This window comes from Crotalus tigris, unplaced genomic scaffold (genome assembly GCF_016545835.1).
Source record: "Crotalus tigris isolate CLP2741 ecotype Arizona unplaced genomic scaffold, ASM1654583v1 scf7180000017624.2573661763:2888555, whole genome shotgun sequence".
NCBI classification, from domain to species: domain Eukaryota; kingdom Metazoa; phylum Chordata; class Lepidosauria; order Squamata; family Viperidae; genus Crotalus; species Crotalus tigris.
Genome location: NW_024096519.1, coordinates 2,411,385 through 2,483,473, shown reverse-complemented (window position 1 = coordinate 2,483,473; position 72,089 = coordinate 2,411,385). Strand labels below are relative to the sequence as shown.

Below are 72,089 nucleotides of genomic sequence, written 5' to 3'. Positions count from 1 at the left end.
TATTAATGTTAAACATATAAAACCAGACATGTTGCTTATTAAATACTAAAGATTGTTACTGTAAAAAATTAATAAAATATACATTAAAAAGAATTCTATGGAGTTTTAATTATGATCAAATCAGGAAATAGTTGGATATCTTCTTCATACTACAACAGGCCCATTCTGGCTGCTAGGCACAAATACCGGTTTCTAAATAGCAATGCCCAGTTGTGATTACCTAATTGTCACTTGTCTGAAGGGAAGTTGTAAAGTGTGGTATCCTGCTGCTTTATTCATATAACTCTGTTTTAGAAACATCTCACAACTGGAATTGGTGGTTGTCTCATCTAGAAAATGTGGGAAGGATTAATGTGGCATATAAAACAAATTACTCTTGAGCTCAGCTGAGAAAGTGGGTATTAAAAGCACTCTAGTCAAAGGAGTTGTGATATATAGGCAGCATATGTTGGGCTGCTAAAACTGCAGGGTGTTTGGAAAGGGTAATGGTCCATGGGTGTGAATTCTTTCAAGACCTCTTAAAGGCACATGTGTTTTTTGAGCTTGTTCCCTAAACAAGGACCTGTTATAGGTTAGATTCTCTGACATTTTTGTACTTTATCATTTGGTTGGTGATATTTCAAGGCTACTTATTTCCAATGCTGATGCTAATTGTAAGGACAATAAGCTTCTAGAAGATGAATTCTCAGATAATTGCCATTTCTACTTTATAAGATGCTGCTCAACTTATGACCACAGTTGAGCTCAAAATTTCCATTGCTAAGCAAGGCAGTTGTTAAGCAAGTTGCAACTCATTTTATGAGCTTCTCCCACAGTTGTTAAACAAATCACTATTGTTGTTAAGTGAATAAAACGGTTGTTAAGCAAATTTGTCCTCAGTTGGCTGGAAAGGTTATGCGTGGCAATCGCATGACCCCGGTCCACTGCATGTCTCATAAATACATATCAATTGCCAATTTTTCCCAATTTTGTTCACGTGACCACAGGGAAGCTACAACAGTCATTAAGTATAAAAATAGTCATAAGTAACTTTTTTCAGTACCACTTCAAATAGTCACTAAATGAATGGTTGTAAGTCAAGGATTGAATTCATAATATGCTGAAGTAATGTCCTGAAAAGGATAGATATTGATATCTTCAGAAAATAACACTGCATGCTCAGTTTTTTCATACAGATTTTAAAATCTGCTTGTCAATTTTTCATATTTATGTCATGATATCGGATGTAAGAATAGCAGTGTGGAATTTGCCTTGTGATGCCACAGAAGTTTTATCTTATCTTATGTTACTATGTTTTTTTAAAACTAAAATAAAATAATTTTAAAAAATAAATAGCTTTGAAAAGCACTAAATAAAGCATGACAAGCTTATGGGAAAGATACATTTTTACTGGGCCATATTGGTGGACTTTGAACTTAGATGTTGTCTATGTACAACATAACTGGTTATAATATTGATATTAGATAAGGTGCTTCATTACTCTTTCAACATATATGCATAATAGTACAGAGACTTGGAAACTAAAATCATCAATGAAGAATTAGATCTTCCCATTCTGTCTTAATAGTAAGATATACTGATTGTTTAGAATCATGAATGAAATAAGGACATTTGACTAACTTGAAAAATCTATTTTTTACTTATTTATTGTAAAATAATCTATTAAAATTTAGAGAAAAAGCTGTAGACATTGTAAAACCTCTGTATATCAAATGGGAAATGGGTTCAATTTAAAAAAACAATACTGCATCTAATTGTTATATTTTATTATTATACAGCTTAGCAACAATCTTTCCACTGTCCGAGCTCACTCACCAATAAGTCTGTTTTATTTTTCAAGGCATCATTATTGTAGCTATCTCTGTTTCGGAATTAGGAAATGTATTAAACTTTGATGATGTGCAGGAAACAAATATTTGCACTAATACTGTATGTGATTTTTAGCTTTCTGTTTTAGTTTCAACAAAACAATACATGTGTTTTTATAAAATATACAATGTACTGAGCATTTATAATGAAGGCAAATTAAGAATTTATATACCAGAACATAATTGCATTAAAAAAGTCTTAATAAATAATATATTTTGGATAACAAGTTAAAACTCGGCTAAACAAATATATTTGAATAACTCATTTGACTTTTGCATGGATTGCTCTTGTTTTTGTTACGCCCATAAATCACCAGAACCGTTAAGCAGAGAAGTCATGGTTTTGTGATCAAAAATGTACTTAGCTAAGTTAAAACAATCATTCAAAATCCTGGGTGAATGTTGAATATTTTGGTTTCCTTTTTAGTTTCTGGTTCAGTGCTACATACATTGCCTCCAACTGTAACCATGACTAAAAATATTATTTCACTTGTTTTAGCTATGACACCATTTGTTACTTTTACTCTGCCAAAGGACTGGTAAGAGTTAAAATCAATCTACCCTTTTTACACTTCCACCAGAGAGAGGCATTGTAGCCAATACAACATGCAAAAATACAAACAGTAAAATGAGGTCATTTCATAAACCGGTAAGCAAAAATGCCAGAATTAACCTTTTAAGTTATTCCATCCTTCCAAGATTTTGGAATAGAAATCCTAAAATTGGTAACTAATTCAAAAACATGTTTGTTAGTTTTATATAGAACAAATAACAGGACATAACAGGGAAGGTATTCATGTATTTCCTTTATCTGAAGATAAATTAGGATCAGGAAAACTATATGTGAGTCTTTTCCAACTTCATTCCTTCCACATGATTAAGGCCACTATATAACAGCTTTTCTCAACCCAAGATCTTACCAATTCTGGAAGTTGGAATACCAGCAGCGATCAGGATTTCCTGAAGTTGGGGAAGATATCATTTGTCACTTTGATTAGTAATCTCACTACATGCCAGGAAAAACATGGGAATTGCTAGGTCAACAGTCTATAGAGTTGCCAACAATGCCTTAGATGAGCTACTGGCCTCAAATCTGTTCCTAGTCGACTGCATACTGCATTTGTAACTCGATATTGCTGAGCTAGCCAGTGGCTTATCCTGACATTGTTGACCACTCAACAGGTGGTGCTTGCACAGTATTAATGTACTGTAGCATATATTATGTTTCATAAATGGAAGATGAAGCAAGCAGGGCAAGGAAACAAATAAGCTACTTTTTATTTGTGTGAATTGCTTATATAGTTGGCTTTTATTTGTATAGTTTTTGTTTCTTCATAATCTTCCTTCTGATTTTCTTCTATTTTTACAGGTGCTCTTTAGGAACAGGAGAAAATCTAAATAAGTGTTCACTAGGAGTTGAAAACAATTTGGTGGCATGTAATCAATCTCCAGGAGCAAGTTAAAAAAATATTTGTACTGAACAAAATAAATCAAGAAAAGTCATTAAAGATCCTACTCATAAGGATACCTGTCAGAATCCAATTATATTTCATCTTTAATTATCAAACATAGAAACTCCCAATTCTGCCTTCTCTGGATTCTGCCATAAGAGGGAGAAAAGGGGGAGAGCAAAGGGGCTTTATGGCCCTCACTTCCTTCAGCACACTTCAAAGGACTGAATGTGTGTTTATTGTGGCCTCTAAGCTTTAACATATCAAAGAAGAGTAATTGCCTTTCATGTAGTTATCTGAAGTCTCCATCCAGACGGAAGAAGAAAGGGGATGGAATTGTGATACTTGAAACTATCACTGGAAGGGGGGTTGATTGGGTGGGACTACTGGGGAACCCCTTAAAACCTTGAATGGGAGAGCTTGAACCCCAAGTCCTGTCTAGCATGCCTGCAACCATTTTCTCTTAATAAAGGATTCCTGTTGGAAGAGCTATTCCAAGAGTTCTGTCTTCTTAAGATGCAAAGTGGGGTGGGTCCTTACATTAGACAGGACTTGCAAAATTAATCCACCTGGAAGGTAGACCCTTGCCGGGGGATTTTGCAAAAATTTACCATGTCAGACAACGAAGCAAGAGAGGGAGAAAACTCCCTGGAAAGAGAGCCGCTGACACAGTTGGAACCTTGCCAGATGTTGGGATCCGAGAGGCCAGATTTCTCAGAAGAAGAAGTGGTGGAGACACAGGACCACAAGCCTCGCTGGTCGATGGGCGTTGGAAAGAAAAGCGAGTGGGGAAAGGAATCAAGAAAAGTGACCCTGAGACGGGGAACCAAGCAACCAGAATGGAAGCAGGAGATGGAGAAATCCCTGCACGCAAGTGAAGAGGGAGGAAGCTGTATGCCGTACTCAGACTGGATCCTAGAGAGAGCTATTGACCTGATGAAGAGAACTCTCAGCTCCCTAGGAGAGGAGATTCCTGAGCCCTACGCCCGCCCCAGTTCCTGGAGCCACAAAGGGAGAGACACCGAGGGGGACGTGGAACCTGCAACCCCAGGGACATCTACTGATCCAGGAGCCCCCACCCCCTACCGGACCACAGATGGAAATCTGGACGGAAGACACTACCACCCACAATGGAGGCACCGATCCATTCCAAGACGTCCACCGTTGGAGGTGAAATTCAAAGGGGAGCCAACACGCTTGGGGGTTTTCCTAACCCAAGTCCTCAGCTACATGGAGGAATATGGGCAGGACATCCCCAGCGACAAAGCCCGCATCCGGATCGTGCAATCTGCCCTGGATGGACCAGCTGCAGATTGGGTGGTGAACCTGCATGACTCCAATGCCCCAGAACTCAGTAACTTCAACCGTTTCATGTCCTCGTTGAGAAGACGGTTTGAAGACCCCCTGGCTGATCGCAAAGCCCGTGAAAGAATAACAACGATGAGGCAGGGCAAACGCCCAGTGGCTGAGTATACACAAGAATTCCGAGCCATTGCCAGCAAACTGAATTGGCCAGAAGACATCCTCCTTGGCCGTTTCAAAGACGGACTAAACTATGATCTATATGATGCTTGCCTGCCCCGAGGAGACCCACATCGACTTGAGGAATGGTACGTCTTGGCAGAGGAAGCAGAGATCGACATATTGAAGAGGCACCGCCGAGGAAAACAATGGAGCCGCCCCCCGCCTGAGCTGACACACCAACCGGTGAAATCATCGGACACAGCCAAGAAGCAGATGGGGTGTTTCAAGTGCGGAAGAGAAGGGCATCGAGCTGTAGAATGCCGCTCAAAGGCCCCCCAGCACAACCCAGACAGATCCCCAATCAACAAACCCAGAGGGTATTCAGCTAAGCCCAAAGAAACAGCCATGAAAATGATGGAAATTGCAGAAAACCCCACCTCTGCTCACCAAGGGGAAAGAACTCCAGCCTACACCACAGGGACGGTGGATGCCTCAGATGACAGCTCGGAAGGCGAACCCCTGGTAAGTGGACGCATCACACCCATCTTCAAAACAGTGACTATATTAATCCCCCCCATGCCCGAAGCTGTGAAGGTGAAAGCCTTAATAGACTCTGGCTGCACCCGCTGCCTCATTAGCCCAACACTAGTGGGGAATCTGGGCATCCCATCCAGGAGACTGGAACAACCAATCTCATTTGGCCAGCTAGATGGATCCATAGCAGGGGGGGTGCCAGCTACCCTAGCCACTCTGCCAATACACCTCTCCCTGGGCAACCATGAAGAGGACTTAACGTTTGTGGTGACCCCAGGTATGGAATGCCCAATGATTCTAGGGATGGAATGGTTGAAAAAATGGAACCCCTGGGTAAATTGGAGGACGACAGAAATCAAATTCCCGAAGGGGGACCCTATGGACTTAAAACCCCAAGAGGAGGCTACCAGAATCAAGAATAGAAAAAGCATCCATAGGAGAGGAAAAAAGATTAACAGAAATACCAGAGGAATATAGAGGACCTTGCTGAAGTCTTCAGTGAGGAGAGGGCGAATGAGCTTCCCCCCCACCGACCCACAGACTGTACCATTGAATTCAAGCCTGGGGCAAAACTCCCGAAGCCCAGATTATACTCCATGAGCCCAAAGGAGAAGGAGGAAATGGAAAGATTTATAAAAAAAAACCTGGAGAGAGGTTTCATTGAACCAGCTAAGCCTAAAGTGGCTGCCCCGGTCCTTTTTAGAGAGAAGAAGGATGGCTCTTTACGTTTATGCGTGGATTATAGGGCCCTGAATACAATCAGTGAAAGCAACCTATACCCGCTGCCCCTCATGAAAGACATGCTGTCACACCTATCGAAAGGGAAAATTTTTTCTAAACTAGACTTAAGGGAAGCTTACTATCGAGTGAGAATCAAGGAAGGGGACGAATGGAAGACTGCATTTAACTGCCCCATGGGGTGCTATCAATTCAAAGTCTTGCCATTTGGATTACAAGGGGGCCCTGCAGTCTTTATGCAATTAATCAATGACGTTCTAAGGGAGCACCTGTTTAAGGGGGTCCTTGTTTACTTGGACGACATTCTTATCTTTACCGAAACAAAAGAAGAACACGTCAAACTTGTCAGAGCGGTTTTAAAGAAGCTGCGAGCCGCTCACCTATATGCCAAACTCTCAAAATGCGAATTCCACCAGGAAAGGATAGACTACCTAGGCTATCGCATATCCCCACAGGGCATTGAAATGGACCCAGAGAAGGTCAGAGCAGTATTAGAATGGGCACCACCCGCACAAGAAAGCAACTACAAAGTTTCCTGGGCTTTGCAAATTTTTACCGCCAATTCATCCCCTCATTTGCACAGATAGCCTTGCCCCTCACCAACTTACTAAAAACGAAGGGAACATCCTCAGTAAAACCTAGCCAGCCACTAACAGGGACAATGGAGTGCCAAGCAGCATGGAGAGACCTAAAGAGACTTTTTTCTGCCGAACCAGTACTAAGGCACCCAGATCTGGACAAAGCCCTTCATAATACAGGCAGATGCAAGTGATGTGGCAGTGGGGGCTGTGCTATTACAAGAAAATGATGATGCAGGTATTGCAACCCTGTGCATATACATCTAAGAAACTCACGGAAACAGAACAGCGCTGGCCCGTATGGGAGAAGGAGGCTTATGGGATACGTTGGGCATTACTCACGTGGCGACAGTTCCTGGAAGGCAACAAAATCCCCTTCCAGGTATGGACTGATCACAAAAATTTAGAATCCCTGAAAACTTCCAGGAAACTCAATCCCAAACAAGCCCGCTGGTCCCAGCATTTTCACCAATTCCAATTTAAGCTCAAACATTTACCAGGAAGAAAGAACTTCCTGGCAGATGCACTATCTCGCATGCCCCAATATAACAGCGCACGAACCACAGACTCTAGACCAATAATGGCAGAATCACAACTGGCAGCGCCAGTAACCACAAGAACCCAAGCCAAAATAAAACCACAAATGGACAGCCAAACTGGGATTGAATTCAGAAAAAGTTTGGAAACAGATGATTGGTTCCAGAAAAACAAACATGTGTGCACAATGAGAGACGGATTGCCTTTGGTAGGGGAAAAGTTATATATACCAACAACTCAAAGACTAACTTTCATGCAACTTTGCCATGACACAAAATCATCAGGGCATTTTGGATTTGTAAAAACTTTACACTTAATTAAACGGCAATTTTGGTGGCCATCAATAAAAAAGGACATAGAAAGTTATGTTGCCAGCTGCCCAACCTGTGCATCAGCAAAGAGGTTGCAAGGGAAATCGCCAGGGCTGTTACCACCAGTGGCAAGTCCCTCAGCCCCCTGGAGGGAAATAGCCATGGATTTTATAGTGGAATTGCCTGAAAGCAATGGGAATACTGTTATCTGGACAGTCACGGACCTATTTTCCAAACAGGTGCACTTTATCCCTTGCCAAAAAATTTCCACTGCAAAGGCCTTAGCAAAACTTTTCATCCAGCACATTTACAGATTGCACGGGGCACCCCAACGCATCATCTCTGATAGGGGAGTGAAATTTACGTCTACATTTTGGAAGGAATTTTTATCCCTCTTAGGGACCACTCAGGGACTGACATCTAGCCATCACCCTCAGACAGATGGACAAGCGGAACGCTGCCAGTCGGTACTTGAGCAATAATTGAGATGTTTTTTAAATTTCCAACAGAGTGATTGGACGGACTTACTTCCTTTTGCAGAAGTTGCCTACAATAATGCAGTCCACTCCAGCACAGGCTACACTACTTTTCAAATAGCCAACGGCCAAAGTTTCAACCCTATGCCAGAGTTAACCCCAAAAGAACCAACGATCCCTTCACTGAAAGAATGGATGGAAAGCCTACAAAACACCTGGCCAATAGTCAGAAAATCACTAGATGAAGCTAGGCGGGCATACAAAGCACAAGCCGATAAAAAAGGGTTGAGCCTACACCATTCATTATAGGAGAAATGGTGTACTTATCTACAAAATACCTAAAGTCCCTACAACCCTGTAAAAAACTTGGACCAAAATATATAGGACCTTTTCCAATTAAAAGGATCATAAATCCAGTAACAGTAGAATTAGAATTACCCAAAAACCTCAGGCCAATACACCCAATTTTTCATTGCAGCTTGCTGAAAAGAGAGCATCAGTCACCTCTACGGCCAAAAATCCCCCCCCCACCACCTCCAATCATGGTGGAGGGGGAACAACACTTCGAAATATAAGAGATCCTTGACTCTAGGAGATATCGTGGAACAACTCAGTACCTAGTTGCCTGGAAACACCTCCCTGCCTCACAAAATGAGTGGGTCCATAAACGTCACGTCAGAGCCCCGAAGCTATTGAAGACGTTTCACACAGAGTATCCTAACAAGCCTAACTAAATTTTTTACTTGTGTTTTCTTTCAGGTGGATCTCTCTTATTGTTAAGAGGGGCCGGATGTCAGAATCCAATTATATTTCATCTTTAATTATCAAACATAGAAACTCCCAATTCTGCCTTCTCTGGATTCTGCCATAAGAGGGAGAAAAGGGGGAGAGCAAAGGGGCTTTATGGCCCTCACTTCCTTCAGCACACTTCAAAGACTGAATGTGTGTTTATTGTGGCCTCTAAGCGTTAACATATCAAAGAAGAGTAATTGCCTTTCATGTAGTTATCTGAAGTCTCCATCCAGACGGAAGAAGAAAGGGGATGGAATTGTGATACTTGAAACTATCACTGGAAGGGGGGTTGATTGGGTGGGACTACTGGGGAACCCCTTAAAACCTTGAATGGGAGAGCTTTAACCCCAAGTCCTGTCTAGCATGCCTGCAACCATTTTCTCTTAATAAAGGATTCCTGTTGGAAGAGCTATTCCAAGAGTTCTGTCTTCTTAAGATGCAAAGTGGGGTGGGTCCTTACAATACCACTCTCAGAGTACTACATTTTTAAACTGGAACACTTAATGCAGCAATGTACAAATTAAGTGAAGCCAGAAACAGAGCTAATAGAACTTAAATAACCTAAATAACCTAAACTAAAGTAACCAAAGTAGCCTAAACTAAAGTCTAATGTAACCATCAGAAGTCATAGAAAGGTAGTGAGAACATTTCAAAAAACTCCTCAACCCCTTAGGAAAATATCATTGTAAGACAACAATACAACAGCACTAGAAACAGAAATATTGACTGAAGAAGTAGCAAGAATTTTTAAAGGATCACCTAAATATAAAGCACAGGGAATAGATGATAATTATTATCATCATCATCATCATAATTCAATTCCTAATAGACAAAATGATCTTGGAAAACTGCAAAAGAAGGAAGACCAATCTGAATGTAGCATGGATTGATTACAAAAAGGCATTCAACTCTCTGTCACATGACTGGATAATCAAGTGCCTAGAAATAACAAGAGTCGGTAGAAACATCAGAAAGTTTATGCAAAGATCAATGGCACAATGGAAGACACAGTTGCAGATCAATGGTGAGAGACTAGAAGAGGTTAAAATCAAGAGAGGAATATTTTAAAGAGATTCACTATCATCACTTCTATTTGCCATTGCACTGTTTCCCCTGTCACCAATACTGAAGAACTCAGGTCAAGGCTATCAAACATCAAAAATTTCGGTCAGACTACTTCCTATACATGGACAAACTGAAGCTATAAGGAAAAAGTTCATCTGAAATAGAATCACTGCTCAATACTGTCCCTATATAGCCAAGATATTGCAATGGAGTTAGGCTTGGACACTCACTATCAAACAAGGAAAAATAGTGAAAAATGAAGGAATAATCATGCTCCACAAAAATAACTTTAAAAGTCTGGATGAGGAGGATTAGTACAAATACCTTGGTATTCTTGAAGCTGACAACATCAAACACACTGAAGTCAAGAAAAAGATTAGAGGTGAGTTCATCAAGAGAGTGAAAAATATCTTAAAGTCCAAACTCAATGGAGGAAACGCCATCAAGGCAATCAATACCTGGGCAATCCCAGTCATTAGGTACACAGCTGGAATAGTGGACTGGACTCAAGCAGAATTAAAAGCAATGGATAGGGAGAACAGAAAAATAATGACAATGAATCACACCCTTCATCCACATAGTGACATTGACAGACTCTACATACCAAGGCACATAGGTGGGCATGGAATGTTGCAAGTACATCAGATGGTTGAAGAAGAAAAAATAGATTTGGAAGAATATCTGAAGGACAACGATGAAGATGCACCAAAGTTAGTATATCAGGAAGGCTTAGTAATTATTGGAGAGATCAAACTGGCCTACAAGAAAAACCAAATTAAGAATAGAATGAAGGCATGGGAAGACAAGAGACTACATGGCCAGTACATTAAATAAATAACAAGGAAAGCAAATAATAACAAGACCTGGCAATGACTAAGAGCAGAAAAGTTGAAGAAAGAGACCAAGGAACTAATTCTGGCTGCACAAGACCAATCTTTAAGGACACATGCATAAAAAGTCAGAATTAAGAAAACCACAACAGACAGTAAGTGCTATCTATACAAAGAAGCTAAAGAAACAGGGACCACCTGGTAAGCTGCTGCAAGAAGATCGCACAGACTGACTACAAGCAGCAGAATGACAAAGTAGCAACTATGATGCATTGAAGATCTGCAAGAAATATCATTTGGCTGCAAGCAAGAACTGGTGGGAACATAAGATAGAGAAAGTCATAGAAAATGAAAAAGTTAAATTGCTCTGGGACTTTAGAATTCAAACAGACAGGCATCTATCACATAACACTCCATACTTAACTATTGTCGATAAGAAAGACAAAAAACTCAGGATAGTGGACATGGAAATAGCCGAATAAAAGAGAAAGAACTGGAAAAAATAGCAAAATATAAAGACCTACAAATAGAAATAGAACGACTGTGGCAAAGGCAAGCAAGGATAGTACCAATGATAATAGGCACCTTGGGTGCAATTCCAAAACAACTGGAACACCACTTAAACACCATTGGCATTGACAAATTCACCATCAGTCAATTGCAAAAGGCTGCCTTACTGAGAACAGCTTCCATCCTGCAATGATATCTGTAATACTATCAAACTTTCACATCTGCCTACCCCAGGTCTTTGGTAAGGACTTGATAGATAAACAAAAATGCCAAATCCAGTCTGAACATCTGACTGACTGTGCGATTATTATTATTATCATCATCATCATCATCAATAATAATAATAATAATAATAATAATAATAATAATACCACATGGAAAAAAAGCAAAAAAAGAATGCACACCATACCAAGGCATCTCACTTTTAGCCACATAGAAAAAATGTATGCCAACATTATAGAAATGAGGTTATAATCAATTTTAGAACAACAACTACAGAAGAATAAATGAACTTTAGAAGAAACAGAAGCTGCACAGATGCATTTTTTATAATTAAACGAGGGCATTTTGGAAATAAACCTCCACTTCGTTGCCAATGACAGACACTCACAGATACAGAATTTTTATCATACATATTAGAAAACTATAACTTTACATTACTTTTTGACATAATTGCCATTCAAATTGAGGCACTTGTCATAATGTCTTATAGGGTTTGAAATTCCTTAGTAGTAGTCACTCTATGTCAAATTTGGGCTTTAGGGGTGGTGATCAAAAACATTCCAATGGAACTGCGGCTTCTGGTTCTGGATCGCGATGCTGGTGGACATGCGGAGCGATTGCTCTCTCCACCATCTTGTTTTCTCTCACTGGGGGACCCTGAAAGGGGTCAAAAGTCGCCTTGGAGAGATGACGATCAGGGAAGAGAACCTTCTGATTGATCGCAGAAGGGCACCAGCCCTTCCATTTGATCCGGAGCAGCTCTTCGGACCAACAGAGAAAAGATTGGCCACTCACATGGCCCATCATTAATGCCATTTCCAACTAATGCCAAATTTACAGCTAAGCATTTGAAAGTACCATGGAGGAACTGGGTGAGATCTGCCTTCTTTCAATCCCAAGTATCTTTTTTCCTGTAAAAAGCCTTTTGAAACTGCTTCGCCCTGTGAAGAGAGCAGAAAGGGAACACTTCTTTTCCCATTCTCTAACATGGCGGCATTTGATTACATAAGAGAGATAAAGCCCTGAAAAATATAATTAAGTAATTGGATTTACATGTTTCTCAGATTTGGCAATGCAAAAAATTCCTACTTTCATGGAAAATTACTTGAAAAAAACCTGAAAAAAACCTAAATGGGATAAAAGTCTAGCCTCTCTGGAAAGGATTCCAAATGCCATCGGGGACATCTTGTGGTGAAGCCTGGTATAGCAAGTGAATATCCCTCATAAATAGACCTGTTTACAACCTAGACCTGTCCTTTTTATCTAAAGATAAAAAACTGCAGCTGGGAGCTGAAACTGGCTCTTAAGAACAGTGGAGGTGAACATTCACTGACTCTTGTTTAAAAAATTAGCCTCCACTAAAGGATTGTTTATAACTATTTCAGAAATGGAGGGGTACCAGCAACAAGCTTTGCTTGACTATAAACGTATACTTGAAAAAACCCTTGAAGCTACTGAGACAATTAAATCCAGACTGAAAGACAAAGGCACCACTTTGAACTTACAAACTGAAACCCAGATTCCAATCAAAGAACTTACAACCCAGAAAACAACAGAAGCCGAAGAAATCAACATTAAGACAGAAGACTTTAAGGAACAAAAACAATATATTGAAAATTCTGACAACCAAATCCTGATTGCAACCAAAGAACCTACAACCCAAAAAGTAAGAGAAGTGGAACAAAGTAATACCAAAACAGAGGATGCTAAAGATCAACAAGGACAGCATATTGAAAAACTAGACAACCAATTAATAACTATAAAATTGGACATGACCTTTTACCTAAACCAGAAGAAAGCAGAGGAAGAAGAAAACCAAACCGAATTGAAGATAAAGACACTAGAACAAATACCGAGACTTGAACTGCGAGGGCAACTTAATGATTATAAATGGTCTAGTTCTCTTGAAAAATTGATGACTAGATGGTCTCCTCTGATTCAAGTAACATGTACCAGAATGAAAGGACACCTATTTGTTAACTTAAAGACATTGGTTTGGAAACCTGGTTGGCAGAAAAAGAAAGCCAGAGTTAGGTTTTAAAAAATGGGGCTTCTGACTTACTAAAGAGGTCCTAAAGTCTCAACTAATGGGCTCAAGAGACACCTGGAGATGAAGGGAAATATGACTATTAGATTCAAATGTTGTTGGAAAATGATAAAAGATGAGAATTAGAGAATATTTATGAAATAAAATAAGAATATATTTAAGTAAGTAATATGTGTATTTTAGATATCATAACTTTTGTGTAGTGAAATAAAGGAAATTTGGTTTACCAGAAATTTGAATATTATGAATGTTAAAGGTTAAAAGTGGAATACTGTAATTAGAAATTAAGAATTAGGTAAAACTTAAAAACAGGATATGTATAGGCAAAAAATAGATTGACAAATCCTTTAATTGAGCCTGTTATGGTTAGAAATTTACTAGTTTAACTATGTTATATCAATGTTAATGGGAAATAGAGAAGGAATCTTTGACAATGGGATATGGACTAAAAATGCTGTTACTGAACTATTGATTACCCAGTCACCACGTTGCTTTCTAATTACTTGGATGTTAAATTGGAAAACTAATAAAATTTGTTATAAAAAAAGTTCTTGGATGCATCTAACAATGTGCGAGCGAGTATTATTGTGAACCAACACCACACTGGAAGTCAGCATGCCCCAATGCTTGTTATGGATAGTTGTCTGAGTTTTTGTAATGTTTCACAGTAGACTTCTGAAGTGATGGTCGAACCATGGTCCATGAACTTCACTAGCAGTACTCCTTTGGCATCTTCACATTTGGTGGGATTTTCTATGGCACCACTTCCAGTGTAGTGTTGGTTCATGATAATACTCACCCACACACTACTAGATGCACATAGAACTTTTGAAACAGTTCCGTTAGGGTGTTTTTGATGACCCCTCCATAGCCCAGATTTGGCACCAAGAGACTACTACTAAGGAATTTCAAACCATGTAAGACGTTATGACAAGTGCCTCAGTTTAAATGGCAATTATGTCAAAAAGTAATGTAATGTTGTAGTTTTCTAATGTGTACAATAAAAGTTCTGTATCTGCAAGTGTCTTTCATTGATAACCAAACGGAGGTTTATTTCTGAATTGCCCTTGTAGAAAAGACTATAGAATACAGTAAGAATCTCTTTGTTGCATTTGTAGACCAAGAGAAAGCATTTGATAGAGTTGATAGGAAACTGTGGCAAATAATGTATCAATGTGGAGTAAGTGATTATCTTATTAGATTATGCAAAAGCTTATACAGCAATTGCAGAAGTCAGAAGAAACCAATGTACATCAGAACCCTTCATAAAAACTTCCAGAGTAAAGCAGTGTCATATCCTATCACCACTGTTATTTATCAGCTACATTGACAGCTAAGCCCAGGAATGAAAATAATATCAACAAACTACTCTTTGCATCGATGAGGCATTGATAACAAGTACAACTAAAAAACTACAATAACATCTCATGTCCATGAATCAATGATGTAAGGCAAATAACATGAGAATTAGTAAAGAAAAACACAAGCAATGGAAATTGGAAAAAAAAAGTACACCCTAAACATTTAGAGAGAACAAGTATCACAGTTCAAATATTTAGGAATCACATTTACTGAAGATGGAAAAATGGATGAAGAGATTAATATACAATGCAGTAAGAGAAGCCAAGCATTGGGACAGCTAACCCTACTCATATAACATAAGGTAGTACCAATTAATATAAAGAAGCATCTCATACAAAGCATATTCATCCTCACCTTATGTTTCCAGTACCAAATGTGAAAACTTATAAAATATAAATGAAAATAAGTTACTATGAGATGTTTTAGGAAAGCTGCTGGAGTGACTAGAAGAAATAAAAACAGGAATGAGATTATAAAAGGAAGAATTGGAATAGAACCAATATTAAACTACATAAAAAGACAGCAAATAAAGTGGTTTGCCCATCTGGAGAGAATGTCTGGGGATTTCATACTATATAAGGCATACATAAAAAGAATGGAAGGTCAAAGAGCATGAGGCAGACCCAGAAGAAGATGGAAAGACAACATCAAAGACATGCTACAGCAGCATCAAATAACAATGGTTGAGGCTGCAAGAAGTGCAAGAACTAAAACTCTGTATCTCCCTCCCAAAGTGTAAAAGAGGAAGTAAAGAAGAAGAAGAAGAAACAGAGCTTTTTGAAAAAAATAAGCTTTTTGAAATAAATAAAGCTTTAACCTGCTTTATTTGGCACTATGCAAAACAGAGAAGCCTTGATGGCAGAAAGCAGAATATGAATGGCATACAAATATTGAAAATATTGATCCTAATGAAAAATATTAGTTCCTACTTGGATTGATATCTGTGGATTAAATATTTTAATCCAACCGGATCATTCCTGAAATTTTCCTTGCAGTGTGTGGAGGTTTAGAATAGACAATGAGCTCAGCTGATATCAATGCAGGCTTTTGAAAAGTCTAGAAGGAGAAAAGGTGAAACTTGGAGTGAAAGTAACAACATGAGAATTTTTTTTCCTCATTACCACCACTTCTGTTTGAAATAAACAGAAACAGCCATTATCATTTAGAGAAAACTAAAGGCAGCAGCCTGATGGCCTCTGGACATTGTAGAACTCATCAGTCTTAGGTATCATGGCCAACAACATATTTTTTAGATATTGCAATCCAAAATATAGAGCTGGATGGGCAGTACACTGATGAGGAAAAGGCTTATGGACAAATATCAGTATTTTCCAAATTTTGCAGAATTCCAGAACTCTCAATTGAGCTATTTGAGGAATAACAAACTTCCCCATCCTAGTGACTGAACTGGACCTTAATCTGGAAATGTTCTCAGGAGTAGGCTGCCAGACTGAGGAGAGTCCTGTATTAAAGGCAGAACATAATATAAAGTAGTTAGCTTGAACCCTGCACATATGGGTCTCATTGTTTCTGCCTGATAGATAAGGGCACAAATTTGGATAGAAGGATACTTTACCAGCCCTAGTTTTATAGTGATCACCTGCATGTTCATGTGATTAATGTAAGACATTAGAGTAGATTTGTTTGTTTGCTGTTCATGGACCACAACCAATTTTACGTGGGAGAAAACCCGAATATACACACACATACACACACACACACATACATACATACATACATAATTATTTCCTAGTAAATAGGCTTATTGTGATAATTCTAGTAAGAGGGATAAGGGGAGAAGGATGATGAGGATAATCCAACACAATATTTCATGGTTATATCTTATGTGTTTCATAATGTAATAAAATATTTGGAATGAACTCAAACTAAAAGGAACCCTGCAGATACTTTGATTTTTTTTATTGTTCAGCACTTTACAATTTAAGAGGAAACAACAGAGATACATATTTGATTAAACCTTTCTAACAATAGTTCATATTTTAGCACTTTGGAAGCATTGACTGTTTTTCAAATTATATGCCACTGCAATTTTTGTTTGGTTGGCATGGAATACTAAAAAGAAGGTTCAACCTGTTTTGGAAATTGAGACTGAAACAGCCTTTCAGCCTAAAGACAAATTGAAATCCCATAAAGCATTATTAAAGGCTCGTGTTTAGTGTTCCATACACATATATAATCTCTCCCCCAAAACACAAAAGTCAAATACCTTAGCAGTACAAGGGTTTGAATGACAACAGTTGTTTGAGTTTTTTCACTACACAATTGGATCATAAATGATGAAGGAAAGGTGAAGAAGGAGGTATGGAAGCAACCAAATTTCAAAAGGAAAATTGCTAATAGTTGTAAACTTTGCGTAGTCAAAGAGCCAACAAGTCATTGTGGATTACCTGTCCCATGAATTACTGATCAAACTGCATCATGATAGAGAATTTTCCACTCTTTTCATCTGTCATGCCACACTTTTCAATGGTTTCCAGGTTTAAATATATTTCTGCCAGAAGAATTCTTGCCAGAAGAAGTTCCAAATGCCAGGGATTTATTTGTAAGATAATATAATTACTTATTGATTTGATAATGGCCCTCACGGTCACAGAGGGCTTATTACCTTCATCTCCTTTTGGAAAGGTAACATTTTTCAGCCTGTAGGCCTATAATTCCTTCACTGGCCCCTTGCAGGGATCAAGGGGTAGATAACTGTGATATTTCCAATGTAAGTGGACAGCATCTTTTCTTATTTATTTTTGGGGAAGAATTTGGGGAAATTTTTAAGAGGCAAAGTTAATGTCTTAAGTCTTGTTTTAATCTTCCTCCAAGAAAAAACAGAGACAAAAAGTTCAATCTATCAGTGTTTTGTTAAGGGGTATTATGAAAATCTTATGCTTTTGGAATGCTTAAACCATCAGATTTGCACTTTCGATCCACTTTCCTCCCAATACAAAACATGATCATAAACTTTAATTTGTGGGAGGTTCTGAAAGCTCTGGAGGCCCAAATCTAATCCTAAATCTAGTTGTGGTCCATGAACAGCAAACAAACAAATCTACTCTAATGTCTTACATTAATCACATGAACATGCAGGTGATCACTATAAAACTAGGGCTGGTAAAGTATCCTTCTATCCAAATTTGTGCCCTTATCTATCAGGCAGAAACAATGAGACCCATATGTGCAGGGTTCAAGCTAACTACTTTATATTATGTTCTGCCTTTAATACAGGACTCTCCTCAGTCTGGCAGCCTACTCCTGAGAACAGTTATATATGGGTCCAAGGAAATTGGGTGAGTGTTTGGTCCTAGACCTTTTGTAGTTGTGCAGTGACTCCAGGCTAAATCTGCAGTTGATTCCTCTTCCTTGCTTCCCAACATTACCCCTACATATCCATGGGAGTGTAAGAAGGGGGAAGGCAAACAATGCCCTTTGCACCATGAAATAATAATTATAGTATGTGCATATATCTAAGGGCAGCAGAAAATCTTTTATTCCCTGCAAGAATAACTGTGTGAGATAAACTCAGCTGAAAGAAAGAAATTAGTCTATAGATAAGGATGTTTAAATATCTCTGTTCCCTGACCAAATATTAACTACTAAATCATACTGTTTCTCAGCATTATAATAGAATTTACACAACATATGCTATTGTATCAAACATCATAGAGAATACAACTTTTGGGAGAGTCCTGTTATCTATATATTATTTAAGAAATGAATGCCTGAGATTCTATACAGTAAGGAAAGCATATATAGTTTACAGTTCAGCCTTTAAATCTTGAATGACTAGATACATTTTTCCTAAATTTCCTACATTTTACTTGTAAAATGTAATCGGAACAACGGTCCCATCTTGGAACACCTATTTTTCTCATGGTGTTATGGAAGTTGTTTCCAAAAAAAGAAGTTACTTGTAAATTACTAAAAAAGAAGTTACTTGTAAATTACTAAAGTTTTACTAATTTTTGAAACAACTAAAGGAAATGGCCTTTCTGCACAAAAATCATAGGCCCATATTGCCTCTGGGAGCAGAATATTGCAGAAGATGTAAAAAGAGGAAAGTAGACAAGCTAATTTGTCCTTGTCAATAATGTTTGGTGGAACAAGTTGCAGTGGAAAGTGAAATGAGAGAATTAATAAAGTCTGGTGATGAGATCATTCTCCAACAACAATTCCCAAATGCAGAAACATTTTGCTAAGTATGAATCCTAGCACAAGACCTATAAAAAGCATTTCAAGTGTCTGACATAAAATGTACAATCTGTTTCCGCTAACAAAAGTGTAACCTCCACTAATAGCACAAAAGGGCAAGGAAGGAAAATGCAACTCTGTGTTAAAGTTGTTTGCCTCCCCTAAACGCTTTGTAAAAACCCCTAAATCCATTCATTAAAACCAACATAATAAAACAGTGTGTGCTAAAATAATCTCAAAGAATTTATGGTTTTATGAAAAGTCTAATTTGTTGTTACTTTTTTTAAATAGAAGAACTAGGTACTATCTCTAAAGCATCACCCGGAAGGACTCAGGAAAAATTGAAATAATACAAATAAGAAAAAGACAGAGAAAACTTGCAAACAGATTCCTAATGTCACAATTATTAAATAACTAACTAGAATAGCACTACATATGGAAAGCCAATGATGGAGGTTTGGATTAATTTGAGAGTTTGAAGAATTTGCATTATATAAACATCAGGATTGTCTAATAGTTATCTGCAAGACAGAGAAGTGTCATCTTCCAATGAGGTGATAAACCCAACCCAACATGTCTAGTAATTGTTGCGTCCTTGGCGGGAAAACAGACACGAGAAGCAGCTGGAGTTCTCAGGTTCTTTTATTCAGCGTTCAGCTTACAGGAAGATGGCTTCAGCTCAGCTCAAACGCCTCGCAGCCCCTTATATAGGCAACTCCCGGGTAAATGGGTTACTTTTCCCGCGCCAGCACCCGCGCATGCGCACGGCGCTGGCGACAGCCTGTCTGGTCCCGGGCAGCTTTGCACCTGCCCGGGACTGCCTGCAAACGCCCGAGCCGTTTGCAAAGGCTCGGGACATAACACCCCTTTCCCCCGGGCTAAAACTACTACCAACATACAACATTTATTTTATATAACATTTTGCTCCCCAGTGCTCCCACTGTTTACTGGCCTTTGCCTTGCCAGCAATGTTATGTAGTCTTCTAGGTACTTGGGAGATTTCTTTGCTCTCTGTGACCTTCTTAGCTGTGGGTTACTGGCATAAGTCCCCTGACTGGAGGGAGGCGTGAGCCTATTTCTCTCTATTGTGCCCTGGTGTCTTCCAAGGACTGTGCCCCGATGCCTGGCCTGCTTGCTTGCCCACCGGGCTCGTCAGGCCAGGGCTTCTGTTGCTTTGTGACCTGGTTGACCTGCCTAGCTGTAGACCCTCAGGCCCCTTGAAGTGATAGCCGCTGCTGGGCGTCTCTGTAGGACCTCCTAGGTCAGTCCAAGACCTGTCAGGAGGCTGTCCATTCCCTGAACCCCATTCTGTGTTTGGGCTCATGTGGGTTTCTGTACTCTCCCAAAACTCAGGTGTCCCCTGATTTGTGCTAGGGGTGTTGTAGTCGGGACTTGGTTCCTCGACTAGCTCTGTGTATGTTTGACCCTCTGTAGGATTTGGGGTAAGGTCAGGCCAACTTTGGGGATTGTGTGCCAGCTCTCTTGCGGGGAATGATTTGTTGGGATGCCCCCGGGTATCCTCCGTGACTGGAGTGCTGTGTGATGTGTGTGGAAAGTGAGTATGCCCCCGGGGTGACTCCCTGGCTGGAGTAGGCGTGGATGCCTGTTGTGTGGGTAAGCTCCATGACTTCCTTTTCGGAGCAATTGCAGAATCTTGGGACGGGCCGTCTGTGGCTCCCTCAGTGGAGATGGGCAGTAACTCTTGCCCTTCCCTTTGCTCCAAAGGGTCCCCCTCCCCCCCTGGAAAAGACCCAGGAGTTTCAGCAGAAAAGTCCCGCCTAGAGCGGAGTTGGTCGATGTGCCGACGCAGGACACGACCGTTGTCCAGGGCAACCTCGTAGGAGAGAGGACCTGTGATCCTGGACACAGAAGCGGGGACCCATGTATGACCAGGCCCGTAATTGCGAGCCCAAACCGGGGCACCCACAAGTAGTTGTCTAGGTGCCCTAGGATGTGAGGTAGATGAAGGCAGTCTGTCCGGATGCAACCGGTCAAGTCTCGTAGTAAGTTGGCGCCCCCAACGAAGTTCAGCTGGACTTCTCCCTGTAGAAGTGGACGGTGTGGTGCGATAAGAAAGGAGAAAGTCAGCCAACCTGTGATGCCAGTCCCCGTAGGTGAGTCTCTTCAAGGCGTCCTTTGCGATGCGCACCATGCGTTCAGCCATACCGTTGGTGGAAGGGTGAAAAGGGCGCAGATGTGGCATGACGAATCAGGTTTGCCTGTAAGAAAGCTTGGAATTCGGAGGAGGTGAATTGAGGGCCGTTGTCAGACACAATGACATCTGGCAGCCCGTGTGCAGCAAAAATCCCCCTCAGTACCTGAATAGTCTTTGCAGTGGTGGTGGTCGAGACAGGCACAACCTCAAGCCATTTTGAATGGCTGTCAACAAGGACCAAGAAGAACTGGCCCTGAAAGGGCCCAGCGTAGTCAATGTGCACCCTAGACCATGGGGACTGTGTTTCCTCCCATTTATGCACAGGAGCTTGGGGCATCTCTGGGCGAGATCGTTGGCACATGTGGCATGCGTGTACCTTAGCCTCAATATCTTTATCTAAAGCAGGCCACCACAAGTGGCTGCGTGCAAGAGCCTTCATACGAACAATGCCAGGATGACCCTCGTGGAGGGATTCTAAGACCCCTAGTCCTCATTGAGGTGGGAATGACAACTCTGTTTCCCCAAAGCAAACAACCCTGAGAAAGGGACAATTCGTTCCTTTTGGACCAGAAACTCTGAAACTCAGGACTAGGGCAGTGCTCAGGCCACCCGGACAGGACCCAGGAGCGGACACGTGAAAGTGTGTGATCTGTACCTGTTTCAGCGGTAACATCCCTGGCACTAAGAGGAAGCTCGGGCAAGGCTTGGATTGATAGAATGTTGACAGCTGGCGCGGGGTCAGCTTCTACTACTGGCAGAGGCAACTACTGAGGCCATCAGCATGGCCCATTTCTTTCCCAGGCTTGTGGAGTAATGAAAAATCATATGCAGACAAAAAAATAGACCACCTAAGCATTCTAGGGGAAATGATGTGGGGAGTCTGCTTACGTGTGGTAAACAGTCCCAGCAGAGGCTTATGGTCAGTGAAGACCGTGAAATGCCTGCCATATAGAAAATCGTGGAATTTTTTAATTCCAGCAACAACAGCCAGAGCCTCCCTGTCTATCTGAGCGTAGTTGCGCTCGGCAGAAGACAGTGTTCTGGAGTAGTATGCAATAGGAACCTGAGTTCCATCAGACCTGAGGTGACTCAGGACAGCTCCAACCCCGTAGGGGGATGCATCACAAGCGATGCACACAGGAAGAGACTCGTTGAAATGTGCAAGAACACTGTTAGAAGTGAGCAAGGCCTTGACTTCTTTAAAGCAAGCCTCATGTGCTTGTGACCACAGCCACACAGCTTGTTTGTCTAGTAGCCTGTGAAGAGGCTCAGCTACACTAGCTTTATGTGGAAGAAAAGAATTGTAGAAATTCAGGAGGCCTAGGAAGGCCTGAAGTTCGGCCTTAGACTTTGGCCTGGGTGCTTCTAAAATAGCAGTTAGTTTGGATTCAGCAGGATGAATCCCAGCAGCATCAATTTTGAATCCCAGAAATTCAGTAGAAGGCACCCCAATCTTGCATTTGTCTTTTCTGAGCTTAAGGCCTGATTTCCTGAATCTTAACAGGACAGCCCTAAGCCTTTCAGCTAGAATGTGTGTGGAGTCTCCTGCAATCAAGACATCGTCAAAGTAGGGGCAGACCCCTGGTATACCTCGTAGTGTGTTTTCCATTACGCTTTGGAAAATCCCAGGAGCGACATTCACTCCAAACTGCAGCCTTTTTACCTTAAAGGCTCCCCTGTGGGTCACAATAGTCTGAGCTATGGCAGCATCATTATCAACAGGCAGCTGTTGATATGCTTGAGCTAGGTCAAGCTTTGCAAAAACACGCCCCCCCTTGAGAGAGGCCAGGATGTGACTGACCACAGGAACAGGATAGGCATGTTGCTGCAATGCCTTATTGAGTGTGCATTTGTAATCAGCACAAATGCGAATGTCCCCATTTGCCTTTAGAGGCGTGACAATGGGGGTCTCCCATGGGCTGGAATCAACAGGTTCTAGGATTCCTTGTTGGATTAGTTTGTCTAATTCAGTGTCAATCTTACTTTTTAAAGCAAAAGGGACCCTTCTTGCTTTAATCCTAATGGGAGTGACAGTGGGGTCTAGCTTTAAGGACACAGGTGGTCCTTTGAATGTGCCCAGCTGGGGGCTGAAAACATCTGCAAATTCCTTGCAGACTTCCTGTAGGTCGAGTGTTTGTAAGCTGTTGAGTCCTGTGACGTGTATCCCCAGGGCCTCAAACCAATCGAGTCCTATGAGACTCGTTCTTTCACCCCCTACTACTAACAAGTCTAGTGGACCTTCAAAACTCTTGTATTGCACGTTAAGGGTGGCCTCCCCCTTAACACACACTCTTGAGTTCTGAAAATCAGTTAATACAATATCAGAAGGCCTTAACTTGGCCTTAGTCCCACTACTGGAACAAATCTTCCTAAATGTATGCAATGAAATGATGGAAAGGGCAGACCCTGTGTCTAGTTCCATAGATAATGGAACCCCTTGTAGCTTCACGTTGAGTGACAGCTTTTTCTTCATGGGCTTGTGTGTGCCTGTCCTACAAATGTTTCTACGCGAAGCGCAAAAACCTACCCTATTCTGGCTGGGGACTCTGGTACCCTTCAGGCGTTCTTCTTGAGGTTGTGCCTTTCGTCGGCCCAGACACACAGCTGCAATGTGCCCTTGTTTGCCGCATGCCCGGCAGGTAGCGGAGCGGAACTTGCAGTCGGTTCTCCTGTGGCGACCTCCACAGCCGATGCACTTGAGCGGAGCTGAAGAGCTTTCCTTCTGATTTTCTCCCTTCGCGGGGTGTAGACGGTCGACTTCTTCGTCCGGATCCTCCTCGGAGTTTCGTCGGACGTCTTCTTGGTGCACGGACGCACCCTCTGCACTGCTTCTGATCGGCCGCATGTTCTTGACGGCGCCGCCTGCTGCTTCTTCCGCGGTGGCTTCCCTTAAAGCGTCTTGGAAGGATAATTCTTCCTTAGCGAAAAGTCTCTGTTGTAGCTCTCGATGCCTCAACCCGCACACGAATCGGTCCCTCAGTCGTTCCTCGAGGTCCTTGAACTCGCAGGGCTTGGCGGCCTTCCGTAACGCGGCGATGTATTCCTTGGCTGACTCACCGGACCGTTGATCCCTCTGCTCGAAGGTGTGGCGCCATGAGATAACGGACACCTTGGGGTGAAAGTGGTCCTTCAGCAGCTTCTTCAGGTCTGCGTAGCTTACAGACTCTACTGGAACAGGTGCTGCAAGGTTTTCTGCGATTTCGAAGGCGTCTTGGCCGCAAGCGCAAAGCAGGGTGGCAGCCTTCAAGCTATCTTCCCTCACTTGGTTTGCCTTGAAGTAGTTCTCCATTCTGGATACGTAGGACTCCCACCGCTCTGGATGTGAGACGTCGAATTCCGCAAGCCTTCCGAATTTTCCGCGCCATCTTCGGATCTTCAGGAGACGGGTCTATCAGCCAGCCTACCCCCGAATGCGCACTGGATTGGCGGGCAGCTGCTGAGTCAACACCGTTCCTCTTCCGCCGCTCAGGACTCCTTGGGTAAGCTTACACTTTTTCCTTTCCAGGTAGTGCAAGGCATCCCACCTTCGTCGCCAGTGTTGCGTCCTTGGCGGGAAAACAGACACGAGAAGCAGCTGGAGTTCTCAGGTTCTTTTATTCAGCGTTCAGCTTACAGGAAGATGGCTTCAGCTCAGCTCAAACGCCTCGCAGCCCCTTATATAGGCAACTCCCGGGTAAATGGGTTACTTTTCCCGCGCCAGCACCCGCGCATGCGCACGGCGCTGGCGACAGCCTGTCTGGTCCCGGGCAGCTTTGCACCTGCCCGGGACTGCCTGCAAACGCCCGAGCCGTTTGCAAAGGCTCGGGACATAACAGTAATCATAACACATTTTTCAATATTCATATAGAGTATAGAAGCCTTTTTAGCAGAGAATAATTGGGTGCTACACAAAACAGCTTTGAAGGGTACTTTTCTTGAAATATGACTGAATAAAGTAGACTCTTCTAGCTTTGCACATTACCACTCTCTAGGAGAAAACCAGTCTGTTAAAGTCATTGCATCAGAAACTGGGAAATGGTGAGGTACTCATTTGAGTGATCTTAGGCCATTCATTCTATCTCATCCCAAGGAAGAAGATAATGGCAAACTACTTCTGTAAATCTTGCAAGAAAACTGCAGGACTTGTATAACTTTGGCAGGAATCAGAACGAATTTTAAAATACATACAAAATTAGAAAATTATTTTGCATAGAGAAATCACAAAATATATTTTATGCCAATTAAAAATATGGTAAAATCCTATTGTGCTCTTCTGTCTTGTAGTAAAGTATCCAAAAGATGGAACAAGGAAAATAAATTTGGTAAGGATCTTTTTATAATAATGGTTGAATCCTAGAAAGAGAAGGAAGGAAGGAAGGAAGGAAGGAAGGAAGGAAGGAAGGAGGAGGGAGGGAGGGAGGGAGGGAGGGAGGGAGATTTCTATATGCCAGATCCTCACATGGAAATTCAGTGGGGAAACTGGGAAGAAATTATTTGTCTGTTTAAATATGAAAATATCTCTGAAACAATGAACCAGAAGGACACATGTTGTCTAGAGTAATACTAAATATAAAGAAATCACATTTGTAATATCCACTGAAAGGCCACAGTATGTCAATCTCTTAAAGTTTTACAGATCCTTCTGACTGTTTTCTCTAATGACAATGATGTCATCTAAATAGTACTGAATGCCCAGACATCATTGTAGCAGATGATTTATGGCTCTTTGCCAAAATGCTGGTGCAGATGCTACTCCAAAACAAGTCTATTGTAATGACATAGTTCTTTGTGTGTCTTTATAGTCAAAAACACTTTAGAATATTCCTATTTTTATATGTACATAATCTTCTTCTAAATAATACCTAATTATTTACCTAGTTAATGGATTGCTGCCATTTCTCCACTACAGTAGCGACATTGGCAGTTTTATTCTACTTAACTAATGAACTACAGGTTTGATTTCAGTCAATTCTTACAAAAATTCCCTTTGCTTTTAGCCAATCTAAGTCAATTTCTATCTTTCTATCTGTTCATATGATACATGAAACAGAACATTTTTTGAAAATTCTATGTAGCATTTTCATGTAACCTTATTTTTCTTTTGATGTTCAGCACAAGATGTGGTGGCAGCCACTTGAACAGCATGTGCACAGCGGTGTAGAAAGCAAAGGGAAGACTACTACACTATATATTTCCCAGGAAAATCATGTTAATGGCAGAAAAACCTAACAATGGCCCCGAGTACGGGTGCCCCATAAATGGGGCAGGGGTGCTAGGAATCTCCTGGTTCGCTAGAAGCATGATAAACCCAAAACTATGAATTGGTACATGGAATCTGAGAAGCCTATACGAAACTGGGAAAACACACAACACTATCCAAGAAATGTCCAAATACAATATCTCTATATTGGAAGTGAATGAAATGCGCTGGCCTGAAAATGGAATGTGTAGAATAGGAAATTATACTATCTACTATTCTGGTAAGAATAGCAAACACCATCGAAATGGAGTAGCTATAATTGTAAATAATAGTGTAAATAAATGTATCAAGTCCTTTATTCCTGTATCCAATAGAGTGATAATGATCCAAATAAATAGTACTCCAGTAAATATGAATGTTATAGAAATTTACACTCCCACAGCTGACAGCGATGAGGAGGACTTAGAGAAGTTCTACAAAGATATAAGCAGTAACTGAAACCCCTAAAAAGTAATGATATCACAATACTCATGGGGGACTTCAATGCAAAAGTAGGAGAAGGAAGTGATGCTCCTGTAGTTGGAAACTTCAGCTTAGGAACCAGAAATGGTAGAGGTGACAGATTTGTAGACTTCTGCAAAGAACATAGGCAATGTGTGATGAATACTTTTTTTTTGTAACACATTTTATTGGTTTTTTAATTCTTAAGAGAAAGTATTCAGGATACACCGTGGTGTTTGGATAATCAAACATTCAAAAATAAAAGCATATATAAATATCTCAAATCAATACATTCAATGTCCCCTCTCTATTTCCCTCAAATAGCATAATATGTTTAAAATGTTCCATTTCTAATTTAAATTTCTATAACTGCTAAACCTGTTTTAAAACTTTGTAAGTTTACAAAGAAGATGGTAGAGGACAGGAAGACCTGGAGGAACGTTGTCCATGGGGTCGCGATGGGTCGGACACGACTTCGCAATTAACAACAACAACAAGTTTACAATTACCATATCAAATTTAACTTTAAATCAACAAGTTATCAATTCAGGTATCCCTTCCAGATATATTCTAATCCTTAATCTCTCACATCCATCATTTTATCACCAGTATCATTTATTCCTTATTCCACTACACAATACATATCTTAATTAAAATAAAATGTTAATCTACCATATACATACATAATCCATCCATCAATCAATCTCTTTAAGATAGCAAAATAATGTTAAGTTTTAAATCATTTCAGTTCATTAGACAAAATTCAAATTTCATTCAATTGATTATCCTGCCTTATCACATCTATGTTATCATACATAAACATCATCTTACTAAATTAAAACACTCAATTAATTATTAAAATAATCCAAATCTAAAAAGCCAGCATTTTTTCCATTCCAGTACATAATAATTTTCATCAAAATAGGCCTATTATTTCAAAAGGTACATACTTAATCTATTTAAGATATCTATTCTAATAATCACCCTCCTATTATTTTTTTTCTTACTTCTAACTTTGAATCTTAATCCTTGAAACAGTCCATAAATCAAACATTGCCTTTTAATCCATTACACAATTTTAAATTTCTCTTTTCAGTCTTATTCTGGCCTTTCTTCTGTGCCAAGAAGGTTTCCATAACCAAGCTTCCCTTTCAGCCAATGGATCTCTCTTTATTGCTTGCAGTGCCTTTGAGATGATAGGAATCCCATCCTCTGCATTAGGCATCTATTTTTCTCATCCTTAAAGCTTTGTTGCTTTAAAGTTTCAAGTCTCAATCTTTGATTCTTCTGATTCTCAAAGCTTTAGATGGAATGTTTATAAGATAAAATAAAATCCTCTTTTATCTCAGTTGTTTCCTCTTATCATATGTTTTGATTTATAGAATGGTCAGATGTGGTCTGGAGATCAGTTTGAAGATTTGAAGTAGGACTTCTGGATCTTAATTCTGTAGTAAACTCTTTCATTGTACACATATTTCTGCAGTAGCTTTATAAATCTTTTCCAATATAAGCTTGCAGTTTAATTGTGAGTGAGGTTTCTCCATTTTGATAGTAATTAAAGAGAGTCTCTTTTTTCTTTTTTGTGGAGGCTGTGTTTAATGAAAGTTAAGCAGTATCCACCCCCACAATTTCCATAACTGTATCAGCTTATCTTTTCTCTCAAAAGATAAGCTGATACTTGAAGGTCAAGTCTATTCCATCTCCAACAAATAGTCAGAAGTTGCAATATTAGGTTTTTGCCACTAGATGTCCTCAATAAATTAAAAAAACTTTTTTCCAGACACCATTTTCCCCCTTTTTTCTATCTTTTAAAATATAATGTGAAAAAAAGAAATAATCTTCCAGCATAAAATGATAGGACAGCTCTTAAAATTTTTTTCTGTACTCCAAAGCATACAAAAATAAAGTATAGTTTTTAAAATTTTGTTATATTCTTTTGTTACGCCTTTCTTCCCAAACATGTAGAAGCTGCTTTTTCAAGCCATGGAAATAATTCCAACTAGGCTCTTATAGGCAAAAAAAAAGCAAGATAGAATAAAGAGAGTAGCAAAAAGAGAGTGTTCACCATGGTGGTTCTTAAAACTTAGATGTTCTTTGACTTGTGGTTTGGAGCGGCTTGGTGATCGGCCACTTTACTGGCCGATCTTCTTCTCCGTTGGCCCTCAGAGGTGGCTCGGATAGCTGGAGGAGCCACTGCTCCTCCACAGCCGAGTGAAGCCTCTTTGACAGAAGTCGCACCCTCCAGGGTGACTTTTGACCTGCATAAGGGTCTACCGGCGGAGGGAAACTAGTCCATGAGGAGACAAGTCTCTTTGTGCGGCTAGAGGCACCATGATCCGGAACCGGAAGTCATGTGATGAATACTTTTTTCAAGTTGCCAAAAAGACGCCTCTACACTTGGAGATCACCAGCAGATACACGACATAATGTAGTAAGGAACCAAATTGACTATTTTACAATAAACAAAAGATTTAGAAACTCAGTAAAATCAGTAAAGACATACCCAGGTGCAGATGTACCATCCAATCATAATCTACTACTTGCTGAAGTCCAGTTGAAACTAAAAAGGATGAAAAACCTGAACCCTGCTAAACCAAGAATCAACAGAGACTTCATCATTAAACATGGAGGTAAGATTAAAGAAGAACTAGAAAATCATTTAAGGGAAACCAACAACCTGAATGATGATTTAGAAGCAAACTGGAATAAATTTAAAAATGCAATAGTAGAGGTAACAAATTCAAAACAGAGAGAGGGGTACCACAAGAAACAACAGTGGATGATGGAGGAAATTCTTCATCTCATGGATGAAAGAAGATCTTATAAAAATAAAAACAAAGAAAAATACAATGAATTGCAGAAAACAATTAGAAGAAAAATTTGACTGGCAAAAGAAAAGTGATTTGTAAAGAGATGTAAGGAAATAGAAGAGACAGAACATATACATGATCATTTCAATTTACACAAAAAAATGAAAGAAGCAGCAGGCCTCTACAAAAAGAAAACTAACAACTTAGTTGACAAAGAGGGGGAAATTATCTTAGATGAGGATTAAAAACTAAAAAGATGGAAGGAATATATTGAAGAACTTTTTGAGGACACTAGGGATGATATAGATATGGGAAGCATAACAACTGGATCAAATATCACTATGGAAGAGGTTGAACATGCAATAAAAATAGCAAAAATGAGAAAAGCCACAGGACCTGATGATATCCCAGTAGAAATTTTAAAATTGCTGGAAGACAATGGGAAGAATTTTTTACTGCAGCTCTTCAATCAGATATATGAAACAGGAAAGATACCAAATGATTGGCTAAAATCAACCTTTGTGACAATCCCCCAAAAAATAAATGCAAAGAAGTGTACTGAATACAGAATAATAAGCTTAATGAGTCACACTCTGAAAATATTCCTGAGAATAATTCACACAAGAATATACAACAAAATTGAAGAGTGTCTAGGTAACACACAATTTGGTTTCAGAAACAATCTTGGTACACGAGATGCGCTGTTCAGCATTCAGGTTCTTGTACAGCGTTGTGGAGATCTCAATCACAGTGTTTACATGTATTTCATTGATTTCAAAAAAGCTTTTGATAAAATAAGACACAACAAACTATTAGAAATCCTGAAACAAGGGGATCTAGATGACAAAGACATCCAAATAATAAAGAATCTGTATTGGCATCAGGTAGCAAATGTGAGACTAGGCCAAAAATACTCAGCTGATGCAGAAATAAGAAGAGGGGTCAGACAAGGATGTATTCTGTCTCCACTGTTGTTCAATATCTACTCTGAGTCAATCTTCAACAAGGCACTGGAGAACATCATGCTGGCATCAAAGTAAATAGTGTTTGGATCAACAACTTAAGATATGCTGATGATACAGTTCTGCTTGCCAGTAAGCATGAAGACTTTCAGCTTGGTTATAATTTACATGAAAGCTGAGACATGACAGTTGAAGTAAAGACAAGAATAGAAAAATCCTGAACAGCATTCTTCAAAATGAAAAAGGTCTTCTGCAGTCACGACATAAGTCTAAGACTGAAAATCAGGCTTGTCAGATACTATATTTTTTCTATCCTGCTCTATGGAGTAGAGAGTTGGTCTCTGACAGAAGGCCACCTGAAGAGACAAGAAGCATTTGAAATGTGGATTTACAGGGGCTGTTACATATAAGCTGGGTTGACAAGATCAGAAATAAGGAGGTGATAAGCCGCCTGGGAAAGCCAAGGGAAATCATCAAAATAATTAAAAAACAAAAATTAGAATATTTCGGACATGTGGTGCGACACCCAGAAAAATACAGCATACTCCATTTAATCCTCCAGGGAAAGATTGAAAGCAAATGAGGTCCAGACAGAAGAATAATATTGTGGCTTCAAAATCTAAGGGATTGGTTTGGACAAAACTCAGCAGCACTTTTTTGTGCTGCTGCTGATAAAAACAGGATCACCAACATGATCGCCAACATCCAATAACGGATATGGCACAAGAAGAAGAAGAAAAGTTCTTCACTATACTAATGCCAACTTTGGACACAGGCAAAGCATTATCCAGTAGCTGTTTCAATGTATATTCCAAATCAGCAGCAGCTTTCCCAGTTGGTCATTCCCAGATTTTGGTGTGATCCCTATGACTGGCCTTATTTCATTGTTTATGCTTTAGAAATCATAGATTCCAGGTTAGCTATCATTCATTCTTCAATTTATTTCACTTTAGCAGTTAAAGTTTGTATGTTATCTTTCACTCTAATGTTTCCATAGAAGTGGCAATTTCAAATATTTCTTTAAATGTCATATTTTCAAAACACTTTCTTTCAGAATGGCCTAGGCTAGCTAGTATCTTATTAGTTCTTTATCAAATTTACAATATTTCAATAGCTTTTTAAGAAATGTATGCTATAATAGACTCTTCTTCTTTTGCCCTGAAAAACAAAATTGATGCAGTTGGACAAGCTGCTCCAGCAGGGCATCTTAGAACCTGTGGACTGTAGTCCATGGGAAACTCTCATAGTTATGCCACTGAAGGCCAATGGAGAAGTCTGAATTTGTGCAGACTATAAATGTACACTTAACAAAGCGTTGTAGCAACATGCGTATCCGGTGCCTGTGGTGAGCCATATTCTGGCCTCCCTCAAAGGGGGGCGAATCTTTGCAAAACTTGATTTGGCACAGGCTTATCAACAGTACCAGTTGAGGCTATGGCTGAGGCCCAAACAATTGTTACGCACTGGGGAGCTTTTAAGGTAAAAAGGCTGCAGTTTGGGGTTAATGTAGCCCCAGACATTTTCCAAAGCATGATGGAGCAAATGCTCCATTGCATTCCTGGGGTCTGTCCCTACTTTGATGACATCCTCATTGCTGGGGAGTCATCTGTAAATCTAGCAGAAAGGCTGAGGGCTGTCTTGCTGCATTTCCACCAAGGGGGCTGAAGCTTAAGCAAGATAAATGTAAAATTGGAGTCACTTCCACTGAATTTCTGGGTTTCCATATTGATGCTGAAGGCATCCAACCTGCTGAATTCAAGCTTCAAGCAATTCAGCAGGCCCCAAGTCCCAAGTCTAAAAGTGAACTTCAGGCTTTTCTGGGATTGTTAAACTTTTACCATTCATTCCTTCCCCACAAAGCTGCAGTGGTTGAGCCATTACACTGGCTCTTGGACAAACAGGCTCCATGGCAGTGGACAAAGGTCCATGAAAGGAGCTTTACTGAGATCAAGGCCTTGCTCTCTTCAAATGCAGTTTTAGCGCATTTCAATGAGCAATTGCCTGTGTGCATAGCCTGTGATGCATCCCCTTATGGTGTTGGGGCTGTGTTGAGACACCTAAGGGCTGATGGGACACAAGTCCCTGTGGCCTACTATTCCAGGACTCTTTCATCTGCTGAGCATAATTACGCGCAAATTGACAGAGAAGCATTGGCCATAGTGGCTGGCATTAAGAAGTTCCATGACTTCTTATATGGCCGCCACTTCATGGTCTACATAGACCATAAGCCTCTGCTGGGTTTGTTTACAACAAACAAGCAAACCCCACACATAATCTCTCCTAGAATGCTGAGATGGTCAAGTTTCCTGTCAACATATGACTACACTCTGGTTCACAAACCAGGCAAAGAAACGGGCCATGCAAATGGCCTCAGCAGACTACCTCTACAGCAAATTGAGGCAGATCCTGTTTCTGCTCTTCACATTCTCTCCATTCAAGATTGCCTGAATCTCCCCTCAATACTAGGGATATGGTTGCAGAAACAGCCACTAATCACACGCTAACACGCGTGCTGACATGGGTGTTGTCAGGATGGCCTCTCACGTGTCCTGGTGCAGAATTCCAGAGCTTCTGGCAAAGGAAGCACGAGCTTTCCACCTTCAAGGGATGTGTCCTATGGGGTAGCAGGGTAGTGATCCAGGCCTCATTTGAGGACTAGAGTCTTGCTCTCTCTACATGAGGGACATCTGTGAATAGTCCAAATGAAAGTGCAGATTCATGGGTTCCAAGTGTGCCAACACTCAAGGCCTGACATGCCTCAGGTCCCTGTACATAGGTGGGAGGAGACACATGCCCCTTGGTTGAGGGTTCATATCAACTACGCTGGGCTCTTTCAGGGGCAATTCTTCCTTCTCCTCGTGGACAGCCATTCCAAGTGGCTAGAGGTCGTGCCTGTTTCCTCCACTACTACTGCTAGGGCCATCCAGGTGCTGAGAGGAATCTTCGCCTCCCATGGGCTTCCAGATGTCCTTGTCTCAGACAACAATTCACTTCTTCTGAGTTTCAGGCTTTTCTACAGGCCAACTTGATCCAGCATGCTACTTCAGCACCATTTTATCCAGCTTCCAATGGCCAGGCTGAGAGAATGGTGTGCACCACTAAGGATGATCTCAAGAGAATCACTTACAGCAGTTGGCATCACAAGTTAGCTGACTTTCTTCTTTGCCAATACACCACACCTTGCACAGCCACTGAGAAGAGCCCAGCAGAACTCCACTGGGGTTGCCACCTCATCACTAAACTGGACAGACCGGGTGGTTTCACAAGTGTCACAGCTGCGGGTACCTAGGAGACTACAGGTGGGCGATCCGGTCTGGGCAAGGAACTATGGACCTGGACATCTCTGGATGACAGCAGTGGTATGAAAGATCTCTTGGCCGCTGTCCTATGAAGTGGTCTTGGATGATGGTCATCTGATCCGATGTCACATTGACCAACTGTGCTGGAGGCTTTCCAGCCACTTTTCCACTCCTGGCTCTGCTCTCAGAGGTGAGGAGGACCATAATTACGATTGTGGACCACAGTGTCTCCACCCAAGCGGACCTTCACATGCTTCAGCACATATTCCAGAAGGGGGTTTTGCCAGGGAGGCATTTCCTGACTCTGGCACAGGCACCAGGTCAATGGGACATTGCTATCAATCGGCTATTCAGCCCACTCTATCTGCTGGTCTTGGGCACAAGATACAGTGCCCCCAAGAGGGGTCCAGTGTGGACTTGGAGAATTCCACCCCACCACTGGACTTGGGGAATTCCACCCCACCAAGGAATTCTGGGTTGGGTTTAGAGGATCCAGACAGTCAGTGGCTTGGAGAGTCGCTGGGGTCTGTGGGGCATCAAAGTCCTGGTCTGCCTAGCGTGGCAGGCGAGCTGGTAGGCCAGTCACATACACTCACTCCAAGAAGGTCAGAGCAGGCCAAGGGTCCACCCAAACACCTAAAGGACTATGTCAGGTTCCTGTCAAGTATGAGGAAGGCCTAATAGTTCTTTAGCAATCAGAGCACACTCAAAAGAAGGGTATTATACTATGTTAAATAAAAAAAGAAATGCTGTATTATTGTAGGGAATATAAAAGATGTATGGCTTGGGGTCTGCCAGTGGGCAGGTGTAAGAGTATCTAGAAAGAACTACATGCTCATCAGAATATGTGTATATGTACGCTGCTCTGAAACAGTAAGTTTTTACTTATTGTTTTATCCAAGGGGGAGGGATGTTATGTCCTGGGCCTGCTGAATGACTCAGCAGGCTCAGGAAGCTGCAGAAGGCCCAGGCAGACCACGTGGCTGCCTGGGACCAGACAGGCTGTCTCCAGCCTTGCACGCATGCACAAGGTGGGAGAAAAGCCTTGCATTGATTGGCTGATGCTGTCCCTATAAGGGGAGTATAAAAGACTCTGTGCCATTTTGTTTGCTGTTCTGTTGATGAATTGCAATAAAGGAAGACTGTTTTTGTTACTCCGCTTCGTCTCAATGCCTTTTACTTGGAAACAGAACAGGAACTACATCAGCTCTTTTCCAGTCCTCTGCTCCAGTGCTCCAGGATCTTTGAAAAATATAGTTCAGTGTTTCTGAGTTCACATCTGCCAGTTCCTTAAGAACCTTGGAATGTAATCCATCTGGTCCTGATGATTTGAACTTGTCTAGGCTGCCATTTTCTTGTCTCTTTTGACTTGTGTTTCTAATCTGTTTTTATGGTACTGTTTTTGATAGGTTGGACTGTTTTTTCCTTTTGTGTAAAGACGGATGCAAAAAACGAGTTGAGTAGTTCTGCTTTTTCCCTGTTTGTCACCTTCTTGCCCCTTTCTCCCACTAATGGACCAATCGTTTCCTTGACTTTTTTCTTATTTCTTACATGTTGAAAAAAACTCTTTTTTGTTATTTTTGACTTTTGTCACAACTGCTGAGTTCTTTTTTCTTTCTATCTTTATTCAGTGCAATAAGTTCATCATTACCTGCCCTGCCCCGCCCTACCCAGCCCAGTCTATCTATTTACATATAAAAACAATAATATATGTTGTTGTTGTTAATTGCGAAGTCGTGTCCGACCCATCGCGACCCCATGGACAATGTTCCTCCAGGTCTTCTTGTCCTCTATCATCTTCTGGAGTCCATTTAAGTTCACACCTACTGCTTCAGTGACTCCATCCAGCCATCTCATTCTCTGTCGTCCCATTCTTCTATTGCCCTCAATCTTTCCCAGCATTAGGCCCTTCTCCAGTGAGTCCTTCCTTCTCATTAGGTGGCCAAAGTATTTGAGTTTCAACTTCAAGATCTGGCCTTCTAAAGAGCAGTCGGGGTTGATCTCTTCAAGGACTGACCGGTTTGAACGCCTTGCAGTCCAGGGGACTCGCAGGAGTTTTCTCCAGCACCATAGTTCAAAGGCCTCAATTCTTTGGCGCTCAGCCTTTCTTATGGTCCAACTTTCACAGCCATACATTGCAAATGGGAAAACCATGGCCTGGACTATACGCACTTTTGTTGGCAGGGTGATATCTCTGCTTTTTAGTATGCTGTCTATATTTGCCATAGCTTTCCTCCCCAGGAGCAAGCGTCTTTTAATTTCTTGGCTGCAGTCCCCATCTGAGGTGATCTTGGAGCCCAGAAAAATAAAATCTGTCACTACCTCCATTTCTTCCCCATCTATTTGCCAGGAATTGAGAGGGCCAGATGCCATGATTTTGGTTTTCTTAATGTTGAGTTTCAAGCCAACTTTTGCACTCTCCTTCTTCACCCGCATCAAGAGGCTCTTTAGTTTCTCTTCACTTTCTGCCATTAGAGGGGTATCATCTGCATATCTTAGGTTGTTGATATTTCTCCCAGCAATCTTAATTCCAACTTTTGATTCATCTAGCCCTGCCTTTCTCGTGATGTGCTCTGCATATAAGTTAAATAGGCAGGGCGACAGTATACAGCCTTGCCGGACTCCTTTTCCAATTTTGAACCAATCAGTGGTTCCGTGTCCAGTTCTCACTGTTGCTTCTTGACCCACATATAGGTTTCTCAAGAGACAAATGAGATGGTCTGGTATTCCCTTCTCTTTCAGAACTTGCCACAATTTGTTGTGATCCACACAATCAAAAGCTTTAGCATAGTCAATGAAGCAGAAGTAGATGTTTTTCTGGAACTCCCTAGCTTTCTCCATGATCCAGTGTATGTTGGCAATTTGATCTCTAGTTCCTCTGCCTCTTCGAAATCCTGCCTGTACTTCTGGTAGTTCTCAATCTACATACTGCTGGAGTCTAGCTTGTAGGATTTTAAGCATAACTTTACTAATAATATGTAGCTTTTTAAAAATATATCCAAGTTATCCATTTACATTATGTCTTTTTTTATTGATATAGCAATGATAGTTGAATCCGGAATAATTATTTTGGTGGCTGGCTTTACTGAAACATCTAGGAAAAAAACTCCAGTAAATCTGAAAAAATTACTACAAACTGCTTAAGGTAATATAACAATAATATGATTAATCAACCAATAACAATAATATTCCAATGTACAACAACTGACCATGACTTGGCTTAGTTTCTTTCATTTGTACTTGGCCTTTTTTTCTGAGAGCTAAAGAAGAATGCCTGGACTGATAGAGATTGAGTGGCATGAGTCTCTTTTAACTTTTGTCCAGACTAAGTTCACACATAATACTAAGCCAAGATTTTTAAATTATAGTTTACTCAGTAAACCACAATGACAAGCATAATTTTAAGACATGTTGGGTCATTATTTTGTGTACTCCATAATTAATAATCTACCTAAGATTTATACCCCAAAAATATTTTTTTAAATAATTTGGCTGGTCAAATCAATTAATTTTTTTTAAAAAATGAAAGGAATTACCATTTTCTAAACTTCATTACAGAAATCTTTTAAATATAAATCACTATTTTCTTCATGCCCGGGACTATGACAATAATTTGGAATTGAAAATGGAAACCTAATATAAAATGATGGATGTTATCAAATCACACTCTAGACAAGAAAGGCATCAATTTCTGTACTTCCTAAAATTTATGGATCTGCTTTTCTTCTCATTTAAGCCAGATGAAAACAACTCCCTTCATCTCCTATGCTGAATTGCCCCCGGTATTTGAGGCATGCCCTTCTTCCTCCTCTGAGAATAAAATAAAGTAAAAGATATTGTATCCCAAAGTAAACAATTCAGCAGAGCATTGTATTGACAATAAGAATGCAAAATACTTGTAAAGGGTGGGAAAGAAAACCTGACCTTGGGCCATTAAATCAATGTCTTGGACTGTGATTCCATACAGCAGTCCAATAAAAGGGGAAAGGAAAGAAAACACAAAAGAAAATTGTTCAATGCTATGGATCATCCATTAAACTGTCTGTTGAATCTGGTATAATGTTAAACAGACCAAAGAAATTCTGGTATTGTGCAGCCGGAATTCATAATATATTCAGCTGATCCACCTCTATAAACTTATTTGCTGAAACTCATATTTCTTTTTTTATTTTAAGAGTGTGGACAGAGTCTGTCTACTCATCAGTATCCCACTGTCAGTCCTAGCATGTCACTAAAAAAACTTTTAAAACTTTTATCTCAGTCTGTTTGCTCGTAGATGTGTAAGCATGAATGAAATTCTTGATTTTCTTACCAACAGGCCCCAATATGTGCAAGTTAGAATAAATAACTCTAATACTATTTTCTTGAGCACAGGTTCTCCTCAGGGCTGCGTCCTAAGTCCACTGCTGTTCACCCTGTTGACCCATGATTGATGTGCTAGGTTTGCCACCAACCATATTGTGAAGTTCACAGATGATACAACAATAGTGGGCCTTATTCATGATGACAGTGTGGAAGCTTGCCACAAGGAGGTTGAGGGATTGGTGAACTGGTGTAAGGAAAACAGCCTAGTTTTAAATATCAGAAAAACCAAAGAGATCATTGTCAATTTCAGAAAAAGCAGGAACAGCCACACTTCTCTGTGCACCAATGGAGATGGTTACCAGCATCAAATTCCTGGATGTGCAGCTAATGAGTAGGCTGGCTTGTTCCCTCAACAGCAAGACACTGGTGAAGCGGGCACAGTAGTGCCTGCATTTTCTGTCTCGCATTAGAAAAGCACATCTTCCTTCTCCTATCCTTACCGCTTTCTACAGGAGAATGATTGAGAGCATCCTGTCATACAGCATCACAGTCTGGTTTGGAAGCATCATTGCTTCAGACAGGAAGGCGGTGCAGAGAGTGGTGAGGATGGCCGAAAAGATCATTGGCAGTTCCCTCCCTCCCATCCAGGACATAGCACAGAAGCATTGCTTGAGCAGGGTCTGCAAGATCATCTGGGACACTACACACCCTCTTCACAACCTGTTTTCCTTGTTTCCTTCTGGGAGGAGGCTTCGTGGTATCTGTAGCAGATACATTCAGATTCAGCCATAGTTTCATTCCATACAGCATTAACCTTGTGAACTCTCAAGCTTCTTCCTTCTGTTATATACTCCAGATGGACAGTATTTAATATTTATTTGTTAATTATATGTAGGGGTGTGGATCTATACATGTTGTATATAGTATGTTTAGATGTATGTCATGTATGTGTTTTACTTTGAGAACGGGCAACTAAATTTCATTTTTGATGTGTGCCATTGTGCCCACAGTAAAAAAATGACAATAAAGGTTAACTTATCTTATCTTATCAAATTACTTTGATCGTTTAAAGTCAAGAATTGATTTTAATGTATTTTGACCGGGGCTTCCGGTACGGAGCGACAGCGATGGCGGCTATCCTCTAGCCGTCCAGCTGGGAAAGTGTTAGAGCCGCGGAGCGCAGCGCGCATCAGCTGGCCCGCGGCTCGGAATTCCCTTCCCGAGCAAAGGGAAGGGACAGAGAGTACAAGAGTAGAGGTAGAACCCCTGAACCCTCTCTGGATTTAATTCTAGAGGGGGTGAAAGGAGTGTTCCCTCGGAGCTCTTGTTGTCTCCGCCTCCCAGCTGTTTTTGCTTCCTAGGAAGCAAAAGAAACTGCCGCTTCTATCTCCGTGCTTATAGAGAGTTGGTGAGTAATTCCTAAAAAAACGGACAGAGCAGTTTAAAGGATTTTTTCTTATATAATTTAGGTGTTTATTTTTTTATTTAGTTTTGATTATTTCTCCTTTTTTTTCTTTTTATTACTGTGGAGAAGGAATTAAAATGGCGTTTTGAAAGTGACGGAGTTTTTTTTTTCCTTTGTCTTTTGTTTCACTTTCTCCTTTTAAGGACTGGACTTTACTTTTGCTTTTGGTATTGAATTCTCTTTTTTGATTTTTTCTTCTTGGTCTTTTTTCTCTGGATTTTCAAGGATTATAGTGTTTTTGCTGCCTCTTTTAAAAGTAAAATTTTTCTCTTTCCCCCTCATCTCTTTTTTTTGGGGGGGGGGGGAAAGGGAAGTGAGAACTGTGTCATTTAAAATGGCTTCAAAGAGACAGCCGCCTTCTACAACATCCAAGGTGATTTCCTCCCCTATAACTTCTACTGCACACCCACAACAACAACTTAAACATGCACCACCGGCACAGCCACCACCCTCCCCTCCTTTGCCTGGACTTTCAGCACAAGAGGTTAGAGGTATAATGGGAGAGGCTGTAGCTCAAATGAGAGAGGAAATGAAGCAATTTTCTATACAGCTTAAATCAGAAATTAAATCTGACTTCAAAGAAGAGATAAGTGGGATGAAGGATCAATTGGAAAAGAACAATAATATTTTGCGACAAGATATACTTGCAGCAGTCTCAGGTTTGGCTACAGTGGTGGTTAAGCTGAATGCAAGACTCAAGGAAGTTGAAGATAAAGTTGATTCCTTTGATGATAAAATTCAAGATGTGGAAAGGAAGGTGGAGACTTCACAAGAAGATATTCTGATGTTTCAGTATAGGCAGATGGAATATGCCTTGAGGATTAGAGGCCTCAAGGAAGATATGAATCAAGATCTGATGGAGGTGGTCCTTACTGATTTGGCTGTGGTTTTGGATATGGATAAAGGAGAATTACGCAGAGAAGTTGAAAAAGTGTACAGTCTTAACTCTTGGATTGCTAAGCAGAAGAATTTGCCTAGAGATGTGGTGATTTATTTTACGAAGAAGTCTCTGCGTAATGAGATCATACAAGCCTTTTATAATAAAAGATTTCAGATAGCTGCCCAAGATGTCATCATACTAAAGGAAATCCCATCAAAAATTTTAAGAATCAGGAAAGATTTTGCTTTCTTAGCTAATGAGCTTAAAGCTAGATCGATGCCATTTAGATGGGAAATCCCGATGGGTATTGTTTTGAGCCATGCGGGGACACGTTATAGATTGAATACGGTTGATAAAGCTAGAGAATTCTATACTTCAGTCCTAGGTGCAGGCTCAACTTTACCTGTTCAGAAATCCCTGAGTGGCAAATAGGCGGAGCAGCAGTCTGAGGCATTAGGTTTGGTTTCTGCTGGGATGCTGCAAGCTGAAGGGCAACGCCAGACGGAGGTTAAAGAGCAGAGAATGACTCGTGCAGCTTATAAACGTAAAGAGAAGGAGCAACGTAAGAAAGAGGCCAAAGAGATGTCTCCTGGAAATGTATCACCGCCGGTGGGAGGAGCAAGACCCAAGAGTCATGCAACACATGTTGCAATTTCAGATCTCCAAGGTGTCTTCTCCAGGCTGCGGGCCAAGGGAGATGGCAAAGTTTTTGACCTGGAATGTTAATGGATTGAATTCTCCTCAGAAAAGGAACAAAATCTTTTATTATTTGAAGCAACGTAATAATGATGTTATTTGCTTACAGGAAACTCATATTTTACTTAAGGATCAGAAATATTTAGTTAATGCCCGTCTGGGATCTCACTTCGTCTCTTCTGCTCCCGGGAAGAAGGGGGGAGTTGTTATCTATGTTAAGCAAAATCTACCAGTTTGTCTGGTGGAGTCTGACCCCCCAAGGGAGATATGTGATGGTTGAATTGGGCTTATATGGTAAGAAAGTACTTATAGTGGGACTATATGCACCAAATCAGCAACAGGAACAATTTTATAGACTCTTACATGAAAAAATAAATCTGCTGGACTACAGATCCGTGGTACTAATGGGGGATTGGAATGGTGTCTTAGATGTACAAAGGGACAAAAAAGGTTCCTCTCCTCTTCTTAAGCAGGCAAAATTACCTAAAGCCTTTTTTGATATGAAAGAGGACTGGGAATTACGGGACTATTGGCGGGAATGTAATCAAGAGGAGAAAGACTTTACCTTCTTTTCAGATAGACACCAATCCTTCTCAAGAATTGACTTCTTCTTGATTACAACGGACTTATATAATAGAGTAAAGAATGTCAAGATTTTCCCTAGGTCTTTGACGGATCATAGTCCTGTTTGGATGGAGTTGACTCAAGAAAAAGAGGAGAGAAGATCCTGGAGGGTAAATGAGAATTTATTTAGACAAGAAAAAAATGTTCAGAAACTAAAGGAGTGTTTAAAGGATTATTTTGCTTTGAATATGTATAAGGGGACTTCAATGTCAATGGTATGGGATTCAGGGAAAGCATTTATGCGTGGGATTTTGATAAAAATGAATAATTGTCATAAGCAAAAACAGATTCAGAAATGTAAAGAATTGGAAGATGAAATTAAATTAAAAGAAAAGTCTTTGATTTTAAATCCTTCTGATGAAAGTATTAAAGAATCCTTAAAGTTGTTAAGAACACAATTTAATATGTTGTTAGCAGATCAAGCTGCAACCAATTTATTGTTTATGAAACAAAATACATTCTGTAATGCTAACAAGCCAGGGAGATGGCTGGCTTATCAATTGAGAAAGAAACAGAGACAGAGAACAATAGATAAAATAAATTACAAGGGTAAATTAGTTTCTCAGAAGGAACTGATTAAGAAATCTTTTTTGGATTATTATCAAAAATTATATAAATCTACTAATGTGCAAATTTTAGAGATAAATAAATATCTAAGCGAGGTTAGTTTCCCTAAATTGACAGAGGATCAGAAACATGAAGTTAATGGTTTAATTACTAAGGAGGAAATTTCGCTAGCAATTCAACAATTGAAACCAGGGAAAGCACCGGGTACGGATGGGTTAACAGCTGTTTATTATAAAGCCTTATTGGAGGAGATGACTCAACCATTAGGTGATCTTTTTAATGGCATTTTACAGGGTCAAGAGATTCCTCCCTCATGGCGTACTGCTTTTATATCATTGATTCCAAAGGAAGATCAAGATCTTACTTTACCAAAGAATTATAGGCCTATATCTCTTTTAAATGTGGATTATAAGATATTTGTAAAAATCTTAGTAAATAGGCTTATGAGGGTGGTGCACCACCTTGTGCATAAAGATCAATCTGGGTTCATAACTGGAAGGTACATGAAAAATAATGTCAGACAAATTATTAATTTATTAGAATATTTAGATAAAAATAACCAAGTTCCTGCAGGGCTGATATTTTTAGATGCTGAAAAAGCCTTTGATCAATTGAATTGGCATTTTATGTTAAGAGTAATGGAAGAGATGAATTTTGGTGAAAAGATATTGCAAGCTCTTATGGTAATATATCAAAAACAAACGGCACAACTTATCGTTAATGGAGGCTTGTCAGAGGTTTTTACAATAGAGAAAGGTACTAGACAGGGTTGCCCATTATCACCGTTGCTGTTTGTCTTAACACTGGAAATACTGTTGATCAAAATTCGAGAGTTGCAGGAAATTAAAGGAATAGAAGTTAATAAAAAAGAGTATAAGTTAAGAGCTTTTGCGAATGACTTAGTTATCACTTTGTCGTAACCTACTTATTCTGTAGTAAAATTATTACAGTTGGTTCATAATTATGGTTTGGTTTCGGGTTTTAAGATTAATGTTAATAAGACTAAAATTTTACCTAAAAATATGACCAGTCGGGAGAAGCAGACTTTGGTTAATTTGACGGGTTTTGAAATTGTTAATAAGGTAAAATATTTGGGGGTGATGCTATCTGTTTCTAATGCAAAATTATTTAAAAATAATTATGAAAGGTTGTGGGTTAGGGTACAGAGAGACTTGAAAATGAATATTCTACCCAAGTTTCTCTTTTTGTTCCAAATGATACCGATTTTGAAGAATGAGATCAATTTAACTGAGTGGCAGAAAGGCCTTAATAAATTTATTTGGGCAGGGAAAAAGCCAAGGGTTAAATTTAAAATTATGCAAGATTTCCGTGAGAGGGGAGGACTCAAGGTGCCGAATTTGAAATTATATTATGATGCAGTGGTTTTAACATTAGTTAGTGACTGGGTAAATTTGACAAATTCTGATATACTTCACTTAGAGGGATGGAATACTATTTGGGTGAGAAATGTCAAATTTACACAAGTACAGAACTTAAGGGAGAATTTTTATAAAATGTTTTATAGATGGCACCTTGATCCACAAAAAATGTCTTTTATGTACCCTGACTTACAACCTAAATGTTGGAGATGTGGTTGTATGGACGCTACTTATTATCATATTTGGTGGTCGTGCAGAGAGATAAAAGCATTCTGGATTAAGATATGGTGGAATATCCAGAGAATTTTTTAAAGGAGGGTAAAATTTACTCCACAATTATTTTTGTTAGGTATAGTTATTGATTGTGATACAAAGGAGGTTATATTGATGTTAAATTTGATTACAGCTGCGAGGCTGTTAGTAGGACAATATTGGAAGAAGGAATCTTTGCCTACATTGCAGGAATGGTTTCTTAAAGTGTCTCATTTGGCGGAAATGGCAAAGATTTCGGCTTTCTTAAAGGGTCAAACGCAAGAGAAATTTCTTGCTGTTTGGGATAAATGGATAAAATTCATACAATTTAAATTTGATATAAAAAATACTATATAGTTTTTTCATAATTTTTAACTTTATATATATATATATTTTCTATTTTATATTCTTTTTTTATAAATATAAATTTTTTTAATTTTTTTTAATTAAGCCTATATTCTGCTCTGGGAGGCCCTGGGGGGGGGAAGGGGGGGTTGGGTAGGGGTGGGGGAAGGGGGGTTTTGTTGGGTAATGTTTGTTTTTATTTGTATATGTTGTTTTTTGTTTTTGTATTGTCTTTTATTTTTTGTAAAATTTATAAAACTCTTTAATAAAAAAAAATGTATTTTGACCAAAAACTGAACAATGTTTCTTCAATGTTTTGGTGTCATCTATATCAAGTTAAAAAAATCATGTTCTTAATAGCTAATATATAGTTTTTGAATATTCTCAAAAGGACTATTAGAAGAAGACAAACAGGAAATCCCATTTTCTGACTTTGTGAAATCTCAACTTGTGTGCCTAATTTCATTTTTTCAATCTTTTTTATTGGCAGAGAGATACAAAGAACTATTTAACTTGTTCTCCGTCCACCCTACCCTGAAATGTTAAGAAAGGCAGATGTGGATAAGTAGATAATAATATAGTTGGATAGACTTCAGTGATCCTTAATATGATGAAACAGTGTTGAATTTTGACAGGGAAGAGCCTAAGTTTGATGTTCTGATGTTCTGATAAGAACTTTAAATGTTTAGTTTAATCGAGAGAAGGTTGAGAGGAGAGATGATAGCAATCTTCCAATGCTTGAAAGATGCCACAGAGAAAAGGGGTCAATTTATTCTCCATAGCTCCTAAGGACAGAATCAGCAGCAATGGGTAAAAGCTCATCAGGGAGATCCAATCTGGAAATAAGGAGAAATTTGTGACAGTGAGAACTAATAAGAAGTAGAACATCTTTCCTTCCAGAGTTGTGGGTGTTCCACCCTGGGAGATTTTCAAGAAAAGATTAGACAACCATTTGTCTGAGATGGTATCAGGACTCCTGCCTTGGGCAAGGAATTTGAATAGAAGACCTCCAAATTCCTTTTCTACTCAATGATTCTATGACAACCCCTATTTCAACAACTTAACCATTATAGATCTTAAATTTAGGAGAATATTCTCTTTGCAATTTGTCTTAAAATAAATTATTTCAAAATTTCATTTACAAAGAACTTGGATCAAAAATTTTTTGCTGAAATCATGCCCAAATTAACATGTATTTAAATTAAATGTAATGTTACTAGTAGCATTCTTTTACATGAGAGTAAATAATTATTTAGAATACACCATCTAAATAACACAATTTTGATGCTTTTCTCTCAGGCTTTGTCATGAAAAAGCCCATCCTCTAAAGTGATAATTTAGAATATTTTGTATTGAAATGAATGATCCTTAAATGATACCACCATTTCCTCCCTCTGACTAGGTTATGAAGAACGTAAGTAATAAATAAAAATAGGAAGTACTGTAATAAGAATGACAATAAAGATAGCAAATTCTGCCAATCCATATTTTATTCTTACGGTTGCTCTTTGTTACTGCAAAACTACTATCTTTATTAGTTTTATATGAAAGTGTAATTTATGCTGACATCAGAACCAGATTTAACATGAAGGCACATTATGTTAAGATCTCTATAGAAAAGACTCTAATGCTAGAAATGGTAAATGGACAACCAGCAACAAGATGGATGGACTCAGCTGCAGTGGTCATGGATGCATCAGCAGAAGACCTGAAAGACCAAGATAGAGACATGTTGTCATGAAGAAATCCATTTATCTGGCCACTAGGAGTCAACAATGATTTGGTGACACTAATCAATCAGTCAATCAAACTATCAGTCATAAAATTCATATTATGGAAGTATTTTTAAAGCAAGCAAATGAGCAAACAACTTGGTAAATGGAAAATGCAAGGGAAAGTTTTTTCTATACTTTCTTCTTTGACAATATAGATTCATTTTGTAAGGCTGTTTTAGTTCCTTCCTTCTGAATTTACAAGGAAACTGGAGCTCTATAACTGAAGAAATATATCCTTTAGCACTTGATTATTTTCCTGCAACAAACTAAATTACTTCTTGCCCTAAATCTGGAGTTGTTTTCAAGCAAGACTGATATTAATATTGATGGAAGGAAATGGTATGTAATTCTGCACTATTGAGTAACTAACCAAAACAATTACAAATTAATAAATTAAATTGCTACCTGTATTTAAATTCTCATAAAAAGTGATACTTTGGAGGAACACCAAGATTTTAAATCTATTCATTTAAAATTGTAGCTGAGATAGACAAATGCATTTTTAAAATGATCAGTTAAAATAAATGAACTGAAGCTACTTCATAAGTAAGATTTATATATTTTTGCTTAGTAGGAAGTGAATATAAAAACCATTTATTAAGTCACTGTGGAAGCTTTTAAGCGAAACACTGTCATCTATTAGCTAGAACAAATCTTATTCCTTTGCAAAACCACTTGAAAATTAGTCAGTCCTCACTGCTGACACAAATAGCAGTTTTAAAATCCTTTCTTGCCAGCCTGTTGGTCTTTAATGTGTTCTGGAGTTTCCTTTATGAAGAGTGTGGTAGTAAAGAGATTATAAATGCTTCATAGAGAGAATGCTGCCCTAATGCACTATTATGAAACAAAAAAAGCCAAATGGAAAAGTAGGTAACTCAGAGCAAGTAAAATAGTAATTTAAAATAATAACATTTTTAGATTTTGAACATTTTGAAATATCAGTGTTCATTTTCAATGTTATAACTACTACATTTTTGCAGCATTGTTTTTAATGGTAACTGCGAAAGACACTATGGCAGCCACACTGTGGCAGAGTCAGGGGGCATTCATTCATTCTTCTGCATGATAGCTAGTTAAAGTGTAGGAAGAAAGTAACATGCAAAATAGATAGGAGTATTTGAAGCAGCAAAAGTGGAAAACAGTTCTTTCAAAACCTTATCAGAAACATGCAGCTGAGTTTGTTTTCATAGGAGTGATGGGTAAATAGACCCCTATGAATAATTCAGTTTTCAACAGTAAGCAATCACTTACTTCATAAATCTTGCCCAAATTTGTCAAAAGTTCTATCTGGAAGATGCAGTGCAAATGTGTTATTAGTAGACGATCTAGTAGCTACTCTTGTTACTCCTAATTCTGGGCCTGTTGTACCTTTTCACAGAATTTGTACATTTTCCTCACCCTCTTCCTGGATGATGAGAAACTTCAGGATGCAAGTTCTGTAACCTGTCAACCTCATATGATCTGATGGGTAAATTACCTTTGCTTTTGATCTTTTCAGGGGAAAGGACAATGTTGCAGAAATAAGGAAGAAATGGTGTCAGACTTTCTTGGCCGTCTAAGAATCAAGACATAAGAATATTCATGGTTCCAGTTAAAATAATAACAATTTTAATTACAGAAGTCAAAGGCATAGAATATTTTCTTTTGTCAGGTAAGAAAATGTTCTGTGTAATTCAGGGCCATTTATATAGCATCTTTATCAATAGAAAGAAATGGACAACATATTCTTTTGTAAATAAAAATTAAAGGATATCATCTTAGGGCATATTGTCATGGAGAAATCTATTGGCCACTAGGAATCAACAGAGATTTGTGGCTAATCATAGGTATGGTTATTGGTTTTTTGCATCTCATCATCTCAAAATACAACTAAATTTATATGCCTATAAAAAATTGTTGCCTGAAGAATATGGCTTCATCTGTGTTACAGTCTTTCACAACAGAGGCATCATCTGGTACAAACTATGCTGAGGAAAAATTGATGAAATGTATATAATGATTTCATGCAACACATATTCCATTGTGTGCTATACTCCCCCACTCCTTACATCTCATGGTTTCATATCCAGATTTTTTTAAAGAGGATAATATATCAGGTTTGGTTACAGGATTAACTTGCTTAATTGACAAAAAGGAATTGGGAGGGAAAAAAATTCTTTAGGTCCTATTTTATTTGTTTATTTAAAAGGGCTGTGTGTGGAAAATAGGCATGGTTTAATGAAATCTGCAGATAATACCAAGCTAGGTATTATTAACATAAGAAAAGAAGCAGGAAATTATGCAGAATGAATTGGGATGACCTCATGAATTGGAACAACATAAATGGAATGCAATTTAATAGTATGAAAAGTAAGATCATGAATATGAGATCAAGCAATATGTATTTTGTTACCGGCTAAAGCTTATTAATTGAAAATAACTGAAGAGATACAGGTTTATTGCTTGATTATATGTTGACAAAGACCCACTGACAAGATGCAGTTGCCAAAAGGGCAAATTAAATTCTTGGGTATATTTGTGTGAGGTCTAAAAGTTGCCAACACAAATAGTTCCAATTGAGTCATCCTTGGCCCAACTAGAGGTAAACATTCACCCAAGCCAACAAAAGAGAATATACTATATGTGTACATTTTCTGCTTTTTCTCAGTCAGCAAATTGTCTTAAGATTTTCTTCTGAGCACTTCATCTTTATAGAGATATCTAAGAAAGAGAAATAAGAATAACATCCACTAGAGACAATGGCTGGATTCAAACATGGGTTAAAAACATGGTTTAAAAATATATATGACTCAGCATTACATATGAATTCAGACATGAGGTTTATTCAAAAGCCATAATTAAACAAATCTTACTTCTGAAAATTATGTATACATATGAACTCAGTACCACCTATAAAGTTGAACTTATTTCTTTTTGTTTATCTCATAATTTTCTGATACACAATAATGGGACTCAAATGGAAAGCAATAAACTTGCTACCCTTTGATGATTATCATTATTAGCTGTTATTAAACTTTACAACAATTTATAACAATTAACAACTCCAGTTATAACCTGCTGTGAATTCATACTTTTACCCTCTTAGTAACCACAGGGATTAAATTTATGCTTTAAAATAGCAAAAGCTGTTTCTTCCTTTCCTTCCCCATCCTATTTCGAATAGCACTTGGGATTTCACTCTGAAACATTCAGCTATTTAGCTATATTTTTGATCTTCATTTTGTAGAAAATGACTTTGATTAAATTTTTATAAGAGAATTTTGTGCATATATTATTGGAGAGAGCATCTCAAATGTATACTACAGAAATAAAAAGGTAATGAAGTTTCTCAAGATGACATCATGCTTAATATGGACAAGACATGACCACAAATAACCTACAATAACCTTTTAAAATTAGTTTTTTCCTGACTTTATAAAGCAATATTTTATTTGGCAGCTTTTCATTGGCATGCACGTCCAACAGTTTTGTTTGTTGTCTGTAACCAGGAAGATACAACCAGGATTTTCACGTAAGCTTCCTTCAGTTAATGTAGTTTAGCAATTTTTTTTGGGCTCATTGTTACAAATTGCTGCTGCTGAATTTTTTTTCCTTTGGAATGTGTACTAAGATCAAGAATATAAATACAAGAAAAAATAGCTTTAGCTATAAGATCATTTCATCCAAAAAGAGTTATAATGGTTTTTCAAATACTAGCTATAACATTTTATATTTGGAAGTTATGTAATACCATGCTACTGCGAACATAAAAATGGGTGGAAATCAGCCTCTATCCCCTGAAGCATTGCAAGACAGCAAGAAATAAATTATTATCTGTAGATAGATGTATGTAAAAAAATAATTGCTAAACTGGGGATAGGCAAGTCACATGAAAATAACAGAAATGCTGTCATATATAACTTAACTACTTAGACCAGGGGTGTCAAACTGGCAGCCCACAGGCCGGATGAGTTACGCCCAGGCCATGCCCAGCCCAGCTCCGCAAAGGCAAAAAATGTTGCAACACATCATGATACATCATGTGATGTGATCGAGTTTGACACTTGTGACTTAGGCCATCGAATCCGACTTTGTGTTCAGTGTAAAAATCTAAATAAAAGCATCTTTAACAGATACTGTCTCATCTCTGCTAAATAACTAGATCTAATGATGAACATTTCTTAATATCAGATGATTCCATTTTTAACTTTAATCTGTCTTCCAATAATGCAGAGAACACAGTTATCACTCAAAAAAAATCACCTTTGGGTTTTGGAAGATTTTAAGTGTAGCAAAGAGAAAATAAGGAGAATGATATAGTAGAGCAGTCATACATCTAAAAAAGAACTGAAATGCTGCAAAGTTTCATCGGAAACCTTTTTTTTATCTCACCATTTGAAATAGAAAAAGTTTTGTGTTAAATGTTTATTCTGAAAACAGAAGTCCACCATACTTCTTTGTCCTTTGTACCCATCTGGTCATTCAATTTTTCCCTGGGAGCAGATCCACAAACAATGACCTTTTAACAACCCAAATAACCTTAATACAAGTAATTGTATGCAAATGTTGAAGCCTTTCCAAAAATTAATTTGTCATTCTTTTTTTTTTTATCATTAACCATCTTTATTAAATGCAACATCTAAATGGCTTGAAATAACAGTTTCTATACTGTAACCTGCTTCACAAAATTTTTTGGACATTTTACAACATACTAATTGCTCTTTTGGCATAACACTCCTTCTTTGTCCTTTAATATACTAAAACCTATTGATCTGGGTTCCCTTCATGTAAAAATAGGGTCATTTGATTTTAAAATTAAATTAAAGAAATGCCAATTTTTGTTTCATTGAGTGCCTCTAGGTTATTGAGGTTTTTTTGGTGTGAAATTCACAAAACTCTTTGATTTTGATATATTCTTCTTCTTAATATATTTGCAGTATTTGGAATTTTTCAAGAAATCAAGAACTGTGAAGTTTTCATATTGGAAAGTGGCCAAAAGAATAGCAATGAAAGAATATATCTACCAGGACTATAGACACTTTGGATTTGATTTCCAAAAAGTACTTCAGAATACATGAGAGTGTCAGCATGGTACTTCAGTGCAGTAGAATAGCCCTAAAAACTGTCGCCAATTTGTAGCAATGAATAGATCATGTGTGTTTTTTGTCCTAACAAAACGATGAAGAAGAGGAATTTCAAGCATTTTTTTTCTTTTTAAAATGTCACTGTATTACACACAGAAAGGAACAATATTTTGTTAGTTGATCTGATAATAAAAATATAATAAATATAATAAATATTTTTAAATTTCAGTTTTTGTTAAAGATCCATTCTTTGAAAAAGAAAAGCTGACATAGGCCAGCAGAAGAATAAAAAAGATATTTATTATAGTTTCCAACATGACCCTTTTATTAAAATATAAATATCTCTTTTCATAAGCTGGCAGAAGAGATGCTACCTATAAGCATGAGAGATAATTGGCTAAATATACAATTATACAAATAATATAATATTAAAACATTACAGAGCTTTTTCAATTAAAATTGAGCCAATATGATCTATTCTTTTAAATAAGCTGGTTACTTGAAATAATTTGTCTGAATAATGAACCTTTGAAGCAATGCAAAAGAAAGAAAAGGAGAAAACTAGCTAATTTGGAAACCTTACTAAGAAGTTGAAAGTAAAATTTGAATATGGGGTGATTTAATCAGTGTCAAAGTTCAGGACTCTATGTGTCTTATAACAGCAGACAGTTAAATGTAATTCTCTGCTGTTATATATTTATAAATGCAGTGGGGGATTGAAATACCTAAACAACTGGTTCTCTTATTAGATGCAGGCCTGGGCCTCTGAGGCCTAGAACGGACTTCCTGAAGTGACATCCACAAACTTCCAGTGGACTGTTCTAGGCCTGGGAGGCCTTCTCCAGGCTTCCGAGGCCTAGACTGGACTTCTGGAAGCAGTGTGCATTCAGCCTGTTCTCCGAACTTAGCAAAATTTAGCTACTGGTTTTACTGGTGCGAACTGGCTGAATCCCACCACTGTATAAATGTATAATTGTATATATAGCTCCAAAGGAAACAATGGAAATCTTGGAAAAAGGTTATTTTGTATTGATGTCTAGAACTATTGTATGCTGAATTCTGTTTTCCATAATTCTATACTGGAGGAATTTAGGAACAGCTAGAAGCCTATCTAGCCTTAAAAAGTAGCACTATCCATATTTCATAAGTTATTTAAATGCAGCTTCTTTCTCTCCTGTCTTAATTATATTGCTCTCTGACAACATATGTCTTGAATGGAAATAAAAGTTTCACTAATGAAACATGCTCTATTGACCTAGCCAAAATTAACTGGCATTGCAAGAGTATAGCCATCCATGTAAAAACAGGAAGTTATATTTCCCCAAGTAATTCTGATTCATCATGAGAAAAACAACTGGTTCTCTCTCTCTTAATGTGCATAAATTTGTGGGCAATGTGTGTGCTTCCAGTAGAGGTTTTCCAGCACTAATTTCTGGAGAATTCTGGACTCAAAGATAATCTGATTTAGATAAAAAATTTACTTTGGAAGATTACTATTATTCAGTGAGCGGAGCAGAAAAATCCCATTATTCCTCAACAATAAGGTGACCAACCGTCCTCCTTTAGGGAGGACAGTCCTCCTTTTGTAAGTTCTGTCCTCCCTCGAAAAGTGTCCCCCTACATGTCCTCCTTTTCGATATTTGAAGACTAATCTGCAGGGCTTTTTTTTTCTCATAGAACACTCAGAACGGCGTTCTGGCATCTTTTTTTGATGGGGTTTTTTTCAACTTTTGTATGAGCTGTGCTACTCCCACTATTGGCTTTCAAAAGCCAATAGGAATTGCTGCTGAGCATGCCAAAATATCCGGCTGGCAAACTTTGCACATGCAAGTTGTCTGTATTATTGTTGCAATGAATAAAATGTTTCTTTTATTTACAATATTTTTTCTTCAATTTATTTGTGTCCTCCTTTTCATTGTAAAAAAGTTAGTCACGTTATCAACAAACATAATTTTTCTAAAACTGATTACCATTATCTTAACCCTTCAAAAAACACCAGAAGGTAAATCTTCCTTAATATTCATTATTTTATCATAGTTTTTCAGTAGTAACACTATATTTCCCCCCATAGATTGCAGATTTTTAAAAAAAAAATACTCCACATGCTCACACATCTGCTTAACATGTGTGATGGGTAGCTAGATTTTCAGGCAGAATGTCCTGCTTAAATGGATAGAGTGGGAAGATGATTCCTTTGAGAGAAGAGAATCTGCCTCAGGTGGATTGTTGCCAAATGCAGCATAAAGAAGAAAAGAAATCCTCATTCAAGCTGCTCTGAAATGAATTGGGTCCCTACCAAAAATGTCATCTGCTTTGTCATCGTAACACCTAACTTTGCCCAATTCCATTTGATGATTGCAGTTGTCTTATGGAGTTTGAATTACTGGTTCATTACACTTCTTGTTTTCAAGAAGCACAAATTAAATCACACCGATTAGTGGTAACATACAATTAAAAACTGAAGCTTAAATATTGTGGCATTAGGTCATCCACATTTGTGTTCACAAGCTATGTCCAATTCACCAACCAAAACAGGGCCTATAGGCCCACATAAAGTATTTGACATGTCTTTGAAGGATCAGAGAAAAATGACAAACAATCTCCTTTTGTTTAATCAGTGGTGAATCTCTTTTCAATACTACCAAGGTGGCAATGACTGAAATGTAAATTGAACCTGTACTGAAAAAAATAACAGGAATATTTCAGGATGCTCTGCCTTACTCCACTTTTATTTTTATTTTAACCTTATAAAAATAGTTTATGAACTGTTCTCCAGTCCAATTAAACTACATTATCTCAGGAAACATACAGAGCACCTTCCTAATCTGGTGTCTTTCGGAAATGATTTTAAAACTGAGATTGCTCAGAACAACTTATGACACCAATGAGTTAAAGACTGATTTATTCAACTGGCAGTGAAGAAAACAAATAATAATATTTTTTTAAAAAACCTTCATAGCCAATTAATACTAAATAAAAATTCTTTTATCACTAAATATTTAATAGGATTAATGGCGGCACCTTGCTTGGCTGCAGCTGCTTCAGCTCTCAAAAGTGCAGGGGTTAGGGAGGGAAATGAACAATCCAGACTGAAACACTTTTTAGAAATAGGGACAAGTAAGCAGAGTTGAATTGCTAAACTTTCATACAAACTCTGTTATGTCCTGGGCCTGCTGAATGACTCAGCAGGCTCAGGAGGCTGCAGAAGGCCCAGGCAGACCATGTGGTTGCCCAAGACCAGACAGAGTGTCTCCAGCCTTGTGAGCGTGTGCAAGGAGAGAGACTAGCCTTGCATTGATAGACTGATGCTGTCCCTGCAAGGGAAGTATAAAAGAGCCAGCGCCATTTTGTTTGCTGTTCTGTTCTGTTTGTGATCTCAATAAAGAAGTTGTGTTTTATTACTCCTGCCTCGCTCCAATGTCTCTGATTCTAAAACAGAACATTGGCGACGAAGGTGGGATCGGCTGCAAGAAGAACAACAGGAGAAGCTAGGCTGACTTACCTAGCTGAAGCACTGGGAAGTTCAGCGTCTGGAGGAAGCGATTGCCTGCCATTATGAGAATGCTGGAAGTGAGCTCGGCTTCGTGAGACCCCTTCTCATACCTTGCAGTGAGAAGCATCGAAGAGGCTCCAGGCTGTAACGATGTCAAAGCTAGGATGTCTATTGAAATTTGATATTCACCTGAGCGCTGGAGCTCCTACATGGCTTGAATAGAGAATTACTTTCGAGTAAACAAGATCCAAGAAGACGGCCTTAAAGCTGTTACCTCGCGGTGTGTCTATGGACAAAAGACTTTCGATATTGCAGAGAATCTTGTAGCCCCAGCACCACTGGAATCAATTGTGTATGCTGACTTAAAGAGGATGTTTCGAACCCAAGCTCTCAGTAATTGCACAGAGGCATGCCTTTGAGCAGAGGAATCAGAGGCCTGGTGAGTCTGCTATGGATTTTGTTGCTGCGTTAAGACAAGCAGCTAGGCTGTGTGCATTTAAGGATCTAAAAGATGCTCCGGGATCGCTTGGTTTATGGCCTATGAAGTCGTGAGCTGCAACAGAAACTTTTTGCAAAAGAAGATGTCTCATTTCAAGATGCTTTGAGAGAGATTGCAGCTGAAGAAGCAGTGGGAGGAGCTGTGAAGGCCATGCAGCTTGCCAAGAACCCCCCAATGCCTACCACCATCCATCATGAGGTCGCTTGGGAGATTCCAGAAGAGGATCCAGAGTTGGAGGTAGACAGCCTTCAGCAGCAAGCAGAAAGAAGGCCTTAGGAAGGTAGACAATAGACAACCTCATTCCCTCAGTGTTTCAGGTGTGGAGGACGCCACAAGCGCTCTGACTGCCGGTTCCACTCCACTATCTGCCGTGCATTTGGAAAGCAAGGCCACATTGCCTCCATCTGTTTGGGCCACCAGAAGGAATGGTCTCCAGAAGAATTACCTCTGAAAGGTACCAAGGTCCCTAGCCAAAACAGAGTGGGCTTCTGCGTTTTCAAAACCGGGGTTCACAGGCCAGTTAAAAAGAAGCTTCACATTGACGTGAAGTTGCAAGGGGTTCCCTTGTCAATAGAGTTGGACACAGGGTCCGGTCTATCGATCATTTCCCTAGACACTTTTAAAAAGATCTGCAGCAGAAGTGGCCTACGAATTAAACTCAGGCCTTCAAATTTAATCCTTACTGACTTCCAGAATTCCAGAGTCAGCGCAAAGGGGGAGGCCACGCTCAAGGTGCAGCATAGGAGTTTTGAAGAGCTGCTAGATGTGGTGGTAGTTGGGGGTGATCATACAAGTCTTATTGGACTTGATTGGTTTGAGGCCCTTGGAATTCAAGTGACTGGACTTCACAATCTGCAAACATCAGGCCTTACAGAAGTTTGCAAGAAGTTTGCTGATGTGTTCACTTCAGAGCTTAGCATGTACAAGGGGCTTCCCATTGCTTTACATTTAGACTCAGCCATCACACCCATCAGGATCAAGCCCTGAAGGGTACCTTTTGCCCTAAAGAACAAAATAGATGCAGAGCTGGACTAGATGCTCCAGCAGGGCATCTTAGAACCTGTGGACTCTAGTCCACGAGAAACCCCTATAGTCACACCACTGAAGGCCAATGGAGAAGTCCAAATTTGTGCGTACTATAAATGTACACTTAATAAGGCATTGCAGCAGCATGGCTACCCAGTGCAAATCTTTGCAAAGGTTGATTTGGCTCAGACCTATCAACAACTACCTGTTGATGAGGCAACGGCTGAGGCCCAAACAATTGTAACGCACTGGGGAGCCTTTAAGGTAAAAAGACTGCAGTTTGGGGTCAATGTGGCCCCTGGAATATTCCAAAGTGTGATGGAGTGAATGCTCCGTAGTATTCCTGGGGTCTGTCCCTACTTTATAATATACATTTTATTGTTTTTTTTTTTAATTTTAACATCAAAGTGCTCAGGAAAACTTCGTGTGAAAGGGTAATCAATCATAACAAAACAAGTCATATATATATAAAACTAAAATTAATACCTTAAAAAAATTCATCCCCCCCCCATTTCCTCACATAATATAGCAAATTTAGTTTAATCTATTTCTTCTTAAAATTCAATCAATCCACAGAATCATTCCTACTATTCCATCTACCTAAATCACTCCTGCTTTTAAGCTCCACTAATTTCAATTAAAATATTCCAATTGATCTTAAACAACCATATTAGTAAAATTTTGGGTATTCCTTCTAAACACATAATATTCCAAGAATAACATTCTAATATTTTCACATATATTCTGTAGAGTCCTTGGCGAAAAGCAGACACGAGAAGCAGTTGTAGTTCTCGGTTTTCTTTATTCTGTGTTCAGCTCACAAGTAGATGGTTTCAGCAGCTCCCAAAACCTCCCAGCTTCTTATATAGACATTTCCCGGGTCAATGCGATACTTTTCCCGCGCCAGCACCCGCGCATGCGCACGGCGCTGGCGACAGCCTGTCTGGTCCCGGGCAGCTTTGCACCTGCCCGGGACCGCCTGCAAACGCCCCGAGCCGTTTGCAAGGCTCGGGACATAACACCCCTTTCCCCCGGGCTAAAACTACTACCAACATATAATCATTATTTTATGCAGTGTTCTGCTTCTCAGTGCTCCTATCGTTACCTGGCTTTTGTTTAGCCAGCAATGTTATGTAATCCTCTAAGTATTTAGGAGACTTCCTTGCTCTCTGTGACCTTCTCAGCTCTGGGTTTCTGACAGGTGTTCCCTGACTGAGGGGTGACAAGAGCCTGTTCCCCTTATCATGTCTTGGCGCCTTCCAAGGACTTTGCCCCAATGCCTGGCCTGCTTGCTCGCCCACCGGGCTCGTCAGGCCAAGGCTTCTGTCACTTTGTGACCTGGTTGACCTGCCTAGCTGTAGGCCCTCGGGCCCCTTGAAGTGATAGCCACTGCTGGGCATCTCTATAGAACCTCCTAGGTCCGTCCAAGACCTGTCAGGAGGCTGTCCAATCCCTAAGCCCCATTCTGTGTCTGGGCTCGTGTGGGTCTCTGTACCTTCCCAAAACTCAGTTACTCCCTGATTTGGGCTAGAGGTGTTGCGGTCGGGACTTGGTTCCTCGACCACCTCCCTGTATGTTTGACCCCCTGTAGGATTAGGGGTAAGGTCAGGCCAACTCTGGGGATTGTGTGCCAGCTCTCTTGTGGGGAATGATCTGTTGGGATGCTCCCGGGTATCCTCTGTGACTGGAGTGTTGTGTGATGTGTGTGGAAAGTGAGTTTGCCCCCGGGGTGACTCCCTGGCTGGAGTAGGCATGAGTGCCTGTTGTGTGGGTAAGCTCCATGAATTCCTTTTCGGAGCACTTGCGGAAGCTTGAAATGGGCCGTCAGCGGCTCCATCAGTGGAGATGGGCAGCAACTCGTGCCCTTCCCTTTGCTCCAAAGGGTCCCCCTCCCCCCCTGGAAAAGACCCAGGAGTCTCATCTGAAAGGTCCCGCCTAGGGCGAAGTTGGTCGATGTGTCGGCGCAGGACACGACCGTTGTCCAGGGCTACCTCGTAGGAGAGAGGACCCGTGACCTTGGAAATAGAAGCGGGGACCCATGTATGACCAGGCCCGTAATTGCAAGCCCAAACCGGGGCACCCACAAGTAGTTGTCTAGGTGCCCTAGGATGTGAGGTAGATGAAGGCAGTCTGTCCGGATGCAACCGGTCAAGTTTAGTAGTAAGTTGATGCCCCCAACGAAGTTCAGTTGGGCTTTTCCCTGTAGAAGTGGACGGTGTGGTGCGATAAGAAAGGAGAAAGTCAGCCAACCTGTGATACCAGTCCCCGTAGGTGAGTCTTTTCAATGCGTCCTTCGTGATGCGCACCATACGTTCAGCCATACCGTTGGTGGATGGGTGGAAGGGTGCAGATGTGGCATGACGAATCATGTTAGCCTGTAAGAAAGCTTGGAATTCAGAGGAAGTGAATTGAGGGCCGTTGTCAGGCACAATGACATCTGGAAGCCCGTGTGCAGCAAAAATCCCCCTCAGTACCTGAATAGTCTTTGCAGTGGTGGTGGATGAGACAGGTACAACCTCAAGCCATTTTGAATGGCTGTCAACAAGGACCAAGAAGAACTGACCCTGAAAGGGCCCAGCGTTGTCAATGTGCACCCTAGACCATGGGGACTGTGTTTCCTCCCATCTATGCACGGGAGCTTGGGGCATCTCTGGGCGAGATCGTTGGCACAGGTGGCATGCATGCACCTTAGCCTCAATATCTTTATCTAAACCAGGCCACCACAAGTGGCTGCGCGCAAGAGCCTTCATACAAACAATGCCAGGATGACCCTCGTGGAGGGATTCTAAGACCCTAGTCCAAATTGAGGTGGGAATGACAACTCTGTTTCCCCAAAGCAGACAACCCTGAGAAAGGGACAGCTCGTTCCTTTTGGACCAGAAACTCTGAAACTCAGGACTAGGGCAGTGCTCAGGCCAACCAGACAAAACCCAGGAACGGACATGTGAAAGTGTGTGATCTGTACCTGTTTCAGCGGCAACATCCCTGGCACTAAGAGGGAGCTCGGGCAAGGCTTGGATTGATAGAATGTTGACAGCTGGCGCAGGGTCAGCTTCTACTACTGGCAGAGGCAATCTACTGAGGCCATCAGCATGGCCCATTTCTTTCCCAGGCTTGTGGAGTAAAGAAAAATCATATGCAGACAAAAAAATAGACCACCTAAGCATTCTGGGGGAAATGATCTGGGGAGTCTGCTTACGTGTGGTAAACAGTCCCAGCAGAGGCTTATGGTCAGTGAAGACCGTGAAATGCCTGCCATATAGAAAATCATGGAATTTTTTAATTCCAGCAACAACAGCCAGAGCCTCCCTGTCTATCTGAGCATAGTTGCGCTCAGCAGAAGACAATGTTCTGGAGTAATATGCAACAGGAACCTGAGTTCCATCAGACCTGAGGTGGCTCAGGACAGCTCCTACCCCATAAGGGGACGCATCACAAGCGATGCACACAGGAAGGGACTCGTTGAAATGTGCAAGTACACTGTTAGAAGTGAGCAAGGCCTTGACTTTGTTAAAACAAGCCTCATGTGTTTGTGACCAGTGCCACACTGCTTGCTTGTCTAGTAGCCTGTGAAGAGGCTCAGCCACACTGGCTTTATGTGGAAGGAAGGAATTGTAGAAATTCAGGAGGCCCAGGAAGGCCTGAAGTTCGGCCTTAGACTTTGGCCTAGGTGCTTCTAAAATAGCAGTTAGTTTGGATTCAGCAGGGTGAATCCCAGCAGCATCAATTTTGAACCCCAGAAATTCAGTAGAAGGCACCCCAATTTTGCATTTGTCTTTTTTGAGCTTGAGGCCTGTTTTCCTGAATCTTAACAGAACAGCCCTTAGCCTTCAGCTAGAATGTGTGTGGAGTCTCCTGCAATTAAGACATCATCAAAGTAGGGGCAAACCCCCGGTATGCCCCGTAGTGTGTTTTCCATTACGCTTTGGAAAATCCCAGGAGCGACATTCACTCCAAACTGCAGCCTTTTTACCTTAAAGGCTCCCCTGTGGGTCACAATAGTCTGAGCTATAGCAGCATCATCATCAACAGGCAGCTGTTGATACGCTTGAGCTAGGTCAAGCTTTGCAAAAACGCGCCCCCCCTTGAGGGAGGCCAGAATATGACTGACCACAGGAACAGGATAGGCATGTTGCTGCAATGCCTTATTAAGAGTGCATTTGTAATCAGCACAAATGCGAATGTCCCCATTTGCCTTTAGAGGCGTGACAATGGGGGTCTCCCAAGGACTGGAATCAACAGGTTCTAGAATTCCCTGTTGGATCAGTTTGTCTAACTCAGTGTCAATTTTACTCTTTAAAGCAAAAGGGACCCTTCTTGCTTTAATTCTAATGGGAGTGACAGTGGGGTCTAGCTTTAAGGACACAGGGGGTCCTTTGAATGTGCCCAGCTGGGGGCTGAAAACATCTGCAAATTATTTGCAGACTTCCTGTAGGTCGAGTGTTTGTAAACTGTTGAGTCCTGTGACGTGTATCCCCAGGGCCTCAAACCAATCGAGTCCTATGAGACTCGTTCGTTCACCCCCTACTACTAATAAGTCTAGTGGACCTTCAAAACTCTTGTATTGCACGTTAAGGGTGGCCTCCCCCTTAACACACACTCTTGATTTTTGAAAATCTGTTAACACAATGTCAGAAGGCCTTAACTTGGCCTGAGTTCCACTACCGGAACAAATCTTCCTAAATGTATGCAAGGAGATGATTGAAAGGGCAGACCCTGTGTCTAGTTCCATAGTTAATGGAACCCCTTGTAGCTTCACCTTGAGTGACAGCTTTTTCTTAATGGGCTTGTGTGTGCCTGTCCTGAAGATGCTTCTTCGCGAAACGCAAAAACCTACCCTATTCTGGCTGGGAACCCCGGTACCTTTCAGGCGCAGTTCTTCCTGAGGTTGTACCTTTCGTCGGCCCAGACACACAGCTGCAATGTGTCCTTGTTTGCCACATGCCCAGCAGGTAGCGGAGCGGAACTTGCAGTCGGTTCTCCTGTGGCGACCTCCACAGCCGATGCACTTGAGTGGAGCTGAAGAGCTTCCCTTCTGCTTTCCTTCCTTCGTGGGGTGGAGACGGTCGACTTCCTCGTCCGGATCCTCCTCGGAGTTTCCTTGGATGTCTTCCTGGTGCACGGATGCAACTTCTGGACTGTTTCTGATCGGCCGCATGTTCTTGACGGCGCCGCCTACTGCTTCTTCTGCGGTGACCTCTCTTAAGGCATCTTGGAAGGACAGTTCTTCTTTGGCGAAAAGCCTCTGTTGTAGATCTCGATGCCTTAAGCCGCACACGAATCGGTCCCTCAGTCGTTCTTCGAGGTCCTTGAACTCGCAGTGCTTGGCGGCCTTCCTCAATGCGGCGATGTATTCTTTGGCCGACTCTCCGGATCGTTGATCCCTCTGCTCGAAGGTGTGGCGCCATGCGATGACGGACATCTTAGGCTGGAAGTGCTCCTTCAGTAGCTTCTTTAGATCTGCGTAGCTAACAGACTCTACTGGAACAGGTGCTGCAAGGTTTTCTGCGATTTCGAAGGCGTCTTGACCGCAAACACAAAGCAGGGTGGCAGCCTTCAAGCTCTCTTCCCTCACTTGGTTTGCCTTGAAGTAGTTCTCCACCCTGGCTACGTAGGACTCCCACCGCTCTGGATGTGAGACGTCGAACTCCGAAAGCCTTCCAACCTTTGCCATCTTCAGGAGACGGGTCTATCAGCCAGCCTACCCCCGAATGCGCACTGGATTGGCAAGTAGCTGCCGCGTCAACGCCGTTCCGCCGCTCAGGACTCACTTGGGTAAGCTTACACTTCTTCCTTTCCAGGTGATGTAAGGCAATCCCATCCTCGTCACCAGTGTTGAGTCCTTTGCGAAAAGCAGACACGAGAAGCAGTTGTAGTTCTCGGTTTTCTTTATTCTGTGTTCAGCTCACAAGTAGATGGTTTCAGCAGCTCCCAAAACCTCCCAGCTTCTTATATAGACATTTCCCGGGTCAATGCGATACTTTTCCCGCGCCAGCACCCGCGCATGCGCACGGCGCTGGCGACAGCCTGTCTGGTCCCGGGCAGCTTTGCACCTGCCCGGGACCGCCTGCAAACGCCCCGAGCCGTTTGCAAGGCTCGGGACATAACATATTCCATTTCTTAATTTGATACATCATTAATTAATACCCTTTCTTCTCTTATCGTAGATCTCTCTAATTCTTCTGCTATTACAAAATAGTTTTCTATATAAACAGAGTAAAAAAAAACAAAAAAGAATCATTTCGACCTGTTAAGTAAAATTTAACTCTCAACCAAATTAAATATCGGATCTAAGACAGACATATTATTACACCAATTATTATCTTACTGCTTTCATTTACTCAATTAGATTGTCCAATCAGTCCAAATTTCTAAAGCCTTTTTGACCCAATAATTAAAATTTTAAATCACATTTTTAAATCTAACTCTGACTTTTTTTCTATACCAAGCTGGTTTCCATACTGTCGCTTCTATGTCATCAAATCTCAGTATTTGAGTGCTAATGTTTATCAACAAATCAATCTGATCAAAGTTCTCTTCCCCTTCTTCCAGTATCATATACACAGTATAGTCCATTTTATTCCATATTATAAATTCAGCTTGCTTATCCAGGTTGTAATAACTTTCAATCGATTGCGTCTGGCTATCAATTCCTGTTAATTTTGGCAATGGGAGAACTTCACTTATAGTCATTTTTTGATCTTCAAAGTTCTCCATTTGTAGATAGACTTGTGAAATATCCTCCTTTGTAGTAGATAGTTGATTTATAGAGTAGTTATTTAAGGTCTCAATCTGGGATTTGGGGTCCAGAATTTTTCCAAAGTTCAATTGATCAGTGAGTTCTTCCATCTGAAATTGTGTACACTGTTGCATATAAGCTTCTTCTTGGCCTGTAGATTGGTCTTTTAAAATTTGGGGCTCAGCTTGTGATTCTAGAAGATGGTCTTTAGTTTTTCTCCATGACTTCATCTCCTCTGTCATTTCCAATATTTTTTCTAATATCAGCTCATAATCCAGTCCAGAATTCAATTGATCAGTAACTTCTTCTTCCATCTCATATTGTGTATACTGTTGTATATAGGCTTCTTCTTGGCCTATAGTTGATATTTTAAAGGGTCAGCTTGTGGTTCTGCAAAATAACCTTTAGTTTTTCTCCATAACTTCATCTCCTCTGTCATTTCCAATATTTTTTCCAATATCAGCTCATAGTCAAGCTGTGGGTAAAAATCTTCTATTTCCATAGTAAAAGAATCTTTTAAGGTTTTTGTGGAAACTATACTTATTAAGAGTCCATATACATCCGCCTCCACAATTTTTAAATCACAAACACAAACCACAGTTGTTTCCAAGCCTTTATCTTTTCTTCTTATTAATTCCTGAAGTAGTGTTCTCCAAACACTATTTTCGCCACAAGATGTCCTCAGTAAGCTATAAAAAGTTTTTCTTTGCACGTTAAAAGCCTTTATCTCATTAAGAATGAGAACGAAAGAGACAGGAGGAAGCAAATATCTTCAGTATAGTAAGTAAAATAATGCTCTAAATTAGAAATCTTTCCAGGGATGCCCAGTATCCAAAAGGTTCAAAATATAATGAGTACTATTTCTATAGTTGATTTAAAGTATTATTATCATTTTTCCTACTTTGATGATGTCCTCATTGCTGGGGAGTCATCTGGGAACTTAGCTGAAAGGCTGAGGGCTGTCTTGCTGCATTTCTGCCAAGCAGGGCTGAAGCTGAAGCAAGACAAATGTAAGATTGGAGTTACCTCCACTGAATTTCTGGGGTTCCGTATTGATGCTGAAGGTATCCATCCTGCTGAATCCAAGCTCAAAGCAATTTAGCAGACCCCAAGTCCCAAGCCCAAAAGTGAACTTCAGGCTTTTCTGGGACTGTTAACCTTCTACCACACATTTCATATCGAGGGTTCATATCGACTACACTGGGCCCTTTCAGGGGCAATTCTTCCTTGTCCTCATGGACAGCCATTCCAAGTGGCTAGAGGTTGTTCCTGTCTCCTCCACTACTACTGCTAGGACCATCCAGGTGCTGAGAGGAATCTTTGCCGACAACAGACCCCAATTCACGTCTTCTGAGTTTCAGGCTTTTCTTGAAGCCAACTTGATCTTGCATGCCACATCTGCACCATTCCATCCAGCTTCCAACGGCCAGGCTGACTTATGGTGTGTACTACCAATGATGCTTTAAAGAGAATTACTCATGGCAACTGGCATCACAGGTTAGCTGACTTTCTTCTGTGCCACCGCACCACACCTTGTACTGCCACTGGGAAGAGCCCAGCTGAACTCCGCTGGGGTCACAGACTTATTACCAAACTGGACAGGTTGCACCCAGAGCGGGTGGCTTCACAGGTGTCAGAGCCACGGGCACCTAGGAGACTATGGTCTGGGCAAGGAACTATGGACCTGGACATCTCTGGGTGACCGCAGTGGTATGCAAGGTCTCTGGGCCACTGTCATACGAAGTGGCCTTGGATGATAGTCATGTGTTAAGGCGGCACATCGATCAATTGCGCTGGAGGCTTCCCAGCAATGCTTCCACTCCTGGCTCTGCTCTTAGGGTAGAAGAAGACCACGATTATGATCATTGACCACAGTCACTCTGCGAAAGTGGGGATACACTGGCTCCAGAAGGGGGTTCTGCCTACGAGGCAGCTCCTGACTTGGGCACTGGGTCTATGGATTTGGCCAGCCAACTGGCACTATAAGCTTCTCCATCTGCTGTTCTTGGGCTCACAGGACAGTGCTCTCAAGAGGGGTTCATTGTGGACTCAGGGAATTGTACCCCACCAAGGAACTCTGGTCTGGGGTTACAGGCTCCGGCCAGTAAGTACAATGGAGGGTCGCCAGATTCAAGGGGCATCTACATCCTGGTCTGCCAAGCCTGGCAGGTGAGCTCGCAGGCCAGGTGCCCACAACAGCTCCAAGAATATCAGAGCGAGCAAGGGGTCCCCCAAGCATTTACAAAACTACGTAAGGTTCTTGTCAATTCCAGGACAGGCCTAATAGTCTTGTGAAAAAATAGAATGTATGTAAGGGAGGCTTAATAGTTCTGTTGAACTCAGGGTATACTCAGAGTTGGGATGTTTTGTTTGATAGTATTAAACAATACGTGGTATTTGTGTAAATATGAGAAATGTAAAGACTGAGTCTACCTGCGTGCAGGCATAACTGTGTTTAGAAATAAAAACATGCTTAATTGAACATACGTATATATATGGTGCTATAAAACAGTAAGTATTCACTTATTGTTTTATCCAAGGGGGTAGGGGTGTTATGTCCTGTATCTGCTGAAAGACTCAGCAGGCTCAGGAAGCTGCAGAAGGCCCGGGCAGACCATGTGGTTGCCCAGGACCAGACAGGCTGTCTCCAGCCTTGTGAACATGTGCAAGGAGAGGGACTAGCCTTGCATTGATAGGCTGATGCTGTCCCTGTAAGGGAAGTATAAAAGAGCCAGCGCCATTTTGTTTGCTGTTCTGTTCTGTTTGTGATATCAATAAAGAAGTTGTGTTTTATTACTCCTGCCTCGCTTTGATGTTTCTGATTCTAAAACAGCATCACAGTCTGGTTTGGAAGCATCACTGCTTCAGACAGGAAGGCGGTGCAGAAAGTGGTGAGGATGGCCAAAAAGATCATTGGCAATTCGTTCCCTCCCATCCAGGACATAGCACAAAAGCTATGGAAGGGATCTTGGAAGTCATCTAGTCCAACCCCCTGCTCAGGCAGGAAACTGTATACCATTGCAGACAAATGGAGCATTCACCACTTCTGGAGGCAGGTTGTTCCACTGGTTAATTGTTCCAACTGTCAGGAAGTTTCTCCTTAGTTCTAGATTGCTTCTCTCCTTGATTAGTTTCCATCTGTTCTTTCTTGTCCTGCCTTCAGGCGCCTTGGAAAATAGCTTGACTCCCTCTTCTTTGTGGCAGCTCCTGGGATATTGAACACTGCTATCATGTCCCCCCTCGACCTTCTTTTCATTAAACTAGACATACCCAATTCAAGCAACCGTTCCTTATATGTTTTAGCCTCCTTATATGTTTTAGCCTCCAGTCCCCTAATCATCTTTGTTGCTCTTCTCTGTACTCTTTCTAGAATCTCAACATCTTTTTTACATCGTGGTGACCAAAACTGGATGCAGTATTCCAAGTGTGGCCTTACCAAGGCATTATAAAGTGGTATTAATACTTCACGTGATCTTGATTCTATCCCTCTGTTAATGCAGCCTACCACTGTGTTGGCCTTTTTGGCAGCTGCAGCACACTGCTGGCTCATATTTAAGTGATTGTCCACTAGGACTCCAAGGTCCCTCTCACTGTTACTACTATTGAGCAAGGTACCCTCTATACTTTACCTGTACATTTGGTTTTTCTTGCCTAAATGTAGAACCTTACTTTTTTCACCATTGAATTTCATTTTGTTAGATAGCGCCCAGTGTTCAAGTCTGTCCAGATTCTCCTGTATCCTAAGCCTGTCTTCTGGAGTGTTGGCTATTCCTGCCAGCTTGGTGTCATCTGCAAATTTGATGATTTCCCCATCTATCCCCTCGTCCAAATCGTTGATTAAGATGTTGAAGAGCACTGGGCCCAGAACAAAGCCCTGGGGCACCCCACTACACACTTCCCTCCATGTAGATGCAGTTCCATTGAGGATCACATGCTGAGTACAGCCGATCAGCCAGCTATGGATCCATCTTGTGGTGATGCTGTCTAACCCACATTTTTCTATCTTATCAAGTAGTAGGTTGTGATCTACTTTATCAAATGCCTTACTGAAGTCCAAGTAAATTATATCCATAGCATTCCTCTGATCCACTAATTTTGTCACTTGGTCAAAGAATGCAATAAGATTTGTCTGGCATGATCTGTTTTTGATAAACCCATGTTGGCTTTTAGTAATGACTTTGTTTGCCTCTAGGTGTTCGCTGATTCATTGTTTGATTATCTTCTCCAGAATGTTCCCAGGTATTGAGGTCAGGCTGATAGGTCTGTAATTTGCTGGGTCCATTTATCTGGGACACTATACATCCTCTGCTACCTTCTGGGAAGAGGCTTTGTGGTATCTGAAGCAGAACATCCAGATTCAGCCTTAGTTTCATTCCATATAGCAGGGCTTTTCAACCAGTGGTACGTGTACCACCAGTGGTATGTGAGCACCTGGCTGATGGCATGCATAGGACAGGTTGGAAAAAAATGTAAAAAAAAAATGTAAAAGAAAAATGTAAAAAAAGTGTTAAAAATGTAAAAATGGATGAGGTGAAGCAGCAGCAGTGCCACACAGGCACTGGGAAAGTCAGCTGGAACTGCACATTGCCTGCACATTGCCTGTGTCCTATTGAGAACCCAGGATCAAAGTATGCAGCTCCAGCTGATTGGCAGTGGTCTTGGGGGTAGCAGGCAGCTTCAAGCAGTCTTCAATGGAGATTCTGCTGGAGCTGCACGATGCATTGCCTGGGTCCCCCCACCCCCACCCAGATGCCCTCACCTCCCCCAAGCGTTTTTTTATTCACCTGCTTTCAGCAGCATTCCCTTTCTTGCGAGAAGTTAGAAAGTCTCATGGAATTTTTTTTATTATTTTACCTACAAACACGTGGTGAAGGCAGAGAAGCAAACAAAGGCAGAGAAGCAAAAAGAGAAAGGAAGTGCAACTGAAAGCAGGTAAGTAAAAAAAAGCTTAGGGGAAGCAAGGGCATCTGTGTGGAGGTGGGGGCACCAGTCTTACCATGCATAGTGGAGAGAGGGTTAACGGCAGGCACAGGAGGGGCTGTGCAAAGCAGGCAGAGGTGAGGCTGGGCAGATTGTGGGTGCCGGTGAATGAGTTGGGCAGTAGAGCTAATTGGCATGTGCTCAGAAACACTGATCTCGTGCTCCTGCTCATTTCACTTGCTTGCAGAAAGCTGTAAAGTTTACAGCACCATCTTTTGGGAGGGGGGAATAAGAATGGGCAAGCTGAGCAGGGTAGGATTGGCAACAGTGTGTTGTCACTCTGACCACTGTTAGAGGGCGTGGAGCAGCCCTCCTTGGCAAGGCCCCACCCATCTTCCTGCCACTCTCATGGCTGCCTTCTAGTCGCTAGGTTTGGCTCTTGTCTGGAAAGCAAGGCCCATTTTCACTTGCAGGTCAGTGCAGTGATGGGGCTGGAGCCCGAAAAGTGCCCCTTTGCACCCAGGAAGGAGACGGAGCTGCTGCAGCTGCAGCTGCATTTTGGCTCGATGCTGAGGAGCTTCCTGGAGTCCAGCCTGGTGCTGAGGCTCTGCCGTGCCTGTAAAAGAACTGCCCAGGGCTGCGGGTGGCTCCAGGCTATGGCTGCAGCAATGAATGAGACGCTTCCCCGCCGTGCGCAATGTACCAGAGGGAGTCCAGCAGCCATGGCTCTTTCCCCAACCCCATGTGCTCCTCCGCTGCCTGTGCTCTCCTCCTCCTGCGGAAGAACAGTAGCTGTGCTGGGCTCCCGGCTGCACCAAGTGCAACCGCCGTTCCTTTTCAGAGGAAGCAGCCAAAGAGAAGCAGCGGGCAGGAACAGCAGCAGCCGCCTTTATGCAGCCATCTGGCTCAGCAACAGCGATGGCCAAACTACAATTGCCTTCTCCAGGCTCTTTTATGCCCTCCCCACTCCTGTAGCCTTGAACAATGGGAGGGATAGAGGGAAGGAAGGGACAAAGAGAGGAGGAAGGAAAGGGAGGGAGGGACAATGGAAGGAAGGGAAGGAAGGAGGAAGGGACAAAGAGGGAGGGAAGGAAGAAAGGAAGGAAAGAAGTAAGGAAGGGACAATGGGAGGGAGAGAGGGAGGAAAGGAAAGTGCCCATGCCTGTCCCACCCCCCTCCACCAGAGACTCACAGATCTCACCACATCCCCACCTGCTCCCCGGCAATATGAGTGATGACTTCGCTTGTCAAAAAGTTGTAAAAGGTGATCACATGACTCTGGGACACTGTGACCGTCATAAGTATGAATCAATTGCCAAGCATCCGAATGTAAATCACATGACTCTGAGGATGCTGCAACAGCTTTAAGTGTGAAAAATAGTCATAATTTGCTTTTTTCAGTGCCATTGTAACATTGAACATTCACTAAGCGAATTGTTGTAAGTCGAGGACTACTGTACTTTATCATTTTTTCCTCTTTTTTTGGTCAAGTTTTTGACACCTTGCTGGGCGACTGGTGGTACTTGGATATTGCCTTATCCTAAAAGTGGTATATATTCAAGATGGACAGTATTTAATATTTATTTGTTATGTATATATAGGGGTGTGGGTCTATACATATGTTGTATATAGTATGTTTAGATATGTGTCATGTATGTGTTTCACTTTGAGAGTGGGCAATTAAATTTCATTTTTGATGTGTGCCGTTGTGCCAACAGTAAAAAAATGACAATAAAGGTTATCTTATCTTAATAACTTAATAATTGTATAGCCAGTTAGGCATTTAATAATTTTATAGCCAGCTGGCATAAATCAAGGTAGCCATAATTATTGCCTCCACATTTATAGAAACCAAAAATATGTCTCATTACATTACAGAATTACATTACATTACAGAACAAGAATATCCCCTGAAATACAGATTCTTTATTATGCCAAATCTGGGCTATGGGGGGGGGGTGATCAAAAACATCCCAATGGAACTGCTTCAAAAGTTCTTGGATGCGTTTAGCAGCATGTAGGCAAGCATTATCATGAACCAATACCACACTGGAAGTGGTGCCATAGAAAATCCCACCAAATGTGAAGATGCCAAAGGAGTACTGCTAGTGACGTTCATGGAGTGTGGTTCGACCATCAGTTCAGAAGTCTACTGTGAAATGTTACAAAAATTCAGACGAGCCATCCATAACAAGTGTTAGGGCATTCTGATTTCCAGTGTGGTGTTGGTTCACAATAATGCTTACCCGCACATTGCTAGATGCATCCAAGAACTTTTGAAGCAGTTCAATTGGAATGTTTTTGATCACCACCCCTATAGCCCAGATTTGGCACAAAGCAAGTACTACTAAGGAATTTCAAACCTTGTAAGACGTTCTGACAAGTACCTCAATTTGAATGGCAATTATGTCGAAAACTAAAGTAATGTAAAATTGTAGTTTTCTAATGTGTGTAACAAAGTTCTGTATATGCAATTGTCTGTCATTGATAACCAAATGAGGCTTATTTCTGAATTGCCCTCTTATAGGAATGTTGGATTTTATCATGCACTATTCATTGTTTTATTGGGGTTTTATTTTATTTTATTTTTTTGTCAACACTAGCCTTCATTTCAACCAATTTACTATTTTTATACTTTGACTGATCATCTGAGTCATGAAATCTAGTTGTTAATCAAATATAGGAGGTAAACAATATGAGCAACATATTTTATGTTTATAAAAAACATAGTTTATAACAGTAGGCGGGTATCAAATGATAAGGTAAGAAAACCCCATATTGGGATTTTTATCAATATTTCCATTTAGGTTAATGATAACCAAATATGTATAACACTAAAACAATGCATAAAAGCTGGCTCATACAATAGGAATAAAAGCTCCATATAACTGCCAGTTAAAATGTACATCTATAAGAAGTACACAAAATATAATAAAGCAGAATAAAATAGATAAAAATAAAATTAAGTTAAAGCATAAAAGGACTTCCTTGTGTAACATTCCATCTTAAGCCTTTTTATGGCAATAGCTGCTGATAAGAACTTGGCAACTCTGTTCATAAAGCAGAGTTCTGATCTGAAAACAGGAAAGGAATTGTCTTACGTCATTGAAAACTACAAATGGTCAGTATGTCATGCACTTTTTGCATCACTGCCATAGAGGCATTCTTAGAAAATAAAATTATTTGTGGTTGCAGCATGTGCTTTGTCTTAAAATGTTCTGTTCAGAAAAAAAGTAAATCAAAGTAAGAGTGATAGCATTTTAGAAGGTTGAGAAATCCTATTAGTTTCCCTTTTGATAAATTTAAAATAAAATTTAAATCTACATTAATTGAATAAACCAAATAAATGAAATGGTTGTTGTGATTGTCTGTGTCTACTACTACAATCATTTTTAGAAAAAAGCATGTTAACTTCTTAATAAAATCAAAACTTCAAAGTCTGCTCATTACCACATATATAAACCTGGCACAAACTATTCTTGAGTGACATTAACTAATATGCATAGTGGTTTAAGTTGGTTTAAGTTCTGGCAAATTCACAGTAAGGTGAATTTCCTTACTGACTCTGAGTCTCTTATCATTTGCATTTTTGTTAGAACTTTTGTGGCAATCAAAATAAGCTGCATAAAAAAAAAATAGGTAGCTTCCTGAGTTTTTGTGAAGAAAGGTGAAGTGTGACAAGCATTATAATAATAGAGATTTAAATTTAGTTTTCCAATGTAAGCACAATAGGCTTTGGCAAATTAAAATAAAGTAGATTTAAAGATAAATTACATACATATGTACATACTCACATATGCAGCCAAGCATATATGGTTAAAAAAATCTATAGGATAAAAAATCAAATTGGTTATTTTTTTTTATTAATCTTTATCAAAACTGCAGAAGTTTACTGAATCCCATGTAGTTCTGAAGTGATTCACACTGAAACTTATTTAACCAGTGCAGATTGGCTATACATCTCCATAGTGATGACTAGATTATACTATAAAATTCCACTTTTAAAAAATAATTTTATAAGAAGATCTGTCACATAACAGCAAACTGTTCCAGATCTGAAATTAACCAATAATATCTTTGACTTTACAGGTCATCATACAAGTAATTGATCTCTTATTTATTTCCAACTTCAAAACAATTATTTACTCAGTGATATTTTATTTATTTATT

At 40.3% G+C, this 72,089-nt stretch overlaps 1 long non-coding RNA gene across 1 annotated transcript; it reads right to left on the bottom strand.

Moving 5' to 3' along the window:
• Nucleotides 1–45,876: 45,876 nt before the first annotated feature.
• On the bottom strand, nucleotides 45,877–54,957 carry LOC120303112. The gene is made up of 3 exons (XR_005555351.1): nucleotides 54,745–54,957; nucleotides 47,657–47,734; nucleotides 45,877–46,112 (listed from the first exon to the last, which is right to left on the bottom strand). It is a non-coding gene; the product is annotated as an uncharacterized LOC120303112 (long non-coding RNA).
• Nucleotides 54,958–72,089: the final 17,132 nt, after the last annotated feature.